At 43.7% G+C, this 72,089-nt stretch overlaps 1 protein-coding gene across 1 annotated transcript; it reads right to left on the bottom strand.

Annotated features, from left to right (window-relative positions):
- Positions 1–45,170: 45,170 nt before the first annotated feature.
- Positions 45,171–70,298, bottom strand: LOC137361859 (deleted in malignant brain tumors 1 protein-like). The gene is made up of 8 exons (XM_068026462.1): positions 70,185–70,298; positions 69,289–69,473; positions 68,605–68,633; positions 67,238–67,546; positions 58,844–59,158; positions 50,915–51,229; positions 48,271–48,585; positions 45,171–45,247 (listed from the first exon to the last, which is right to left on the bottom strand). Exons 1-8 carry the CDS (start codon positions 70,296–70,298, stop codon positions 45,192–45,194), a joined length of 1,638 nt encoding a protein of 545 aa, XP_067882563.1. The 3' UTR covers positions 45,171–45,191.
- Positions 70,299–72,089: the final 1,791 nt, after the last annotated feature.

Raw genomic sequence — 72,089 nt, 5'->3', positions numbered from 1 at the left:
ACTTGTCTATCCATTGTGCTAGCCTATCTAGTTCCTGCGACAGGCAGTTCACAACATCCGCTCTGTTTGCAATCGCTCCAAGTTTGGCATCAAATAACAAAAACAAAGAACAAAGAACAACACAGCACAGTAATAGGCCATTCGGTCCTCGAAGCCTGCACCGATCTTGATGCCTGTCTAACTAAAATCTTCTGCACTTCCTGGAACCGTATCCTTCTATTCCCATCCTATTCATGTATTTGTCAAGACGCCTCTTAAACGTTGCCATCTACCTGCCTCCATCACCTTCCCAGGCAGCAGGTTCCAGGCAATCACATCATCTGCACATTTTGGAATTCTACTCTGTATTCCAAATGCATGTCATTAATATATAGAGCAAAAAGGGCAGAGGTCCGAGCACTGATAGGGAGGAACAGCACTATCCACTATCCTCCAGTCTGGAAAAAAAAAATAATTTACCAAATCTCCCCGTTATCTGTCCTTGAGCCAATGTTTTATCCAATTGGACACTGACCGGTCTATTCCATATGTTTCAATTTTGTTAACATGCCTTTTATGTTGTACTTTGTCGAAGACTTTCTGAAACTCCATATTGACCGCATCCACCACATTCCCTTCAATATTCCTTCACTGTTATTTCATCAAATACATTAATTGGATTTGTCAACCATGATCTGCCTTTAGGAATTCCGTGCTCGCTATCCCTACTGATGTTAATCTCTAACCAGTAGGTGTAGTGCATTTGCATGTCCAAAAAGCATTCGATAAGATGCCACATAAAAGGTTACTACACAAGACAAGTGCTTATGCTGCTGGGGGAAATATATTAGAATAGATGTAGAATGGCTAACTAACAGGAAGCAAAGGCTTGGGATGAATGAGTCATATTCCGGTAGGAAAACTGTAACCCGTGAGGTGCCATAGGGATCAGTGATGGGCGGCAACTATTTACAGTCTATTTTAATGAATTACATAAAGTGGATAAAGTGACCGACTGAATTGTAGCCAATTTTGCTCACAATACGAAAATAGGTCGGAAAGCAAATTGTGAGGAGGGTGCAGAGTTATATGAAGTGTTAGAATTGGTTAGGTGAGTGGGAAAAACATTGGCAAATGGAGTATAATTGGGAAAATGTGAGCTCGACTACTTAACTTGGAAGAATAGGGGTAAAAAACAAATATTATTAAAATGGAGAGCGATGGAAAAATTCTGCGGTGCAGGGGGACCTGGGTATTGTTGTACATGAATCAGAATAATTAAGCATGTAGAAATAGCAAGTAATTAGGAAGGCACATGGAATGCTGACATTTATTGCAAGGCGGGGTGGAGTATAAAGTTGGGAATTCTTGCTAAAACTGCACATAGCGTTGCTGAGACAGACTTAGAGTACTTTATAGAGGTTTGGTCACCATACTTAAGGAAGCATAGACTTGTATTGGCAGCAGTTCAGAGAAGATTCACTCGGCTGATTCCTGGGATGAGTGGTTTGTCTTATAAAGAAAGGTTAAGCAGGTTGAGCCTATAGTGTTTGGAGTTCAGAAGAATGAGAAGTGATGTTATTGAGGCATGTACGATTCTGAGGGGGCTTGACAGGGTAGCTGCAGAGAGGATGTTTCCTCTCGTGGGGGAATTTGGAACTGTTGGGCACAATCTGAAAAATACGGAAATCTCCCATTGAAGGCAGGGATGAGGAGGAATTTCTTCTCCTCCAGGGTTGTTAGCGTTTGGAATGCTCTTTCCCAGAAAGAGTTAGCGGCTGGGTCAATCAACGTATTCAAGGCTGGGATAGGCAGATTTTTCATTGACAAAGGAGCCAAGAGTTTTTGGGGCAGGCATTAAAGTGGAGTAAGGACACAATCCAATCAGCCATGAATGGTGCAGCAAGCTCGAGAGGCCAAATAGCCTACTCTTTCTCCTGTTTCTTATGTCCTTATGTTATTTTCTTATATTTCTAATCGTAGCCATAGAATCACCATCAATAACTACCCTTTCTGTTACCACATTGTTAACACTGGTGTTCCCAATGTCCGTGCCCCCTTCCTCTCCCTCGTCGAACTGCTGTCCCTCAGCGGTATCATTTGAAAGCACAGCGTTATTTTTGACATGTCTTCTTATGACACTCAACTCTACCGCACCGCCATTTCTCTTCACGTTTCCAGTGCTGCGAAATTATCAGACTGCTGATCCAACGTCCATGTTTGAAAATGCAACAAATTCATCCAATTAGCTACTGTAATGACGAAACACAAATTTCATCAGCTCCGACACAAACTCAATTCCATACTTACTGATTACATGCCTTTAATATAAAATAAACCAATTTGGAAGACAACCAGATTCGATACATTTTTTTCAAGCAGCCTATGTGGTCCATGATAAGCTGCTAAATGGCCGATGAAGCCAAAGTGTTTGGGAAGATGGGCATTCTCCAAGGGTCAGGTTGTGAGGAAAAATTAGATAAACTAAACCTGTATTCCCTGGAATACAGAAGGTTACGGGGTAATTGCTCACTCTCTCAGTCACGGGAGGACCGTACGTAATGTTGCTCAGTCAACATAAACTGATGAGATACATCCAAGAATACTGATGGAAGTAAGGCAGGGAATTCTGGAGATACTGGCCATAATTTTCCAATCCTTCATAGATAAGTGTGCGGCCAGAGGACCAGAGAATTGCAAATATTACACCATTGTTCAAAAAGTGTGCAATTGCAACCTCAACATCTACAAACTAATCAGTTTAACCTTGGGGGTGGGAAATCATTTAGAAACAATAATCTATGAGAAAAGTAACAATTATTTGGACAAATCTGGATTTATTAAGGAAAGTCGCATGGAGTAGTTAAAGGAAAATCATGTTTAACTACTTGCTTGAGTTTTTTTTTTGATGAGGCAATGGAAAGGTTGATGAAGGTAATGTGGTTTATGTGGTGTACATGGACTTCCAAAAGACATTTTATAAGGTGTCACATAACAGATATGTCAACAAAATTAGAGCCCATGGAATAAAAGGGACAGTAGAAGCATGGATTCTAGGTTGGCTGAGAGATAAGCGAGTAGTGGTGAACAGTTGTTGCTCAGACAGGAGGATGATATTTAGTGGGGTTTCCCATGGGTAAGCATTAGGGCCACTGCTTTCTTTGATCTAGATTAATGACTTAGAGTTGGGGGCGCAGAGCATAATTTCAAAATTTGAAGATGACACAAAACCTGGAAGTATTGTGATCTGTGAGGAGGATAGTGAGAGATTGCAAGAAGACATAGACAGGCTGGTGGAATGGGCGGACATGTGACAGATGTAATTTAATGTAGAAAAGTGCGAAGTGATTCATTTTCGTAGGAAGAACGAGAAGAGGCAATTTAAAATAAGGGGTACAATTCTAAAACGAGTGCAGGAGCAGAGGGATCTGGGGATATATCAATACATATCACTGCAGGTTGCAAGGCAGGTTGAGAAAGCAGTTAATACAGCATGTGGAATCCTGGGCTTTATAAATAGAGCGATAGCATACAAAAGTAAGGAAGTAATGGTAATGCTTTATAAAATGCTGGATCTGCCTGTACTGGAGATTGTGTCCAGATCTGAGCACCACACTTTAGGAAGGATGCTTACGCAGTTGAAACGGTACACAAAAGATTTACAAGATTGGTTGCAGGGCAAGGAAATTCTGAAAGGTATATGCTGCAGAAGCTGGAACCATTCCCCTCAGAGAAACTTGAGAGGAAATTTGATAGAGGTGCTCAAAATCACGAAGGGTCTGGAGAGAATAGATAGGGGGAAACTGTTGCAATTGGTGGAAGAGGCAAGAACCAAGCAACACTGATTTAAAGTGATTGTCAAAAGAAGCAAAGGCGGCTTGAGGAAAAACCTTCTTTATGCAGCCAGTGGTTAAGATCTGGAATGCACTAGCTGAGCGTGTCGTGGAGGCAGATTCAATCGTGAACTTCAAAAGGAAATTGGAGAAATTTTCGGAAGAGAAACAATTTGTAGGACTATGGGGAATTGGCGGGGGAGTGGGACTTGGTGTGTTGCTCTTGTAGAGAGCCAGCTCAGCCACAAGGGGTCAAATGGTCTCCTTCTGTAAACATTCTACGATTCTATGGAAAACCATTTAAACGTTCTGACTATGAGAAGAGCTTTGAAAGCAAAAATAATCTGTTGATACACAAACCCACTCACATTGGGGAGAGGCTGTTTATCTGCACAGCATGTGGGAAGGGATTCAATTTTTATCAACACCTGCTGATCCACAGGTGAGTCCACACCAGGAAGTGGTTCTTCATCTGCTCCGCGTACGGAAAGGAATTTAACTGATCATCGAACCTGCTGAGATTCCAGCAATTTCACAAGTGACTGCAGGGGTTTATAAAGCTCTGGCTAGGCCACAAATAGAGTATTGTATCCAGTCGTAATTACCACACTTTAGGAAAGATGTGAAGGTCCTAGAAAGGGTGCATGGGAGATTTGCCAGAACGGTTTTAGGAGTGAGAGATTTTAGCTACAAGGTTGGGTTGGAGAAGCTGTGTTGGTTCACTTTGGAGCAAAGGAGATGATGGGAAATCTGATCGAGGTGTTCAAAATTATGACAGGGCTAGGTAAGGTAGACAAAGAAAAGCTGTTCCTATTAACTGATAGTACACCGGCGAGGGAACACAGATTTGCGGGGTTGGGCAAAATATACAGGGGGGATGTGAGGAACTATGTTTTTACATAGTGAATGATAATGACCTGGAACTCGCTGCCTTACAGTGTGGTAGAAGTGGAGAAATTCAATGATTTAAAAAGGCAAATGAATGGGCACTTCCCGGATTTAAACCTGCAGACCTATAGGGATAGAACGGGGGAATGGGATTATTAGATTTGTCTAAAGGCAGCTGGCATCAAGTCAGAAAGCTGAATGTCCTCCTTATGTGCTGTATTTACTGTGACTCATTTGTGTAATCTGTCCTTGTCAGGTTTTAGTTTAGGCAGGCTTCAAGATCGGTGCAGGCTTCGAGGGCCAAATGACCTGTTCCTGTGCTGTACCGTTCTTTCTTCTTTGTTAATTTAACCCTTGGAGACAAGGTACCATTCAGGTAAATCTATGCTGCACTGTCTCCAAGGCCAAAATAACCTTCCGAAGGTGTGGTGCACAGAAGTGAACACAATAGTCCAGAAGTGGTCTAACCAGGGCTTTGTATATCTCAGTACTGATACTTGACAACTTTTCTCATGGACAGAAGTGACTAACCTTTTTTCCTTCCACATTTAAAGACGTTTGATATTCAGGTCCTCATGAATCAAGTGACAGTCAGACCTTGATGTGTTGCTTGATTTGAATTTCCCATTTGTCAATCTTCCCCTTCCAGATCCCTGTAAAAGGAGTTTACAAAAGCCATGACTGTCAGTCCAGCAGCGGAATTCACAATATTCTCTCCCCTTGCTTCCTGGTCCAGGATGGCTGCAGAGGCGCCCTGCAGTACATTGTCCCCTCCAAAAATGGCAGCCGTTAACCCGGGCCTGTCACCGGGTGAAACACCGCAGCTGCCACCCTGCTTGGTGTAAATGTGAGACCTGGAGAATGTTATGGGGGTTTGAGGCCTACACCAGGTGATTGGAAGTCGGAAAATGTTCCCTGTTTTGCACTGGAGTCTGGGTCTGCACTCAGTGAGTGTGAAGCTTAATTTGCCCCGGAGTTTATGAACCCGTTCCCTCCAGCCTCCTCCTTCAATTTCCATTCCATTTCCAGGACTTTATCTCAAATTCCTTTGCAGATATGGTTCTCTTGTCCTCACCTTCCACCCCACCAGACTGTGCATTCAATGCCGCATCCTCCATCATTTCCCCCATCTCTAGTGTGATGCCTGCAAACACATCTTCCCCTTGCCTTTAAGTATTCCGCAGGGACCATTCCCTCCGTGACACCCTGCTCCAAACCTTTATCCCATTCAATACCCACTCTCCCTCCCATGCAAGAGCAGGGGATGTAGCAACTGCCCTAACACAGTCTGACTGTCCAAGGCCGTAAATACTCACTCAAGATGAAACAGCTATTCATTTGTACTTCATTAAAGTCAGCATACTGTATTCACTGCTCATGTTGCAGTCTCCTCTACAATGGGGAGATAAACGCAGACTAGGTGACCACTTTGAACATTTCTATACAGACTACAAGCTTGACCCTGAACTTCTGATCTCCTGTCATTTTAATTCTCGACCTTGCTGCCATGCTGACATCTCTGTCGTCAGCCTTCGGAACTGTTCCAATGAAGTTCAACAGCCGCTCGAGGAAGAGCACCTCATCTTTAATTAGGCATTACAATTCGGCGCAGACTCGTTGGGCCGAAGGGCCTGTTTCAGTGCTGTATGACTCTAAGATCAGCCACCCTCTTATTGAATTTCTTTTGGGCCTCCTTATCTCGAGAGACAATGGATACGCGCCTGGAGGTGGTCAGTGGTTTGTGAAGCAGCGCCTGGAGTGGCTATAAAGGCCAATTCTGGAGTGACAGGCTCTTCCACAGGTGCCATTATTGAATTACAGAGCAGATATCAGCCTATGCCTGGAAAATGTCTGGGTCTTGATGCATTTCTGCATGCAGTCATGAATGGTGCTCAGCATTGTTCAACCAGCAGCGAACTTCTCCATTTCTGATCTTATGATTGAAGGAAGGTCATTGATGAAGCAACTGACAATGGTGGGGCTTGGATACTATCATGCAAAACTCCTGCAGTGATATCCAGTTGCGGAGATGATTGACCACCAACAACTACAACCATCCTCCTTTGCACGAGGTACATTTCCAACCAGCGGAGTGTTTTCGCCCCGATTCCCATTAACTTCAGTTTTGCTAGGACTCCTTGATGCCATAATCGGTCAAATGCTGCCTTGAAATCAAGGGCAGTGGCTCTCACCGCACCTCTTGAGTTTAGCTCTTTTGTCCATGTTTGACCCAAGGATGTACTGAGGTCAGGAGCATAGTGGTCCTGGCGGAATCCAAACTGAGCGTCACTGAGCAGGCTATTGCTAAGCAAGTGCAGCTTGATAACATTGTCGGTGACACCATCCATCACTTTACTGATGATCGAGAGTAAACTGATAGCGCGGTAATTGGCTGGGTTCGATTTGTCCTGCTTTTTGTGTACAGGACATAACTGGGAAATTTTCAGCACTGCCAGGTTGCTGCCAATGTTGTAGCTGTCCTGGATCAGTTTGACTCGAGGTGTGGAAAGCAATGAACACAGGACTTCAGTAGAATTGCCGTTATATCGTCAGGGCCCATAGTTGTTGCAGTATCCTGAGCCTTCAGTCGTTTTTTTTTTATATAAACCCAAGTCAAGCGAATTGGCTGAAAACCGGGATCCGTGATGCTGGGGACCTCAGGGACAGGTCGAGATGGATCATCCATTTGGAACCTATGGCTGGGGATTGTTAGAAATTCTTTAGCTTTATCTTTAGCACTGATGTGATGAGCTCCCCCATCATTGAGGATGGGGATATTTGTGGAGCCACCTCCTCCAGTTCGTTATTTAATTGTCCACCACCATTCACGACTGAATGTGACTTGACTGCAAAGCTTAAATCTGATCTGTTGGTTATGAGATCGTTACGTTCTGTTTACTGCGTGCTGCTTACACTGTTTTGCATGCTGTAAGGCGCAAGTTACCTGGTTGACACCTCATTTTTAGGTATGCCTGGTGTTGCTGCTGGCATGCCTTCCTGAACTCTTCATTGAACCGGGGTTGATACCCCGGCTTGATGGTAATGGCAAAATGAGGAACATGCCGGGCCATGAGATTACAGATTATGGTTGAGTACAATCCTGCTGCTACTGATGGCCCACTGTACCTCAAGGATGCCAGGTTATGAGTTGCTGGATCTGTTTGAAATCTATCCCATTTAGCATGGTGGTAGTGCCGCACAAAACAATGGAAGATATCCTCAATGTGAAGGTGGGACTTTGTCTCCACAAGGACTGTGTACTGGTCACACCTCCCAATACTGTCAGTGACAGATGCATCTGCGGCAGGCAGATTGGTGAGACGCGGTCAAATAAGTTTTTTTCCCTTGAGTTGGTCCCCTCACTTTCTGCCACATGCCAAATCTAGCAGCTATGTCCTTTTGGACTCGGCCAGCTTCTTCAGTAGTGGTGCTCCTTAGCCACTCTTGCTGACAGCCATTGGATCTTCCCAACCAGAGTACATTCGGCACACATGCAACCCTCAGTGTTTCCTCCTGGTGCTGTTCAACATGGAGGTGTACTGATTCATCAGCTGAGGGAGGGCGGTAGGTGGTAATCAAGAGGAGGTTTCCTTGCCCATGTTTGACCAGATGGCATGAGGTTTCATGGGGGCCAGAGTCAATGTTGTGGACTTACAGGTCAGCACCATCCCTACAGTATACCACTGTACCTACACCTCTATTGGGTCTGTCCTGTCGTTGAGCAAGTGCTGTTTGATAGCACTGTCGATGATCCCTTCCGTCACTTTGCTGCTAACTAAGAGTGGACTTCTAGAGGAATCGTCTGGGCCTTTGTGTTACTGGTCTGGTGACATCACCGCTGTACCACTGGCTTCTCTGCATGTTTCTATGTACGTGAAGCTTATCCAAAGTTCTAACTAGGAAGCAAAGTGAAACATAACTTTGAAGTAAGTCTTTTTCGGTTTTGACTCAAGTTGTATGACCTTTCCGCTTTTTGTTAAATATTCCGCAGCATGAATGTGGTTTTTTTTCTTTCACTAGTGACTCCGTTAATCTGCAATGGAAACTGCTTGAAGCAATTAACAGGTTACTTTAGCTTGGAGAAAAAGCCCTTTCGGCCTTCAAAATTCATGCTGGTCAGGTTCGGTCCGTTTCCTGTACACCTGTATCAAGCATAGGGCACATCAAGGGCAATTTGGGTTGGGAACAAATGCTCGCCTTGCCAGCGAACCTCATATCTCTTGAAAAGATTAAATAAAAACATATCTTCCTCTATTTGTTTTAAAATATCGATGTTCCTGAGTTGAATAGTACAGCAAGTAACAATCACAAATGTTTCCGAAAATAATATTACCATCTCTTACCTTGTCTGACTGAAGTTAATAAGAGGTCCTTACCAGTGATAAGCAAAGGGATGACCTTATGTGCTGGGGGCTGGAATAGGAGGCGTCCACCTTGGGTACCTGGTCCCTTGGTAATTGGACCATTGAATGAGAAGATGTAATTGGTCAAGAGATTGGCATAAGACAACCACCAGCCCCCAAATTAAAGTACATAAATGGGCATCAGAGAAGAGAAAAACACGGACGAGATGAGGAGGCTCCTCAAGGTGGATCCATGTTCACTTCGGCTCAATACCGTGATCAGCCGAAAGGCATGGCAGTGAACAGTATGGCAGACAGCAGAGGCCAGGCCATTCCATCCATTCGATCCCGGATAGTAAACCATTCTCACCTGTCACAGGTCAGACAGCAGAGACCAAGGTGCAACTGCAATTATGGGTGATGTTAATCTGCATATAGACTGGACAAACCTAATTATCAATAATACTGGAGAGGATAAATTTCTGGAGTGCGTACATATTTTTTTTTGGTCCAATCTGTTGAGGAACCTGCTACAGAACAGGCCATCCTAGACTGGGTATTGTGAAATGAGAATGTGCTAGTTCACAATCTTGTTGTGTGGGGCCACTTGGGAAAGAACGACCATAACATGGTAGGATGCATCATTCAGATGGAGAGAGAGAGAGTTGATTCCTGGACTAAAGTCCTGAATTTAAATAAAGGAAACTATGCAAATATGAAGCGCAACATGGCTCTGATGGATTGGGGGACGTTACTTAAAGGGTTGACAATGGATAGGCAATGGCTAGCATTTAAAGAGCGCATGGATGAATTACAACAATTGTTCATTCCTGCCTGGTGCAAAAATAAAACGGGAAAGGTAACTCAACCGTGGCTGACAAAATCAGGGATAGCATTAGATCCAAAGAGGAGAAGCATAAAATGGCCAGATCAAGCAGCAAAGCTGTGGATTGGGAGCAATTTAGAATTCAGCAAAGGAGGACAAAGTGATTGATTAGGAAGGGGAAAATAGAGCATGAGTGTACGCTTGCGGAGAGCATAAAAACTGACTGTAAAAGCTTCTATAGATGTGTGAAGAGAAAAAGATTAGTGAAGACAAATTTGGGTCCCTTACAGTCAGAAACGGGGGCATTTATAATGGGGAAAAATAAATTACAGACCAATTAAATACATACTTTGGTTCTGTCTTCACAAAGGAGGACACAAATTATCTCCCAGAATCTTGGGGAACATAGGATCTAGTTAGAAAGAGGAACTGTATGAAAGCAGGAAATGGAGTTCGGGAAATTGATGGGATTGAAAGCCGATAAATCCCCATGACCTGGTAATCTGCATCCCAGAGTACTTAAGGAAGCGGCCCTAGAAATAGTAGATGCATTGCTGGTCATTTTTCAAAATTATAAAGATTCTGGAACAGTTCCAACGGATTGGAGGGTAGCTACTGCACCCCCACTATTTTTAAAAAGGAGGGAGAGAGAAAACAGGGAATTATGGACCGGTTAGCCTGACATCATTGTTGAGGAAAATGCGAGAGTCCAGTGTAAAAAATGTAATAGCAGAGTACTTGGAAAACAATGTTAGGATCGGACCAAGTCAACATGGATTTACGAAAGGAAAATCGTACTTTATAAATCTACTGGAATCTTTTTGAGGATGTAACTAGCAGAATAGATAAAGGAGAACGAGTGGATGTGCTGTATTTGGACATGCAGAAGGCTTTCGATAAGGTCCCAAATAAGAGATTAGCATGCAAAATTGAAGCAAGTGGGATTGGGGGTAAGGTACTGATATGGAAACAGAATTGGTTGGCAGACAGCAAAAAAAGAGTAGGAATAAAATGGGGAATTTTTCCAAGTGGCAGGCAGTGACTAGTGGCGTACCGCAGGGATCAGTGCTGGAACCCAGCTATGCACAATATCTACAGTCATAGAGAGATGCAGCAATCAAACAGGCTCTTTGGCCCAACGAGTCTGTGCCTACTGACAACCACCCAGTTATACTAATCTTACGTTAATCCCATATTTCCTACCACATTCCCACCGTTCTCTTACCTATTCTAGGGGCAATTTACAATGGTCAATTTACCTATCAACCTGCAAGTCTTTGGCTGTGGGAGGAAACCATACCACCGGGCAGAAACCCGTGCAGTCACAGGGAGCACCCGGGTCGCTGGAGCTGTGAGGCTGAGGTGCTAACCACTGCCCCACTGTGCCACCCGAATATTAATGATGTAGATGAAGGAATTAAATGTAACATATCCAAGTTTGCAGATGAGACAAAACTGGGAGGGAGTGGGAGCTGTGAGGAGGATGCAAAGAAGCGCCAGTGTAATTTGGACAGGTTGAGTGAGTGGGCAAATGCATGGCAGATGCAGTATAATGTGGATAAATGTGAGGTTATGCACTTTGGTGGCAAAAACAGAAAGGCATACTATTATCTGAACGGCGATATATTGGAAAAGTGGGAGGTGCAGCGAGAACTGGGTGTCCTTGTGCACCGGTCGCTGAAAGAAAGCATGCAGGTGCAGCCAGCCATTAAGAAGGCAAATGGTTGTTCGCCTTCATAGCGAAAGGATTCGAGTACAGTAGCAATGGCGTTTTGCTGCAATTATACAAGGACTTGTGAGACCACATCTGGAGTATTGTGTGCAGCTTTGGTCTCCTTATCTGAGGAAGGATGTTCTTGCTATGGAGCGAGTGCAGCGACGGTTCACCAGACTGATTCCTGGAATGGCAGAACTGGTGTATGAAGAGAGATTGGGTCAATTCGGCTTGCATTCGCTACAGCTTAGAAGAATGAGAGGGGAGCTCACAGAAACCTACAAAATTCTAACAGGACTGTACAGACTAGATGCAGGAAGGATGTTCCCGATGGCAGAAAGCCCAGGACAAGGGGTAACATTCTTAGGATAGGGGGTACGCAATTCAGGACTGAGATGAGGAGAGATTTCTTCCCCCGTAGACTGGTGAACCTGTGGAATTCCATACCACGGACAGCAGTTGAGGCCAGTTCATTAAAATATCTTCCAGAAAGGGTTTTATGTAGTTCTTTGGGCTAATGGGATCAAGGCATACAGGGAGAAAGCGTGAACAAGTTACTGAGTTTGGAGGAACAGCCTTGATCGTATTGAATGGCAGAGCAGGCTCGAAGGGCCGAATGGCTTAATCCCAGTACGATTTGTCTATGTTTTCTATTCCATCAATCCAATCCAGGATAGCAAACCATTCTCCCTGTCGCAGTTCAGAAAGCAGAGACCAGGCCATTCCATCCAACCGATCCGGGATAGAAAACCATTTTCACATGTCACAGGTCGGATGTCCATATTGTCTATTCTGATTTTGTGTTGTATTTGAACTATTGCTCCTAAATAAACTGCTTATAAATCCACGACCTCCTTTTGGGTAATCCTTAACACTTGAACAGATCTTAGAGAAGTGTTGGAGAGGAATCACAGGGCGGAAAAAAAGGCTTGGTTTACTTGGTTTGAGAGAAACGATAATCTCAGTTTGCCATGAGACAGATAGAGCTTACACTCGGTGAAACGTGTGTGACCTTACTAAGAGGGGTCCAGAACGTTGAGAGAACTTTGAATGCATGAAGCCAGAAGTGCAATGCCGTTCGCACATCACTGGGAATAGTTGATCAGCAGCCTGACAAAAAAACAGTCACCAAAATGAAAACAAAATAATGGGGATGCTGGAAATCTTAAATTAAAAAAAACAAGTATTTCTGGAAATACTCAGCACGTCTGGCAGCATCTGTGGAGACAGAAGCAGAGTTAACGTTTCAGGTCAGTGACCCTTCGTCAGAACTGGCAAATATTAGAAATGTGAAAGGTTTTAAACAAGTAAAGCGGGGGTGGGGAAAGATATAACAAAGGAGAAGATGTAGATAGGACAAGGTCACAGAATAGCTGACAAGAAGGTCATGGAGCAAAGGCAAACAATATGTTAATGGTGTGTTGGAAGACAAAGCATTAGTGCAGATAGGGTGATAACGAACTGAGAATTGAACATCCACAAGCACAAACATTAAAATAGTGGGTAAGGAAACTGAACAAACTAAGATTAAATAAAATAAAATAAACACTGACAAAATATAAAAAAGAAAAATAGAAAAATTAATTCAAAATAGAAGTAAAATGGGGGCCCGTCATCCTCTGAAATTATTGTGAAAAACAGTCACACCTGGAATAATGTATTTTGGAGGATTCCAGTGGGGTTTACAATTCCATTCCCAGCGGTAGCTCTGAGAGCATCCAGAAATGCAAATTTGGCTAAAAAAAGGAATGAGAACAGTTGGGCAATGGTGATCATCTCTGCACCTCACAGTTCAATAAAACAAACACAAAGCATTGAAGGGACCAGTAGATAAGTTATAGAAGGAAAATAAATTTGGCAGGGGAACATTTGCTTCTTGCACAATAAGTTCCTCTGGGATCAGGAGGTAATGACACTGCACATTAGATGTAGAGAAAATGAGAGCAAATCTTGGATTAAAATGATTTATAGACAGAAAATACCAGACTAGAAAAGAGTTAGAAGATGTGAGGAGGGAATTTACCGGAATTAGACCAGTGTTAAAGCTCTGCCTCTCCTCAAGCTGAATCATGGGGAGGCGGTGGCGTAGTGTTGATACCACTGGACTAGTAGCCCCCAGAGGGCCAGGCTAATGCTCTGGGGACATCGGTTCGAATCTTACCATAACAAATCGGAAAATTTAAATTCAATTAATAAACGTCTGGAATTCAAATATCTATTCTAATGGTGACCATGAAACCATTGCCCATTGTTGTAAAAACTCACCTGGTTCACTAATCTACCATCGTAACCTGGTCTGGCGTACATGTGACTCCAGACCCACCGAAATGTGCTTGATTCTGAAATGACCTAGCAAGCTACTCAATTGTATTGAACGACTACAAAATCTAAGAAAAGCAATGAAACTGGAGGGACAACCTTGCATCGAGCTAGGCGCCAGAAACAACAAAAGCAAACCCAGCCTTTTCGACCCTGCGAAATCGTCAATGAACATCTGGGGGCTTGTGCCAAAATAGGGAGAGCAGTAGCACAGACTAGATTAGCAGCAGAAAACATACTCATATTCACCGATTCGTACCTCACAATGTTCCAGGCACCACCAGAACCATCCCTGGGCGTGTCCTCTCCCAGCGGCAGGACAGATCCTTGACTGCAGACCCCATGAAGCTTCATGGCATCAGGTCAAACATGGACAACGAAACCACCTGTTGATTACTATCTACAGCCCTGCCTCAGCTATTGAATCAGTGCTTCTCTTTGTTGAACACCAATTGGAAGAATCACTGATGGTAGCAGAGGCACAGAATGTACTCTGGGTAGGGGACTTCATTGTCCATCAGCTAGAATGGCTGGGTGGCACCACTACTGACCGAGGTGGCCTAGTTCTAAGGAACACAGCTGCCAGACTGGGTCTACGGTAGTCGGTGGCAGAACAAGCAAGAAAGGAAAATCTATTAGACCTCGTCCTCGCCAATCTGCCTGTCACAGATGCATCTGTCAATGACAGTTTTAGTAGGAGTGATCATCACACAGTCCTTGTGGAGACAAAGTGCCGTCTTCACACTGAGGGTACCCACCATCGTGTTGTGTGACACTAGCACCGTGCTTTCATACAGACTCAGCAACTCAAACCTGGGCACGCATGAGGCGATGTGGGCCATCAGCAGCAGCAGAATTGTACTCAATCAAAATTTGTAACCTCATGGCCCGGCATTTACCCAACTCTACCATTACTATCAAGCCGGCGGACCAACTCTTGTTCAATGAAGGGCATGCCAGGAGCAGCACCAGGCATATCTAAAAATGAGGTGTCAACCTAGTGGAGGTACAACACATGCCTAGTTGTTTGCAAAACACCGGAAGCAGCATACAGTAAACAATTCTAAGTGATCCCACAACCAATGGATCAGATCTAAGTTTTGCAGTCCTGCCACTTCCAGTCGTGAATAGCCGTGGACAATTCAGCAACTAACTGGAGGAGGTGGCTCCTCACCTTTCCCCATCTTCATTGATGGGGGAGCCCATCACATCAGTGTAAAAGATAAGTCTGAAGCATTTGCAACAATTTTCAGCCAGAACGGCCAAGTGGATGATGCATCTCGGCCTCCTCTTGAGATCCCTAACATGACAGATGCCAGTCTTTCGCCAATGCTATTCACTCCAAATGATATCAGGAAACGACTGAAGGCACTGGATACTGCAAAGGCCATAAGCCTGACAATATTTCAGCAATAGTACTGAAAACTTGTGCTCTGGAGCTTGCCATGCCCCTAGCCAAACTGTTCCAGAACAGCTACAACACTGGCATCAACCCAGCAATGTCTAAAATTGCCCAAGTATACCGTGCCCACAAAAAGCAGTAGAAATCCAACCTGGCCAGCTCCCACTGTTTCGGACTACTCTCAATGCTCAGAAAAGTGATGGAAGGTGTTCTCATTAGGTCATGGGATGTGGGAGGCGCTGACAAGGCCAGCATTTATGGCCCGTCAAAAATTGCCTTAACAGTGAGTGGCTTGCTCGACCATTTTAGAGTCAACCACATTTCTGTGGGTCTGGAGTCATATGTAGGCCAGACCAGGTAAGGACGGCAGATTTCCATCCCTAAAGAACATTAGTGAACCAAATGGCCTTTACAACAATTAATAATTTTGTATTACCTTTTCACAACAATGGCACCATGAGACCAGCTTTTTAATTCCGGATTTTATAAATTGAATTCAATTGTCACTATCGTCCCTGGTGGGATTCTAACTCATGACCCCAGAGCAATAGCCTGGGCCTCTGGATTACTATTGCAGTGTCATTATCACAAAGCCAACGCCTCCCCTGCCATCAACAGAGCTATCAAGCATCACTCACTCAGCAGTAGTGTGCTCAGTGAAGTTCAGTTTTGTTTCTGCCAGGGCAAATCAGCTCCTGACCTCAATACAGCCTTACTTCAAACATGGATAAAAGAGCTGAACTCAAGAGCTGACATCGAGGCAGCTTTTGACCGAGTCGGAAATCAAGGAGCCTTAGCAAAACTAGAATAAATGCAAATCACAGGCAAAGATCCGACGTTGGCTGGAATCATACCTAGCACAAAGGAAGCTGGTTGTAGTTTTTGTAGGCCATCGATCTCAGTCCCAGGACATCACTGCAGGAGTTCCTTCACGTTAGTGTCCTCGGCCCAACGATCTTCAGCCGCTTCCTCAATCACCTTCCTTCTAACCTACGGTCAGAAATGGAGATGCTCACTGCTGAGTGCACAATATTCAGCACCATTTGTGACTCAATGTGTAAATGCACCAATACCTGGGCAATGCGGCACGACCCGTCATCCACCTAGGTACCAGAAGCAACAACGACAAATGGAGGCCTGTTAACCCTGCAAAGTCCTCCTCACTAAAATCTGGGAACTTGTGCCACAGTCAGGAGTGCTGTCCTAGAGACTAGTTAAGCAACAGCCTGACATAGTCATACTCATGGAAACATATATTACAGATAATGTCCCAGACACCTGCATCACATTCCCGGATATGTCTGGACCATCCGGTAGGACGGACCCAGCAGAGGTGGCGTCCCAGTGGCATACGGTCATGAGGGAGTAGCCGAGCTGCCAGGGTGTTCTCCACATACACTCCAGACCCCATGAAGCCTCATAGCATCAGGTGAAACATGGACAAGGAAACCTCCTGCTGATTACAGCCTACCGCCCTCCCTCAGCTGATGACTCAGTCCTCCTCCACGTTGAAACCCACTTAAAGGAAGCACTGAGGGTGGCAAGGGCACGAAATGTACTCTGGTGGAGGACTTCAATGTCCATCACCGAGAGTGACTCCGTATCACCACGACTGACCGAGCTGGCCGAGTGCTAACGGACATAACTGCTTGACTGGGTATGCAGCAGGTGGTGAGGGAACCAACACGAAGGAAAACATACTTGCCTCGTCCTCACCAATATGCCTGCCACAGGTGCAACTGTCCACGGCAGTATTGGTCTGAGTGACCACCGCACAGTCTTTGTGGAGACGACGTCCCGCCTTCACATTGAGGAAACCCTTCATCTTGGTATGTTGCACTACCACATTGTTAAATGGGATACATTTCGAACAGATATAGTAATGCTAAGCTGGGCATCCATGAGGCGCTTTGAGTCATCAGCAGCAGCAGAATTGTATTCAACAACAATCTGTAACCTCATGGCCCGGCATATCTCCCACTCTACCATTACCATCAAGCCGGGAGATCAGCCCTGGTTCAATGAAGAGTGCAGGAGGGCATGCCAGGAGCAGCATCAAGCATACCTAAAGATGAGGTATCAACATGGTGACGGTACAATACAGGAGTATCTGCGTGCCAAACTACATAAGGAGCATGTGATAGTCAATGCTCAGCCATCCCATACCCAATGGATCAGATCTAACCTCCGCAGTCCTGCCACATTCAGTCGTGAATTGTGGTGAACAATTAAAGAACTATCTGAAGGAGGTGGCTGCACAAATATCCCCATCCTCAATGATGGGGGGAGCCCAGCAAATCAGTGCAAAAGATAAGGCTGAAGCATTTGCAACAATTTTCAGCCAGACGTGCTGAGTTGATGATCCATCTCGGCCTCCTCCTGAGGTCATTTGCATCACAGATGCCAGTCTTCAGCCAATTCGATTCACTCCGTGTGATGTCATGAAACGACTAAAGGCATTGGATACTGCAAAGGCTATGGGGCCTGACAACATTCCGGCAAATGTACTGAAGCCCTGTGCTCCAGATCTTGCCACACCCCTAGCCAAGCTGTTCCCGTATAGCTACAACACTGGCATCTACCCTGCAATGTGAAAAATTGTCCAGGTATGTCCTGTACACAAAAAGCAGGACAAGTCCATCCAGGCCATCTTCGCCCCAACGGTTTACTCTCAATCATCAGTAACGTGATGGAAGGTGTCGTTGACAGTGCTTTCAAGCGCCACTTGCTCTGCAATAACCTGCGCAGTGAGCTCAGTTTGGGTTCTACCATGGCCATTCAGCTCCTGATATTATTACAGCCTTGGTTCAAACATGCACAAAAGAGCTGAACTCAAGACATGGGTTGAAAGTGACTGCCTTGACATCCTGAAAGTGGCAGCCTTGACATCCAGGCAACATTTGACCGAGTGTGGCATCAAGAAGCCGGAACAAATCTGAAGTCAATGGGAATTTGTGGGAAAACGCTCTGCTGGCTGGAGTCACACCTAGCACAAAGGAGGAAGGTTGTGGTTGTTGGAGGCCAATCATCTCAGCTCCCATATATCACTGCAGGAGTTCCTCAGGGTAGTGTCATATGAACATACAGACATACGAGCATACGAATTAAGAGCAGGAGTAGGTCACTCGACCCTTCGAGCCTGCTCCACCATTCAATAAGTTCATGGGTGAACTGATAACTGCACATTTCCATGTACCACGATAACCTTCTAACCTTTGCTGCAGCACAACATTTTTCAGTTCGGAAGAAAATTCTCCAGCAGGGTAGTTTAAGTCTGTTTCTCTTTCTAAAAATGCTGCCTCGCCTACAAAGTAGGTCGAACATTTTCCGTTCACAGTTCAGATTACCAGCATCCGCAGTATTTCGACTTTTCTGAAGAAGATGGTATCAGGATGGCAAAGGGGAATATGATGGGATTAGGAAAGTGATCTCTTTAGGCACACACTTGGTCAAATGCTGCCTTGATGTTGAGGGCAGTCCCCTCCATTATCATTACCAACATTACCAGAAATACAGCAATCACTTATTTTCTTGTACAGTTTTGCTGCATTCGCCAACTGGAGAGTGGCAGAGTGTTTCTGAACCGTTCTTCTCAGAAATGCTGCAAAACTATACTCCATATAAGGACTGTGTTGCTTTAGAAGGTAACTTGTGAAATCTTTGCAGAAACGTGGCCACTCAGAGAGACTGTCGAGAGAAGCAGAACACAAAGACACACTGACTGGTAATCAGAAGGTCTAAAAATTCACCATCGTTGAATTGTCCGGGGTGGGACGTGGTGTGTTCCCTGCAAGCATACAGGAATGTGCTTTATAAATGGTGATCATTTAGAATCAAAAAATAATTTCCATTACCGAAATATGTGAAAAGCAGCTCACAGTCTGCAGAGCCTCAGAACATTCACTGTATGCTTTGTTGTTCTGTTGAACTGACAGGAAGCGCCTGACATTGTGACAGTCACTAAACATACAAGGTCAGTGACATGCTTTCATCTGAACACCTTATTTGTCAAACAGTGTACTTGCCAGATATTGCACAGGCAGGAATTGAAACGTTCCAAAGCCCAGAATATAATTTGTTTGACTATTCCACTGCTGAAAACTGCACAGCGCTATAGTTACATTGATATAATACTGTCCATATCTGCCTGTGGATTTTGATCAGTGCCATGCGTGCATTTAACAAGTACTGCCTCCCTCTGCTGGTGAATACTGCATAGTACAATTGTTGCGTTCATACAGTAATACCTCCATTCTTTTGTCGGTATGACAGTGCAGTATTATAGTTATATATCAACGATGAGCGCAAAGACTACATTGATATAGTAATATCTACCTCATTTGGTGAATACCAGTTTATACCTCTGGTGGGGAAGACTAAACAGTGCACTGGCTACATTTGCACAGTGATATCCTCGTCTCTTTGGAATACGGATTAGTGCATTGGTTATTGTTACGATCAGGTGATGATGGTCACACGACTCCACACTTGTCCTTCCTCTTATTTAACCGCAGCAGGGTTTATTCCTTTCTAAACACTGGATGTATTTATCACTTCAGTGAGTGTTTTACATTTTTCCTTTGTTGTGATCGTAAAATAAACAATTGGACAGGTTTTCTTGAGGTTAAACAAGGAAGAGGTGAGTTTGTTATACTTAATAATCCGATCTAAGAAAAAAATTACACCACACATTCACACACGCACACAGGCACACAAACAAACAGAGGCACGCAAACACACACCTAAATTACAGCGTGATAATAAGTTGATTGGTGTTTGGATTAGAGTCCAGAACACAGTCTATCTTGCATCCAGCAAACAGCTTTACTTGCCCCACACGAGGTCTTCTGGAGCGAGGGAAAGAGACACCCGTCATGGCTTCTGCACATGGCTTGTGTGCTTTTTCCAAGGGGTAACTCCCAGCTTTCACAGAGATGGACCGACGGTCACATGACTGCCTCAGTGTATTGCCTGGAACATTGTAATGGGATTCAAGTTTAGTAATTTCAGTCCCTCAGGCCTCAGGATGTTAACGTTTACACCTGGAGGATTGGCTCTTTCAAGGTTAATGTTGTAGGCTGGCTCTGTGCAGCCTTCTAATGAAAGGAATCTCCTGTGATTAACTCAGTAGAGCAAGTCATTATTTTGTGTACAGGCCCATCAGACATGTGTCTCCTCTTTGAGGCCTTGGAATGTGCAAGGTGTTCAAATACAAATTGTGGTGACCATCTTGTCTGCCAGCGTTCTAAACAAGTTAACTGTCGAATTCCAGCTTCTTCTGTTTCATTAAACGTTTAAAGTAGGTTTCCTATCCATGAATTTTTAAAAAAATCCCCTTTTTACAGCAGGTTTTCTTGACATTATGTTTAATATCATGATGCTTACCGCCACTGGTAGATCCTCCTCCATAAACTGCACTAATGGCTCCAACTGATGCAATATGTGTTTTCACACGAGACACCCTAAATTCATACAGTATTTCTTAACTGTTTCAAGGTCAAGAAAATAAATGTACACGGCATCTATTGAATGGCACACAGAACATCAACTGGTGACTAACCATAAACAGTCAGTAGTTAGTTAGAGATACAGCACTGAAACAGGCCCTTCGGCCCACCGGGTCTGTGCCGACCATCAACCACAATTTATACGAATCTGACACTAATTCCATAGTCCTACCACATCCCCACCTGTCCCTATATTTCTTTACCAACTACCTATACTAGGGGCAATTAATAATGGCCAATTTACCGATCACTCTGCAAGTCTTTTGGCATGTGGGATGAAACCGGAGCACCCGGAGAAAACCCACGCAGACACAGGGAGATCTTGCAAACTCCACACAGGCAGTACCCAGAATTGAACCCGGGTCGCTGGAGCTGTGAAGCTGCGGTGCTAACTACTGCGCCACTGTGCCGCCCATATTTTCATTGACCTACAACGGACAAACTGACCAAGTTCATATAAACTGACCCCAACCATACATCTAAACTATTCATAAAATGCTGCGTGACTCATTAACTGAACAGGTCTCTAAAGCTGACACATCGCAACAAAATACATAACCATCGACATCGATTTGTTTTGTGATGGGTTCTCTTCGTTTCTTGTCCTAAATGTGCATCACTTTAAGGGAGTTGCGGAAAATTGTAGGTGCCTCTCCACTGTCACAGCTATGTGGTTGCTTAGTCTGCCTAGTTCTCATATTTCACTTTTACTGTCTCCGCTGACAGAATCCTCTGCATGGCGAGGCCCTTCAGAAGCAGGAGAACCAAGCCAGCAATTCCAATCTGAACAGTCACCCCTCATACTTCAGCACGCACCAGTTCGGCATTTAGCAAAATGCATGGGACTGATGGTGAGATAGCACAGTCTGTACAGGGTGAAGTTCACATTATAAGTGAGTAGCACTGGCAGTGTTGCAAGGTACAGCAGAGGAGAGAGGAGGGTGGTGAGTGAGCCCTGACACAAACTAGCATGGGGAATACCAATTCAATGCCTGAGTCTTCACGCAAAGGAAATTGGAATACTACCAGCAGAGAACGGTTGTGTGGGAAACCAGTTAAAGAGTGTCCACATCATGGATGAGACTATGGAGGAGCCAACAGTCTATGACTGGCACCTGGACGTTCCTGTTCATGGGACGAGTTGCCTGTGTTCTGTTATGGAGAATGTGCTGTCCTCGACGGAAGCTGCAATTAGGCTTACAATTCAAGAGCCCTGGTAACTACCAAGGCCAGCTTTGATTGAAGCCCAACCTGCTGCTATTCAGGCTGTGGTTTCTACATTATCTTCCAGCCTCGAAAAGTAGAGAAGCAGCGTTGACAGATTTAGTGGTTTGATTGGAGAGGAGCTTTGGTCGGATTACTGATGTCCTTTAGTTTTCTCTCATGAAGATCAGTTGGTTGATGATGTGCAGCCCCATGGGTTCAGACTGGCGCTACAGCAGCTGCAGATAGTGTCCTCTTTCAAGAGGGAAGTGCATCTGTGCCCTTGACAGACCCTAGTCCCATGCCCATGCAGGCACCAGCAAGTTAGTCTAGATGCACCAACCTGAAGCCAGTCCCATTCTCGGTCGCACCGCCGAAAATGCCGGTTGTAAATATCTGCAGTGCCATTTTTACGACTGCAGCAAGCGTCCACCACGCTGAACTAAAAGGGGCAGCTCTATAATTATAAAATACCAGCCTTCAAGGAAACAGTATTATTTGGTACATGAATGAATATTAATTTGAGTGCAATTTAGTAACGGAGTCTGAGTCAATCGTCTATCCATGTCAATTTGTGCAAAATGTTTTGTTAATAATTTAGGGCCTTCACAGTATGTTGGCATGTGAATGCCTCCTGCAGGGATTTTCTCTGTCCTGGTGCAGTGGAGATTTGAGCAAAATGTAGGGGAAGAATCAACTTCGTTAATCACTTGGTGCAGGGGTGGGAGGAAGGGGTGTGAGTAGCATTTCAATACAACCGATATTTAGTCACTTGTTCTCAGACTTCATATGTCATTCGCTGCTTCACCGTGCAATGCCAGGCACCACATGGTCAGCTTTCGGTGTGGTCTCCAATTCTGCTGCACAATGACAGTGCAGTGACTGGCACGGCAGAGCCATCTCTCAGTGTGGGCTCCAGGTCTGGCTGCTGATACATGGCAGTGGGAGGGACATATGAAATATCTGTCAAAGTGGACCACATATCTGCCAATGAGATAGGAAAGAGGAAGGTTGATCCCAGGGTAACTGCTACTGTCGTGAGTCAATAGGGGATCCCCACACCGAGCACGAACCCACACTTCCTCCAATTCAACTTGTTTGTTCATTACCAATACCCGCTATTCAAAAGTACAGGAGCGATTTTAAGGCTGAAAAGTGCCAATGGAAAGTTGATGTGTTCACTGAAGCCTCATCCAATCGCCGTTGGGTCTCTGCAGACTATACTCCATTGGGAGTAATGAGTACCATGAACTCAGTTGGAAAAAGTACAATTAGATGCTTGGTTCATTCAGAAAGAATGTTCGGCACACTCTCTGTGAAAAGGGAGGAGGGGAAAGAACAGGTGTCGCATCATCCGACACTTGCATGAGATGTTTTTGTGGGAAGAGGATTGATTCTGGGATAGATAGAACACTAAACTAGGGTTTCACAAAGGGAATAGAGCCTTTGGATTGTTTAAAGGAGAGGGGGGACTGATACCTTTTGTGGTCACATGGCACAGGAAGTCGCAGAAATTGTAGAAAACTGTAGAATATGTAAGTGTTGCTGTGGAAAGTGAGGACAAGGCGAACTGGATCATGGCTCTGGTGGCGACGAGAAGGTATGAGGGCGGAATTGCAGGTCATGTGCCCGAAGAAGGGGAGTCTTCAGCCGAGCAAAGACAGAAGCCAATTCGGAAATGATGATGTGGAAGATGGCGTCGTTGGAACTGCTGTCACAGAGACGGACATACCTGGAAAAGGCAATAGAGAACTGACACGAAGCATGATGGAGGAAGTCGGGGTGCATAATCAAGGTAGTTCTCTGAGTTGGTGGCGAATGATAGACATTGTGAGCTACCTGCCTATCCTCAGTTATGAAGATAGTAATTCGAGGATTCGAATTTGGGATGGGTTGTGTAAAGATAAGGTAGGCATGGCAGCTAGAAGCTGCCTTTTCAATGCAGCAGCTTATTCGGGAGCAGAGACTGCGAGCGAGTGAGCTGTTGGGGAGGTCAGTTTCAAAGTAAACTTAAATTCCTTTTGTTTTCAGCAGAGACCAGTGGGCTGCTGGGTAAGTAAAAACCTATATATTTGGGCTGTTGAAAATTACTTTCCGTTCATTGCAGCAGCTTATTCGGGAGCAGAGAGTGCGAGCGAGTGAAAAGCTTTGATTCTCAGTTTCAAAGTAAACTTAATTTCCTTTTGTTTTCGGCGGAGACCAGGGAACTGCTGGGTAAGTAAAACCCAATATATTTGGGATGTTTACATAACTTACCTTTCATTGCAGCAGCTTATTCGGGAGCAGAGAGTGCGAGCGAGAGCAGCTGGGAAGGTCAGTTTCAAAGTAAACTTAATTTCCTTTTGTTTTCGGTGGACCACCAGCGGGCTGCTGGGTAAGTTAAAAGCTATATATTTGGGCCGTTTCTGAACACGAGACACTACACCAAAAGGATGTGGATGCTTTGGAGAGGGTGCAGAGGAGGTTCACCAGGATGTTGCCTGGTATGGAGGGCGCGAGCTATGAAGAGAGGTTGTGTAGATTACGATTATCTTCATTAGAAAGCCGGAGGTTGAGGGGAGACCTGATTGAGGTGTACAAAATCATGAGAGGTATAGACAGGGTGGATAGCAACGAGCTTTTTGCCAGAGTGGGGGATTCAATTACTGGGGTTCACGAGTTCAAAGTGAAAGGGGAAAAGTTTAGGGGTGATGTGCGTGGAAGGTTCTTTGCACAGAGGGTGGTGGGTGCCTGGAATGCGTTGCCAGCGGAGGTGGTAGACGCGGGCACGATAGCGTATTTTAAGCTGTGTCTAGACAGATACATGAATGGGCAGGAAGTAAAGAGATACAGACCCTTAGAAAATAGGCGACATGTTTAGATAGAGGATCTGGATCGGCGCAGTCTTGGAGGGCCGAAGGGCCTGTTCATGTGCTGTAATTTTCTTTGTTCTTTGTTCTATCTAGTTCCTTACAGGCTTTAGTTACTACCTCCTCACCGTACACTGACCTCCTCATTTGGTTCCCATCCCCCTGCCACATGAGTTTAAACTCTCCCCAACAGCATTAGCAAAAGCACCCCCAAGGACATTGGTTCCAGTCCGGACCAGGTGTAGACCGTCCAATTTGTAATAGTCCCGCCTCCCCCAGAACCGGTCCCAATGTCGCAAAAAACTGAACCCCTCCTTCCTGCATCATCTCCAAAGCCACGCATTCATCCTGACTATTCTTTCATTTCTACTCTGACTATCATTTGGCACTGGTAGCAATCCTGGGATTACTACCTCTGAGGTCCTACTTTTTAACTTGGCTCCTAACTCCCTAAATTCTGCTGGTTGGACCTCATCCCGTTTTTACATATATCGTTGGTGCCTATGTGCACAATGACAACTGGCTGCTCGCCCTCCCCCTTCAGAATGTTCTGCAGCTGATCTGAGACATCCCTGACCCGTGCACCTGGGAGGCAACATACCATTCGGGAGTCTCGTTTTCGACCACAGAACCGCCTATCTATTCCCCTAACAATCGAATCACCTATGACGATAGCCCTTCCACTCGTCTTCCCGCCCTTCCGATCAGCAGAGCCAGCCACGGTGCCATGAACCTGGCTACTGCTGCCTTCCCCTGGTGAGCCATCTCCCTCAACAGTATCCAAAACGGTATACCTGTTTTGGAGGGAGATGACCGCAGTGGACTCCTGCACTGCCTTCCTGCTCTTTCTCTGCCTTTTGGTCACCCATTCCCTTTCTCCCTCAGCAATCCTAATCTGCGGTGTGACCAATTCGCTAAACGTGCTATCCACGACCACCTCAGCATCGCGGATGCTCCAAAGTGAGTCCGCCCCCAGATCCAGAGCCGTCATGCTGTTTAACAAGTGCTGCAGCTGGACACACTTCCTGCACGTGAAGGAGTCAGGGACATCAGCCGTGTCCCTGAGCTCCCACATTGAGCAAGAGGAGCATGACACGGGTCTGAGATCTCCTGCCATTTCTAATCTTAAGCTTAACTTAGTTAAATAAAAAAGGAACGAAAAGTTTGTACCAATCACACGATAAAAAAAAAAATCGAAAATGCCTTTCCTTATCTACACACCACCGATTCCTTTTTTTTGGTATGAGGAAGAGGGCGGTTGGGAGACACTACAGTGTAGTGTCTCGGGTTCAGCCGCTGCCCAAATATATAGGGTTTTACTTACCCATCAGCCCCCTGGTCTCGGCCGAAAACAAAAGGAAATTAAGTTTGCTTTGAAACTGACCTTCCCAGCTGCAAACTCGCTCGCACTCTCTGCTCCCGAATAAGCTTCTGCAATGAAAGGTAAGTTATTTTAAACAGCCCAAATGTATAGGTTTTTACTGACACAGCAGCCCCCTGGAGGTCCGCTGAAAACAAAAGGAAATTAAGTTTAATTTGAAACTGACCTTCCCAGCTGCTCACTCCCTCGCACTCTCTGCTCCCGAATAAGCTGCTGCAAAGAAAGGTAAGTTATTCTAAACAGCCCGAATATATAGGTTTTAACTTACCCAGCAGCCCCCTGCTCTCTGCCGAAAACAAAAGGTAATTACGTTTACTTTGAAACTGACCTTCCCAGCTGCTCACTCGCTCGCACTCTCTGCTTCCCGAATAAGCTGCTGCAATGAAAGGTACGTTATTTTAAACAGCCCAAATATATAGGTTTTTACTTACCCAGCAGCCCCCTAGTCTCCGCCGAAAACAAAAGGAAATTAAGTTTGCTTTGAAAATGACCTTCCCAGCTGCTCACTCGCTCGCACTCTCTGCTCCCGAACAATGAAGTCAGTGTGACTAAGCAGGCAGGGAGCAGATGATGAACGCAAAGGGACTGGTGGTCTGAGGTGCATTTTTTTAATGCAAGAGGTGTAGTAGGTAAGGCATATGAACCTCGGGCTTGGATTAGTACCTGGGAGTATGATGTTATTGCTATTACTGAGACTTGGTTGAGGGAAGGGCATGATTGGCAACTACATATCACAGTATATCGATGCTTCAGGTGGGATAGAGAGGGAGGTAAAAGGGTGGTGGAGTTGCATCACTTGTCAAAGAGAATATCACAGCTGTGCTGAAGGAGGTCACGATGGAGGACTCGAGCAGTGAGGCAAAATGGGCAGAACTCAGAAATAGGAAGGGTGCGCTTACAAAGTTGGGGCTGTACTACAGGCCTCCCAACAGGGAGCGTGAGATAGAGGTACAAACATGTAAACAGATTATGGAAAGGTGTAGGAGCAACAGGGTGGTGGTGATAGGAGATTTTAATTTTCCCAACATTGACTGGGATTCACTTAGTGTTAGAGGTCTAGATGAAGCAGAATTTGTAAGGAGCATCCAGGAGGGTTTTCTAGAGCAGTATGTAAATAGTCCAACTCGGGAAGGGGCCATACTGGACCTGGTGGTTGGGAATGAGCCCGGCCAGGTGGTTGAAGTTTCAGTAGGGGACTACTTTGGGAATAGTGATCACAATTCAGTAAGTTTTAAAATACTCATGGACAAAGATGAGAGTGGTCCTCAAGGAAGAGTGCTAATTTGGGGGAAGGCCAACTATACCAAAATTCGGCAGGAGCTGGGGAATGTAGATTGGGAGCAGCTGTTTGAAGGTAAACCCACATGTGATATGTGGGAGGCTTTTCAAGAAGGGTTGATTAGCGTGCAGGAGAGACATGTTCCTGTGAAAATGAGGGATAGAAATGGCAAGATTATGGAACCATGGATGACAGGTGAAATTGTGAGACCAGCTAAGAGGAAAAAGGAAGCATACATAAGGTCTAGGCGGCTGAAGAAAGACGAAGCTTTGAAGGAATATCGGGAATGTAGGATCAATCTGAAACGAGGAATTAAGAGGGCTAAAAGGGGTCATGAAATATCTTTAGCAAACAGGGTTAAGGAAAATCCCAAAGCCTTTTATTCACATAAAAGGAGCAAGAGGGTAACCTGAGAAAGGATTGGCCCACTCAAGGACAAAGGAGGAAAGTTATGCGTGGTGTCAGAGAAAATGGGTGAGCTCCTAAACGAGTACTTTGCATCGGTATTCACCGAGGAGAGGGACATGACGGATGTTGGGAATAGGGACAGATGTTTGATTACTCTAGGTCAAGTCGGCATAAGGAGAGAGGAAGTGTTGGGTATTCTAAACGGCATTAAGGTGGACAAGTCCCCAGGTCTGGATGGGTTCTATCCCAGGTTACAGAGGGAAGCGAGAGAGGAAATAGCTGGGGCCTTCACAGATATCTTTGCAGCATCCTTAAACACGGGTGAGGTCCCAGAGGACTGGAGAATTGCTAATGTTGTCCCCTTGTTTAAGAAGGGTAGCAGGGATGATCCAGGTAATTATAGACCGGTGAGCCTGACGTCAGTGGTAGGGAAGCTGCTGGAGAAGATACGGAGGGATAGGATCTATTCCCATTTGGAAGAAAGTGGGCTTATCAGTGATAGGCAGCATGGTTATGTGCCGAGAAGGTCATGTCTTCCCAACTTAATAAAATTCTTTGAGGAAGTGACAAATTTGATCGATGCGGGAAGGGCTGTAGATGTCATATACATGGACTTCAGTTAGGCGTTTGATAAGGTTCCCCATGGTAGGCTGATGGAGAAAGTGAAGGCGCATGTGGTCCAAGGTGTACTAGCAATATGGATAAAGAACTGGCTGGGCAACAGGAGACAGAGGGTAGCAGTGGAAGGGAGTTTCTGAAAATGGAGACGTGTGACCAGTGGTGTTGCACAGGGATCCGTGCTGGGACCACTGTTGTTTGTGATATACATAAATGATTTGTAGGAAAGTATAGGTGGTCTGATTAGCAAGTTTGCAGACGACACTGAGATTGGTGGAGTAGCAGATCGTGAAGGGGACTGTCAGAGAATACAGCAGAATATACAAAGATTGGAGAGTTGGGCAGAGGAATGGCAGATGGAGTTCAATCAGGGCAAATGCGAGATGATGCATTTTGGAAGATCCAATTCAAGAGTGAACTATACAGTCAATGGAAAAGTCCTAGGAAAAATTGATGTACAGAGAGATTTGGGTGTTCAGGTCTATTGTTCCCTGAAGGTGGCAACGCAGGTCAATAGAGTGGTCAAGAAGGCATACGGCATGCTTTCCTTCATCGGACGGGGTATTGAGTACAAGAGTTGGCAGGACATGTTACAGTTGTATAAGACTTTGGTTCGGCCACATTTGGAACACTGCGTGCAGTTCTGGTCGCCACATTACCAAAAGGATGTGGATGCTTTGGAGACGGTGCAGAGGAGGTTCACCAGGATGTTGCCTGGTGTGGAGGGCGCTAGCTATGAAGAGATGTTGAGTAGATTAGTATTATTTTCATTGGAAATTTGGAGGTTGAGGGGGGACCTGATTGAGGTGTACAATATCATGAGAGGTATAGACAGGTTGGATAGCAAGGAGCTTTTTCACAGATTGCGGAATTCAATTACAAGGTGTCCCGAGTTCAAAGTGAAAGGGGAAACGTTTAGGGGGCATATGCATGGAAATGTCTTTCCGCAGAGGGTGGTGGGTGCCTGGAACGTATTGCCAGCGGAGGTGATAGACGCGAGGACGACAGCGTCTTTTAAGATGTATCTAGACAGATACATGAATGGGCAGGAAGCAAAGAGATACAGACCCTTAGAAAATAGGTGACATGTTCATGATAGAGGATCTGGATCGGCGCAGGCTTGGAGGGCCGAAGGGCCTGTTCCTGTGCTGTAATTTTCTTTGTTCTTTGTTCAAAGTTCATTCCTTTCAGTTGAGAATTAGGTCAGGAAACTACACTGAAATAGTCATCAATGCACCCAAACAAGATGCCGTGTGCTGGTGGGAGTTGAGGGTGTCAAAGGACTGGTTGGCTGGGCAAGTGATAACGATGCAGAGAGGCTGCACGTCGTAGTCAGAGATACTGGTGTATGTGGAAGGTACATCCTGGTAGAAGATGGATTGTAAAGCGACTGGACATCCCGGTATGGGATGGTAAAGTAGAGAACTGAATATTTTGAATGGGCTAACTTGTCGATGGTTTGAACATCCTGGTTAGTGACAGAAGTGTTGAGGGTATGGCCGTCCTGATGAGGGATGGAGTAGTAGGGATCCGAATTTCTTGAATGGATTGGGTTTTAAAGGGATTGATCTTCCTGGTGAGTGATAGAGTTTCAGCAGAATTACATGCTCTGGAGAGAGAAAGAGAAGTTTAAAGGGAATGAACATCTTGGTGGGAGATGTAAATGTAGAGTGGTTGGACGGCCTGGGGAGGGATGGAGTTGAGGGAGTCTACATGTCCTGTTTACAGTGTTGGACTGGATGTCCATGGCGAAAAGGAAACATTGCTGGCCAGGACACCAGAGTAGTTAAAATCGTGGTTGGCGACAGCAGAAGACAAGGGGAGAAAGTGCAATGGAAAGAGTTAAGCTCCATCGGAAAGGAACAGATTGAAATGTTGAGTCTATCGAGGTAGTCTTGTTTGTGGATGTTTGCAGGATTTAGATGGGTCTGTGCGCGGTTTCAGGCACGGGGTGAAGATCTCAAGAGGAAATGAGTTCAATGATAGTATTGGAAAGGATGACATGATGTACAGTGTTGTGGTCATGGTCTGGGTGAGGTGGAGCGATATGTCAGAGAGTTCGTGTTTAGGCTCCCCAAGGTAGAGGTCTTTTCAGAAAACATCAACAGCGATTCCATAGTCTGCAGGTTTAATGACAACGTCAGGGTGGGGAGAATGAATTGCTGCAGATCACAGGGACATTGATAACAAAGAGTAAAGTGGGGCAGGATTCATTTCATCACAATTGCCTCCATCTTAACACAAACCTTCACTATTTTACTCTCTCAAGTCCCCCTTTTTCCCTGGTTCTGTATTTGCTAAAAGTAATAAATTTTGACTAATATATATTTCTGAAGAAATCACATTAACATTCAAAGCTCTCGCCACAGATGATATCTTAGCTGTTAAGTATTTCCAGCATGATTCGTTTTCAATTCAAATGATGGTCTTCGTCTGCTGGTTGATACGGGTATTTCAGTAAGCCAACGAGTCAGAAAAATCACAATTTTCTGGAGAGTAATGCATGGTGTTGCTGCTCTCCCGACAGAGTAACAATTGCGCTCTGCTGATAACTCACTGAAATGTTTAAAATTGACGGCAAAAACGCATGGATTTCTGACCAGATTCTCCTACTCTGACGCCATCCTCTGGGAGAGTGTAGCACAGTAAAAGAACATTGTATTGTATCTAGGAATTGGTGTTTATTTAGCACTTGAAACATAAAAGAGTTTTTGATATTGACAAAGGCACAAATTCCAACTGCTACATTGAATAAATGCTTTTAAAAATTATTTTTAAGGTTATTCCTATTGTACATCAGCACTTACATTATAAACTGCAGTAATTTGTCCACATCGAGTAGATGGCGATGGAGGAAGCAGATACAATAAATGCAGATTAAAGAGACAGACAATTTATTTGTCACCTGACGTGTTCTGAACCTTTTTTTAACAGGCTATGGAAAAGTGAATCGGTTACAAAACGAACATTACATAAACTCTTTATTAATCAGCAATGATTTTCATCTCTGTAACAGTGCTGGTAATTAAATGTGGAGTAATATATCTCACTATTTGTATAGACAGAGAAATGATCCGATATCAATTCTGTTGTGTATTTTAATTAAACAGAAAACACACACCTTCAAACAAAATATGGAGAAAAGCCAAATCTAGTTATTTCAACACAAAGTAAAATGATAGTTAATTAAAATAAAGTGATGTTTATATAGTAAAGCAAAGCACATTCATCATGTTCACACTGTTGGAAAAATTCATGCCATTCCCTCAGATTTAACACAGATTCGCCTCCAGACATCATTCACAGGATTTGAGGCTGACTTTTACCTGAAAAGACAACAAAAACGACTTGAGAGATTTACAGCAATGTTACCCATCAAACAAATACATCAAATACCGTATCTGATCTCCTCAGAATATTTCTGCTTCAATAAGCCTCCTATATCTTTAGTAAGTACAGAAAATGTTCTCTTCTGATACTTTGGAATCACTGACCATTGAAAACACCATTAATTATCATATTAATATCGGAAACAGCCGGGACTGCCGTGTCAGCACAAATACATGGAACAAATAATAAAGCATTCATCTTACCGGTGTGATGGAGATGTAAGATGTTGAACCACACAGTCACTGCCCATTGTTAGTGGAATGTCTGCTATTGTGAACGTGTCACAGTGAACATCCTCATTGTTTTCAGGACTGGAGGGAACCAGCAAAGCAGTATCAGTGCGGGTCTGAGAGCTGTATGCTGTGGAGGGAAAAATTATGCATTAGTGATTGGACTGAAAGCGGGAACGGTGCGGGTCTGAGAGGTGTATACTGGAGAGAGAAAGATGATGGATTCATGATTGGACTGGAAGCGGGATCAGTTCGGGTTTGAGAGCTGTATACTGTGGAGACAAAGATTATGGATTAATGACTGGACTGAAAGCGGGTTCAGTGCGGGTTATCTATATATGTGTCAATAACGTAGAGGGGACTGGAATTTGGTGGCCTCTGAATGTTTTCCAGCTCCATTCACCGCGTTGTTTTTTTTTACCGCTGGGTGATAGCAGATAAAATGGATCAGCTGGTGACTGTGGGAGTTTAACTCACCAAGAGTGGAGAGATCACCGCCGGCACTTGTCAGTGTGAAGAGATCATCAGGACCACTGTCCAGCAAAACGTGCCCATCCTGAGTGTCAATGGCTCCAATATCAACGTCATCATAATCAGCGGGAACCAGACCTGAGAGGAAATAATGATTTTCACTGAAAATAAATGGTAACACTGAATGCTTAGAATTATATTATTAGACGTCAGTATACACGGGCCGGCCAGGGTAGACTGTGATCTTCAACTACAGTGAGATTAGAGGCTGGCGAATGGTGGGAACTTGTCGTGTCACGACAGGTAAGTCATCGCTCATGCTATGTTTAAAATGCAGCCTGCAATCGACTGAAAGGAACGGCAAAGTAGGACATTGGTTGGGAGACTGGCAACCTGCATGTTTGGCAGATGGCAGCAGCCAGAGCAAGGGTGGCGCCCAGGTTTTCGCATGCCTCCATGGAAGTGCTCCTTCAGACAGAAAGGGCAAGGAGGGAAGCGCTTTTTCATCGGGACGGGAGGAGGAGGCCAGCTAGGCAGGTGGGGAGGGCGGCGGCATGGCAGGAGATTGAGCAGGAGGTAACCAGCCGTGACGTGGTCCCATGTAAGAGGTTTCAGTGCAGAAACAGGATCAATGCCCTGATGTAGTATGGCAAGGTGAGTGCAGTGCCTAACATTAAGCTGACGGCCTCAAATGTCAGAAAAGATGAAAATATATTTGGGGAAGGGGTGCCCCCACTCATTGGTTCAGATCCTCCTCCATCATAGTGCACAGCTCAGTGACCGCCTCCCTGGAGAGGCACAATCTTCAGTGACACTGCTGTTCTGACATTTGCAGGAAGCAGAGACTCTGATGGTAAACCCTCTCTGATGGGTCGCATCTTCTGCACTCAAGAAGCTGCTTGCGTGCTACTGTGAGACCTGCTCGCCCACCCTCTCTTCCAGCGTCATGATCCTTGTCCCTCTCTGGGTGCTGCAGCCCAAATCTCGCGGACTACAGTTCTCTCCATCTCTGATGCTCCTCCACAATGGGAGACCTCAAAACAGGAGTGGATGACATCTATTGTAAATTGTTGCACTCATTTCTCAATGCCTCCACTCTTTTCACTTTGCATACATATGTTGCAAGTCGGAGAGGATGCTCATCCTGAATACTTCTGTTATGATCGCCAAGATCGGTCAGCCTCCAGATTGCCAATAACGTGATTCAGTATCTCTCGCCCTCCCTCCAGTGCCACAATGCTTTTCACAGCCAAAACTGACCTTCCTCTGAGCTTCCGCCTCCGTGTAGATGGCGATTCTCTGAAAGCTGTTGTTGTCGCCCGCCTTTCACTAATTTGTGAATAGTTCGGAAAATTGCCATGAATTTCCTGTTTTATAGGCTCAGTTATCTGCCCAGAGCCTTATAGTGCAGCCTCCACCCACCAGCTCTGCCGACTCTGGGAATATCACCTAACAGTGTAAAGATGTCGAGCTTCCTTTGCACCGCTATCCAGTGGCAATTTCCCTCCCAATCTGCAGCCAATGTGTAATAAAATTCTGCCCTCCGTATTAAAGTCACATGTATCCCGTTGAATCACCTATCCAACATGCACACAAATTTCACATTTCACTGCCCAGACAACAGTGCCAGAAAACATCATGAACTGAAAGTTTCATTCCATTATACTACTGGGTGCAATTGGGATGATTTTGTAGAAATCCAAATTATTTCTACATTTTTTAAAACTAAAATCAATCAGCAAATCTCCATGTCTTCAGCAGCATCATTTTACAGCGAGTAAGTTCTGATATATTTCATTGTTAATTTTAGATAGCAGACAGCGTGATGGATTTAAAAGCCTGATGATAACAAGTAAAAATGTACCCACCCTGAATACTGGAGGAGTTCCCTTCAGAATTTTCTGATCCAGGATCCGTGTCACCCAAACTGTGACTGGTGTAATATTCAATCTGATTGAGGGACTGAATGGAATCAGTAACTGTTAAACACAAACATGGATGGTTATTGGAGAGATTGAGTGGGACGTTCGAGCAAATAACAATAAACCGTCATCATCTGATGACAATGTACTGGGACTTTGTATCTGACACGATTGTGGAACATTCATCACAGGGACTGCAGTGGTTCAGGAGCATCTTGGGATGGACCAATAATGTTGGCTCACACAGCGAGCAGTTAAAACAATACACACTACAGCTGGTCGTTCAGATTTCAGACATCAGCGCAGAAACAACAGTGAAAAAATAGTCAGTTAGCACAATTTCTTAATACAGAATCCCTCCACCCTGTCCCCATCTCTTTCCATTTTAGAGTCTCAAATGGCCGATGTTGGCTCCAAAACCGAACCCCACCCCGGATAATGGGGCAGAAAAGAGTGCAAGGAGGCTAATAACGGATTTGTTCTGAAAGTCATAGAGTCGTACAGCATAGAAACAGGCCCTTCGGCCCATCGCGTCCATGTCGACCATAACGAATATCTATACTAATCCCACCTTCCTGCATTAATTCCATATCCCTACATGCATTGCTCATTCAAGTACCTGTCCAGATGCCTCTTAAATGTTGCTACTTTTCCTGTCTCCACCATCTCCTCAGGCAGCTAATTCCAGATACCCACTATTCTTTGTGTGAAACATTTACCCCTTTGATCCCCTTTAAACCTCCTCCCTCTCACCTTAAATCTATGCCGTCTAGTTTTAGTCACCCTTAACATGGGAAACAGACTCTGGCTAACTATCCTATCTATACGTCTCATAATTTAACATACCTCTATCATGTCCCTTCTCAGCCTCCTTCGTCCAGGGAAAACAGACCCAGCCTATCCAATCTCTCTTTCTAACTCAAGTCCTCCAAACCAGCTAACATCCTTGTGAATCTTTTCTGCACCCTCTCCAGCTTAATCACATCTTTCCTGTAGTCTGGCGACCAGAACTGCACACAGTACACCTAGTGCGGCCGAACCAACGCTATGTACCACTGAAACATGACGTCCCACATCTTGTACTCAATGGCTCGGCCAATGAAGGCAAGCATGCCATATGCCTTCTTCACCACCCTGTCTACCTGTGTTGCCACTTTCAGGGAACTATGTACTTGCACCCCAAGGTCTTTCTGCTCAGCAACACTCCCACGGCCCCGCCATTCACTGTCTATGTCCTGCCCTGGTTTAACTTCCCAAAATGCATCACTTCGCACTTGTCTGCGTTAAATTCAATTTGCCAATCCCTTGCCCACTTTTCCAGTTGATCTACATCCTGTTGTAACCGGCCTCTGATCTGAAAAACAACCCTCCACCACTACCCTCTGCCTCCTATCATTATGCCAATATTGTATCCAATTGGCTACCTCTCCCTGGATCCCATGTGTTTGAACCTTTAGGAGCAACCTACCATGCAGGACCTTGTCAAAGGCCTTGCCAAAGTCCATGTAGATATCGTCCACCGCTCTGCCCTCGTCAATCCTCTTGGTCACCTCCTCAAAAACCTCAATCAAATACGTGAGACATGATTTCCCACGCACAAAGCCATGCTGACTATCCCTAATCAAACCTTGCCTTTCCAAATGCTTGTAAATCCTGTCTCTCAGAATCCCACCAATGATGTAAGGCTCACCAGCCTGTAGTTCGCTGGCTTATCCCTGCTTCCCTTCTTAAATAAAGGCACAACGTTAGCCATTCTCCAGTCTTCCGATACCTCACCTGTGGCTAACAATGACATAAAAATATCTGCCAGTGCCCCAGCAATCTCCTCCTTTGCTTCCTATAGCATCCTAGGATACACCTGGTCAGGCCCTGGAGATTTATCCACCTTAATGCGCTTCAAAACCTCCAACACCTCCTCCTTTGTAATGTTGATATGCTCCAGGATATCTGTTCTCTCCCTTGAACTCACTAGCTTCCATAACCTTCTGCACGGTAAATACAAACTAAAGTATTCATTTAAGACCGCGCCCATTTCCCATGTCTCCACACATCGATTCCCACACTGATCCTTAAGGGGACCCACTCACTCCCTAGTTACGCTTTTACTCTTAATATACTTCTCGAATCTTTTATGATTCTCCGTTATCTTAGCTGCCAGGGAAATCGTCTTTGTGTGTTTTGTTGTAAACTGAGTAATTTATCTCAATGGTTAAATCGCCCTGCAAATATAGTTCAGGACAGAACTTATATCGGTATGGTGGTGTTGCTGCCCCAGTATCATGAAGCAGAATTTGTAGATTTCATGTTAAACTTCAGAATACAAGGTGTTAGAATAGGTTTCTTGGTGGAAACCACCGATTTCAGGTAAGGAATTCCTGATGGGAAAGTGTTTCTGATCCAGAATTCCAGTCACCTAGAAAAATAAAATCTGAGTCAATGTGACTATCTCCTTCTGAGAGCAGTGATTATTTATGGTCTAGTTTAAATGGAATGAAATGACATGATAGTTATAAACAAATAGAAATCACGTTCTTTCAGCATTAGCGGCGGGTGGGAATCTTCCCAAACCCATTGCTCATCTTACTATACACACAGAAAGACACACTCGCACTGTGACAGGGCTCCTTCACATGGTGATAGTGAGCAGATTTCTGACAGTGTTCAGTCAGTAACCTGACTATTAAAATGGGGTATTTAAGCGGAAGTGACATTTGTCTAGTGAAAATTCGGTATGAAATATAAAATACAGACCTGAACGCCGGACCTGATAGGAATCCTTGCCAGGTGGAATATTCCCAATCTCTTCATAAATTGCTTGGTACAAACCAGCCAGTGAACCCTTGCCGCTAGTGACAGAACCTGTCAGGTGGATGGTGGGGAGATTAAAGTTTAGTTGCAACCAATGAGCGTTTAACAGTAAATTATCTGCGAACACTTCCAAAATGGCAGAGATTGTGATAGTAAAGAGATAAAGCCAGGTATTGTGAATGCGGAGTAGTTTTATTGTCCGTATTTGTGTATATGTCTTTGTGTCTATTTTTCTACATACTCATATGTTCACCTGCAGCAGACTGGGGACAAATGTGTTCACTGAGGAAAAGTTCAATCAAGTTTGTCAGAAACGATCTCCCCTGACAAAGCCATGCTACTATCCCCGATTAATGCCTGCCTCTCCAAGTGGAGATTAATCCTGTTCTTCTGAATTTTTCCCAATAGTTTCCCTACCACTGATGTTAGATTCATCTGCCTGTAATTACCTGGTTTATCCCTGCTACCTTTCTTGAATAATGGTACCACATTCACTGTCCTTCAGTCCTCTGATACATCTCCTGTACCAGAGAGGATTTGAAAATGTGTGGCAAAGCCCCTGCTATCTCCTCCCTTATCTCACATAGCAGCCTGGGTCACATCTCATCTGGGTCTGGGGATTTATCCATTTTAAGCCAACTAAAACAGCTAATACTTCCTACCTTTCAATGATAATTTGTTCAAGTATATCACAATCCCATTCCCTGATCTCTACACCTACATGGGTCGTCTCCATGGTGAATACAGATGAAAAATAATCATTTAAAGCCTAATCTACATCCTCCGACTCCACACACTGATGGCCACTAATCGGTGGTAATCTTATCCTCTTGCTCTTAATATACTTCAAAAAGACTTGGGATTGTCCTTCATCTTGCTCCCCAGTGTTTTTGCATGTCCCCTCTTCGCTCTTCTAATTACTTTTTTAAATACCCCCTACACTTCCTATACTCCTCTAGGGCCTCCACTGTTTTCAGCTCACTGATTCTGCCATTAAACTCCTTTTTGTTCCTATCCAATCCTCTAAATCCCTTGACATCCAGGGTCTCCTGGCATTGTTGGTCCTACTCTTCAAGGTTAGGGGAACATGCTGGCTCTGAGCTCTCACTGTTTCCTTTTTAAAGATAAGAGACCATGGGATCCAGAGCAATTTGACAAAGTGGATCCAAAATTGGCCTAGTGGCAGGAGGCAGAGGGTGATGGTCAAAAGTTGTTTTTGCGAGTGGAAGCCAGTGACCAGTGGTGTACTACAGGAATCGATGCTGGGACTCTTGCTGTTTGCACTGTACCTTTAGATGTAAATACAGGAGGTATGATCAGTATGTTTGCAGATAACACGAAAATTGCTGATTCGTAGACAGTGAGGAGGAACGCCTTATATTACAGGACGAAATAGATGTGCTGGGAAGATGGATGGGGTCCGAGCAAATGGAATTTAATCCTGAGAAGTGTGAGGTGATGCATTTTGGGAGGACATTCAAGGCAAGGGAATATACAATGGATGGTAGGACACTAGGGAGTCCAGAAGGTCAGTGGGACCTTGGTGGACTTGTTCATAGATCACTGAAGGCAGAAGCACAGGGAGATAAGGTGGTGAAGAAGGACATATGGGATACTTGCCTTTATTAGCCGAGGCATAGCATATAAGAGCAGGAAGACTATGATGGAGCTCCATGAAATGCTAGTTAGGCCACAGCTGGAGTACTGTGTACAGCTCTGGGCACCACACGATAGGATTGATGTGATTGCACGGGAGAGGATGCTGAGGAGATTCACCAGGATGTTGCCTGGGCTGGAGCATTTCAGTTCTGTAGAGAGACTAGATAGGCTAGGGTTGTATTCTTGAGCGCAGAGAAGGCTGAGGGGAGACCTGATTGAACTTTACTAAATTACGAAGGGCATTGATAGGATAGATAGGAAGAAACGTTTTCCTTTAGCAGAGGGGTCAGTTGCCTGGGGACATGGATTTAACATAAGGGGCAGGAAGTTTAGTGGGGATTTGAGGAAAAAAATATTCACCCAGAGGATGTGGAGTCTGGAACACACTGCCTGAAGAGATGGTGGAGGCAGGAACCCTCACAACATTTAAGGTATTTAGATGAGCACGCGAAACACCATAGCATACAAGGCTAAGGGCCGAGTGCTGGAAAATGGGAATAGAATAGATAAGTGCTTGATGGCCGGCACATGCACAATGGGCTGAAGGGCTAGTTTCTGTGCTGTATAACTCTATTACTCTTTGACTCGATGACCTGATCTGCTGCTTGTGTTCGTTTGTAAACTACTGCCAGTCTAGTGAGGTTAGAAAGCTTGATCGTATCAGCTTTTGGACTGTCTTGTTTCAGAGCCTGTTCTAGTCGGGTCCTCGGCAGAGATAACAGGCCGATGCTGTCCGAGCTTTCAAATCTTTCTGAGTAAGAGAGAGAGAGCTATTTCTATAAGAACTCTATGTTATTATGGAAAGTGTTTTTTATTAAGAGGCCCATTTCTTATAATAAATCAGGAGTGTGTTAGTTGGGTGAAATATGAGTGGAAGCGTTGTTTTGGAATGTAGAATCACCGCTGGTGAATGCAGAAGGTCCTATACAAATTTCATTTGTCAAAATAACAGGCAGACCCGGTTAGACAGCTCGAGATTGGATGCCCAGAGCCAGAATCTGAAGGGCTGGAATTGATACCCAATGGATGAAGGAAGATTTAACAGTCAAATAAATAGCTGAATGCACAGCCCAAAAATTCCAATCAAATTTCCTGATCCATTGTTACAATAAGTACATTCTTCCAGAGTTTCATGTATTATGTGATGAACTCTCACAGTGAATGTGGACACTTGAAATTACTCTCCAGTTTAAATGTCACCTTTCACTAATTGCGAGCACGTTGAATTGAGAAAACCAGCAAAAAAAATTACAATGTGTTTCTAACAAGGCCACTTGACGGTCCATAGAAAGCTGCAATGAACGAGAGTTTTGGCAGTATATGACACAATATCTGGGATTTTGTGTTGGATCCGCGGTAAGATATGAGCCTCACCTCTTCTGATTGACTTTTTCTGTATAACCACCATCAGCGAGATGAACACACAGATTAGCAGGACTCCGAAGCAGACCGCAATTAGGATGGAAGTTGTTTTATATCCCTGTTCTTGATGACAACAAGAAAGCTTTAATACAGACACAGTCCGTCTTGCATGATAAAATATTTATATAAGTATTTAATAATTAGATCCACTGCTTCCGGGCAATGAGTTGGGCTGAACATTCCCCAGTATGTGTGGTGCACATTGCACCAGAGGAAAGTGTGAGCCAATCTAAATTACAGAGACAGTGCCCCCATGTTTCTGATCAGTACAGGACAGTTCAGGTACAGTCAGAAACTGGGATTAGCGGATTTTCAACCGGACCATTTGAAATATGCGGTGAGGAAAATTTTTTTCCAGTCAGTGAGCACATGCTTATAGTATCTTGAGGAAATGACAAAAGTACCAATTCAACTAATACAAACCCGAACGCTAGCTGGAATACTAATAATGGTAAGTACCTGCAGATGAGGACGGGTAAACAATCGGAGGCACATCGAGTCCTGTGGAATATATTGTACAAAACGTTCAGGAGGATTTCAGCACTTTCCATTTAAACGATAAAAATTGTTCTTAATTTCCGAACTAATGAGTCAATTTAACAAAACAAGGCACCCTAACCCCACTCTCCAAACCCTGCCACCCTCACCGGAACAAATCACACTGGCATCTTCCTTGTGATCACAGTCAGACTGAGCCGGCGATGAAGAAGGACAGTCGGCCAGAGACGATTCGCTTCCAGTGCATTTCACCTCATCCAGCCAGATAACACCGTCACCCTGGGAAAAAGTAGCTCCTCCTGGGGCCAAAAGAGCGTGACCACAATCCAGCTGTCTGCAGACAACATTGGCATCGGCCAGATCCCAGGAATCATCACACACCGTGCCCCAGCTGTTATTGCACAATATCTCAACTCTCCCGGAGCAGTTGGTGTTACCTCCAAACAGGCGCAACCAATGTCCAGAATCTGGCAAAGAGAATCAATGGTTATTATTGATGTAGTATAAGAAAGTAGTACATGTCAGATAGTTGGTATAATAAAGAGGAAGTAGCACCTGGTGAAAGCCCACGTTTACAATCATATTCTCGAATGCAGTCCTTTGATCTGTGGGGCTGCTCCTCAGTTACTTTTGCTTCTGTTGAGAAGAGAAACATGCTGACTGTATCACACACCAATGTTTGAAATGACACTCGCACATTTAGAGGTTTGTTGTGTTACCTGAACAAACAACACCAGCATCCTCCCTGTGTTCACAGTTGTGTTTACCCCACGGTTCTGTTTGACATTGCCAAAGGAACGATTCGTGTGAAATACATTCCATCCCATCGAGCCAAATGGGTCCGGATCCTTCTCCGAATGACTGAGCATAATAATCGATCGAACTGAGAGGACCGCACTGTAATTGTTTACAGATCACTTCTGCAACACGTTCAACAAGTGTATCCGAGCACACTGTTCCCCAGGTGCCATTGTAGAACACTTCCACTCTCCCCTCACAGCGATGCTTCCCATTCACCAGCCGCAGCTCTTTGTGCTCTGTCAATGACACAAGAAATATCCAGATAGTTAGATTGATAACTCGTTGTATGTTCATACTGCACAGCTCAACACATGCTGCACCGGTTGTGTTCACTGATTTCCAGTAATTATTTCAGAAAAGCGATAGAAAAACACTGACAGCCCATAAAGTAATAAAGAATAATCAACACGGATTTCACAACAGAAAAGACAAACAACGTTATTGAATTCTTTGAAGAAGTTACAGAAAGATAACAGGGATAATGCAGTCGATGTAATATGCATGTTTTTTTTTCAGAAGGCCTCTGACAAGGATCATGACTGAGGTCAGAGCCTGTGAAGTCAAGAGATCAGTGGAAGAATGATAGGAAACCAGCTACAAAGCACACCGTCCGGGTACAATGTGGTAACCCAGAATGGTGGAAGTTGGGAAGTGGTGTTCCACAGGGCTGGGATCACTGCTGCTCAACATTTACATGAGCGATTTGGATTTAGACAAGGGAGACTTAATTTCAAAATTTAAGATGACAGCAATTTGGGGATATAGTTAACACTAAGAAAGACAGAGACAAAATACGGGAATACGTTAATAAACGGGCCGAATGGGCATACAATTGCCAAATAAGTTGAATAGAGATAAGTCTAAGGTGCTCAGTGTTGACAGGAAGAATAAAGAGGCCACGTACTTCTTGCAAAATAAGAGTCAAAATGATGTCGATCAGCAAAGAGATCTCGGGATACAGAGGCACTAATCACTTCGAAAGTGACAGAGACCGAAGTTAGTGATCATAAATATAGGATAATCACGAATAAATCTAATAAGAAATTCAGGAGAATTTGTTTGTTTTTTTACCTAGGGAGTGGTTTGAATTTAGAATTCCGAACACATGCAATTGCTGAGGTGATTTGCACTGATGCCTTTAAGGTAAAGCTATACAGGTACATGAGGCAGAAAGAAGCAGGAGGATATGCAAAGAGGGTTAGGTGCAATGATGTGGGGTGATACTCGTGGGCAACGTAAACACCACATTGACCAGTTAGTCCGAATGGCCAGATTCCGTGCTGTCCATTGTATGCAATTCGAAGCCATATCTTCCCTGTGAAACCGCGTGCACAACACTACGGAAAATGGGCACATGGAAGCACCTTCACCTGAACACATGATCCTCACATCTTCTTTATGAGAACAGTCGTGGTGACCCCACGATGCTGAGGGACATTCCCAGAGAAATGATTCGTTACCGGAACACGTCAGTTCATCCAACCAAACTGGCCCTGAGCCTGGTCCACAAGATGCAGGAAGTGCCAGGTCCAATGCCTTTCCACAACCCAGCTGTTTGCAAACCACGTCAGCGTCCGCCAGATCCCAGGAATCATCACAAACTGAGCCCCAAGTCCCATTGTAATAAATCTCCACTCGGCCAGTACATGGGCTTCCACCGTCAGACAGCCTTAACTGCACGTGGTCTGTTGGATAACAGTACATGAGGATTATACTTTCAATAGACATTCACATCATCACTCAATACAACTGATTTTACCATCACCAGCTCAAAAAATGAACGTGAAAAGCACCTGTGACAGGTAAATAAAACTATACAACAGAATATCTGTTTACACTTACTTCTTACATAGAATGTAACGAACGGCAATGTTTCAGATATGCTATTACATCTGGCTTTGACAAGTTCTGATCTCCAGTTCCCCTTTAATGTTTTGAACGCTGTGTACGGTGTCAAACAGGCAATCACTCACACGATTCACAGTTAATTTATACTCATGTTATATAACTGTATCTGTTCCTTGTCCATTTATGTTACCCTAATTTGTTATCTTGGTCAGACATTTACTGCCATCTCCTATTTCCCTCATCTTCAATTACAAGTGACTTGCATTTATCTAGCGCCATTAACGTAATTAAACATCCCAAGGCGCGATACAGGAGTGATATCAAAGACATTTTAACACAGAGCACCGAAAAATATATTAGGTCAGATGACCAAAAGCTAAGTCAAAGAGTTAGTTTTTATGGAACGTCTTAAAGCAGGAAAGACTGGTTGACAGGCAGGGATATTTAAGCAAGTAATTCTAGAGCATGTGACCTTCACAAATAAAGGCACGGCCGCCAATGGTGCACAATTAAAACCAGGAATGCTCAAGAAGCCAGAACTGGGAGCTGCCAGTCTGGAGCCGATTGCAAAGACAGGAGCTGTGAGGCCAGGAAGGGATTTGAAAACAAGGATGAGAATTTCAAAACCTCTCGTTGCTGGGCAAAGTAGGTCAGTGGGCAGAGGGCAGATGCCTGAGTGGCAAATGGTCGAGACAGCGGAGCTTACAGAGGTTGTAACTAGTGAAGCCAGCCAGGATTGCATGAGCATCATCGAGTCTGGAGGGAACAACGCTATCGACAAGACGAGATAAGGGCAAATGCGGGTGATGTCATGGAGGTGAAAATAGACAGTGTTAATGAGGATATGGAGATTTGATAGGAGGATCACCCTGGGGTCAAATATAACACCAAGATTACAAGCTGTCTGGCTGAGTGACAGACAGTTGGCATGGCGAGAAATGGAGTTGGCAGCAAGGAAACATGCGATGGGGACTGATGGTTTCTATCTTTTCAATACTGAGTTGCAGGAATTTTCTGCTGATGCAGTACTGAATGTCAGCCTGGAATTCTCACAGTGTACAGGCATTGGAGGGCTCAAGAGTGTTGAATGTGAGGTAGAGTTGGATACAGTGAGATACATGTGGAAACTGAGGCTTTGTTTGCGGATATCGCTGAAAGGCAGCATGTAAATGAGTAATGAAGTGTCAAAGGATCGATCCTCTGGTGACACTATAGGTGACTTTGCAGAAGCAGGAAGAGAAACCATTGCTGGCAACTTTCTGACCATGACTGTACAGATAATACTAGAACCAGCTGAGTGCAGTCCCACCCAGCCGTGTGTTAATGGGGAGGAATTGGACAAGTATTTCATGATCAATCATATAAAAATTTGAGACAAGTCAAGAAAGAGGAGGTGGAATCGTTTATATTTGTCACAATCACTTCGGATGTCATTTGTTTTCGGCCTGTGGTGTGGATAGAAAATTGATTTGCGTAATTGAAACATGCAGCTTCATATAAGATGAGCATGGATTTGGGAGGCGACAACACATTCAAGGACTTTGGCGAGGTACGATCAGTTGGAGCTGGGCAGTAACCTGCATGGACAGGTGGTCAATGGTTCCTTTCTGAGGAGAGGTGTGATGACTGCTGATTTGATGGAGAGGAGCCTGAAAATGTAGAGAGAGAGAGAGAGAAAGAGAATCGTTAATATTGCCAGCTAATATGGAACCCAGGAAGGGAATGTTTGTGTTCAGTAGTTTAATAGAAATAAGGTGTAGACAGCAAAATGTGGATACCATCAACAGCACAGGTTCAGAGAGAGAGTGAAGGATTCTAGGAGAGAAACAAGAAATGTGAATTCAGGGTGATCGTATGGGATGGGGGTGGGAACTGATAGGAAGTTAGGCCTGATGGGTTGGGGAAGAAAGGGAGGTGACTGAACGGATGTTTTTGAACTTTGTGACAAAAAGTCTATGAGCTCCTCTCAATTATTTTTGGAGTTCAGGGTGGATGAGGCAGGGGAGTGGTTCAGGAGGAAGATTTATGATGGAGAATATTTGCTGTGCGTTTTCTTTGGCTTCCTGGATAATCTTTGTCAAACAGGAGGATTTAGTGAAGATGAAGAGGACCCAATGATGCTTTATGCGACTGATACATTCAGGATTATATTACCAGATAGTTCCCCACATGTCACCGTGCCTTTCTGTTTTTCAATTATTTCAGGGAATGTTGGTGTCACTGGCAAGACCAGCAGTTTAATCCATGCTATTTATTACTTCATGATTACTTTATTACTCCACTTCATATTGGAGAATGTAAGGTCCACAAGTCCTACCCTTAAACATCAGCCTTGCAATATGCAGTATCTTCGTGTGGAACTACGTTCTAGGGTTGTGTTGATTATAACATTATTAACATTATCATAAATCAATTTAATATTAATTGCATAAGAGAATCACTTACCTTTGAAAGGATGGGACTCTGTCTTTGACAAGGAATATATTTGAGTAATTTTAGATACATAAGCCGCATGTCTGAACAGAGAAGATGCAGACCTGTCTGTCCAGACAGACTGCTGCAATTATGTTAAATGAGCAAACGAAACATGTGAGGCACATTAGCAATTGCGATTGTCTGTAAAAAATCAATGAACTAAACGACTAATTCTATCAATATATGACTGTTGGACCGGACCAAAGAGGGAAGAAAACAGGATCTCTCTGCAAAATGTTGGACAGGATCAGGAAGCGCCTACGGGCAATTGAACTGTCGATGTGCAGACCTCCCGGCTGAACAGAAACCAGTATTTAATCTGGACTGGACAAAAATGATTGGACTAATTGTGTCATGCACTTTGGAGAATAAACATCAGCAATGTGACCCATCAGATACAGAAGTAGAAGACAAGGAGAAGACACATGGCTTCTGTAGGTGGGCATAAATGTTGGGTGGAGCTTAACATCTACCGAACTGAAGAACAAGATGACATACTCGACTCTGTCCAGTGACTGAGTGTGTAATAACCATTCAGCACTGTAAACTTCTGACGTGAAACGCTGGAATGTATTGATTTCCGCAGTGTCCGAAGAAAATGCTTACTGTAACCAATCGGTATCAAATCTGAATCATTAACTATCTCATATGTTGTAAGTTCCACATGTCGTATGCAAATAAATGTTCATTGGAACAACCCGAAAACATCTGCCCACACTCAAGCCAAAGGACTTGCAGGTTGGCAGGTAAATTGACCATTATAAATTGCCCCTAGCCGTGGTAGGGAAATATAGGGACAGATGGGGATGTGGTAGGAATATGGGATTAGTGCAGGATTATTATAAATGGGTGGTTGATGGTCGGCACAGTCTCGGTGGGCCGAAGGGCCTGTTTCAGTGTTGTATCTCTAAACTAAACAAAACTAAACTACACTCTGCATAATGCAACATCCCCAGAACACATGCATGCATTAACATGCCACACAATGAAACTTTAAAGTGTCTAGTCCAAAACATCTGTCTACTTTTATACACAATCTAATGAAACTAGCACCAGACCAACTCCCACACAGCTACCTCCACTTATATACTATACAGTCGAACTGATTGCAAGCTTGGCGCCGGATTTGATACCACAGCTGAGAATCCAATTCCGTATTCTCTTTCTCATAAGGCCGTTATCTTTCACCTCTATCATCATTCACCTCCCTTCCTGCCTCAGCCCATCTGCTGCTGAAATGCTCACCCATGCTTTGTTGCCTGCAGAATCGAATATTTCAATGTTCTCCTGGGCGATCACCCATCTTGCATCCTCCAGAAACATCAGCTCATCCAAAGTTTTGTTGCCTTCCCTACATGAAGCCCCTCTCAGGAACGCCATGGCACTCGACGATCTACTGGTTTCCCTGCGATCAATACCCAGAGTTTCCAAATATGATCTTCATGTTCAGACACCTTCATGCTCTCCCCCTGCATCAGTATAACCATCTCCAGCCTGAATCATTTCAGGAGCTCTGCTTTTTTCTGAATACAGCTTGTTGCACTTCACCCACTTCAATTGCCCACAACTTTCAGTTTTGCCTTTAACCATCTAACCCCCAGATCTGAATTTCCACCAGAAATATTTCCGTGTCTCCGGCTCTTCAAATCCAACCATCTGACTAAGAACAATAACAAGAAATGGTGGAATCACTCAGAAGGTCTGTCGGCATCTGTGGAAAGGAGAAGCAGAGTTAACGTTTCTGGTCACTGACCCAAAACGTTAACTCTGCTTCTCTTGCCACAGATGCTGCCAGACCTGCTGAGTGAATCCAGCATTTCTTGTTTTTGTTTCAGAATTCCAGAATCCGCAGTATTTTGCTTTCATCTGACTAAACATTTCGTCACCCACTCTAACATCTCTTTGTTTGGCTCTGTGTCAGTTTTCTCTCCGTTTACATTCCTGTTAAACCCCTTGTGATGTATGTGTTAATTGAAATTTCTGTAATACAAACGTTCTTGCTGTTTAATTGTGTCCGTGTCCTCTCTCTCTGTACACCACCCCAGCTCCCCGACCGCCCACCATCCTCTCCGACTCTCCTCGAGTGAAATTACTGCTTTGAGAAACCCAGGAACAAGTAACCGATATTATCACTTTTCTCAGCAGATTAGACATTTCACTTTTATGTTTTTGTAAAAGCAGTGAAGAATTTGCTTACCTGAACACAGGACCCCTACATCCATACTGTCAGTGAGAGACGAATTCAATGTGAATAAGATGCAGTTCTGGAGCTGCAATTCGTTTCCTTCACACTGGACATCATTCACCCAGATGGGTCCTTCACTCTCTCCGTCCTTTGAATAGTTATAAGCGGCTGTCGCTTCACCACAACCCAGCTGTGTACAGACTACATTGGCATCATTCAGGGTCCAGTGTCTATCCTGCAATCTCCCCCAGCTGCCATTGTAGTAAATCTCCACTCTCCCATCACACCAGCTTCCCCCGTTAGTCAGACTTAGTGACCAATTTTCATCTACAACATGAAACAGATTGAGAATGGTGAAACTGAAGCAAAATATCTCAGAATTTACTGCCACCCGAAAAGTCATTAATATTAATGGTTACTATTCCTGTCATCATTGTTCAGAAGGCTTGTTGAAAGATCATTTTCACCATTACCTTTTCTCTGTAAATACATTTTAGAGACGTACTGAGTAGCTTACGGTTGCTGAACTGGGGACAGAGGGTAAAATGAACTGTAGGTGATAGCCGAGGGACTGAAGGCCGTCCTCCTGTCCACATGCACTGATATTCCAGCTCTCGCCCTGTACTTGAAAATATCATCAACTTTTCTTCCAGTTTAACCTCCTTATATTCACATGGTCCATCTTCAACTCTTCCATTCTCTTCCTCAACATCTCTGTCTCTGCTTCTGGGGATAGGTTATTAACTAATATAAAGAGTAAACCCAGTGACTCTCACAGTTACCTTGTCTATGCTTCCTCACACCCCAATTCTTCGAATTACTCTATCACATTTTTTCACTTGCTCCATCTGCAATGTCTGGTGATGCAAACTTCCATACCAGTGGTTCCAGATATGTATTCCTTTTTCCTCAACCGAGGACTCTCCTCACCTCCTCATCCACCCACCATGGTTGACAGGGCCCTCAAGCACGTCCATTCCATTCCCCAAACGTCTGCTTTCACCCTTTCCCCCTCCCGGAATAATGATAGGATTCTGATTCTCCTCATCTTCCACTCCATCAGCTTCCATATTCAACAGATCATCTTCCACCATTTCCACCACCTTTAATGTGGTGCCACTACAAAGCACATCTTCCCCTTCCCTCCACGTTTAACATTCTGAAGGGACCATTCGCTCTGTGGCACTCTGATTCACTCTTCAATCATTCTCAGCACCCCTTCCCCCAGGACCTTCCCATGAATGCGCAGGAGGTGCAGCCACTGTCCTGTTACCTCCACCTTTCTCACCATCCAAGCCGCCAAATACTGCTTCCAAGTGAAACAGCGATTTTCTTGTACTGCCTTCTCTTTAGTATACTGTATTCACTGTATTGACTGATCATGATACCGTCTGCTTTACATTGGGACACCAAACATAATTGAGTGCTTACTTTGCACAACACCTTTGTTCAGTCTGCAAGCTTTACCTTTAGCTTCCAGTTGCCTGTCCTTTTCATTATTTATTCTGCTCCCACTCTGACATCTCTCTCCTGTTTCTCCGACACAGTTCCAATGAAGATTAACATAAGTTTGAGAAACAGCACTTCCTCTTTCCACTAGACTCTTTACAGGCTTTTGGAATGAACACTGAATTCAGCAATTTCAGGAAAGATTCCCTCCCCTTTTTTGGACGATGTCTTGCCTTCCAATTTGCAGCTCCTCTCGAAATGTGTTTTTCACTTGGCCCATTCCTATCTCTTTCTGCCTTGCATTGTCCCATTTACCATTTAATTCTTCCTGCCTTCCACCATATCACAGATTGTTCCTTTCGTTCTTTCCTTGCTTTCCCCTTTCTTTAAAAACTGTTAAATCTCTAAGTTCTGATGAAAGATCTGCAAACTGTAAGGTTGATTCTGTTTCTTGCACCGCAGATGCTGCCAGAACTTCTGAGTATTTTCAGCACTTACTGTTTTTATTACCTATATTTTAAATTGTGAAACGTGGGAGCAATTTGCGTTGAGCAATGTCAAACGGACAGCGATCAGTTAACTGAGCAGATAATCTGTTATAAGAGGGCGCTGGTTGAGGGATAACTGGGAGAATTGTAATTTACATCAAGTTTGTGAAATAATCAAAGACATGGCATATTGGTGAAATAACGAGTTACTTCACTCACTATCATTTTATTGCCCTTAATGGAATGGAAATTAAAATTTATCTCATGCTATTTAGTTGGAAACAAGTTCACAGTTTTTTCTATTGCACAGCTGATCTTTGCAGAGAATTCCATGATAATTCATATTTGAACGGCCAACATTGATAACAGTTTCAATGCTCGAGCAAAATTTCCATTCTATGGCAGTGGTCCTGGGAGCAAATTGCTGATTCTATAGCCCTTGAATAATGCCCTAGATTTACCACAAAAGAGATATTATATGAGCGATAAGTACTAATCACGAGACATTGTATGTATTCAATGTTTACTGGAGTGAAGCTCTTTGATTCATTTGTAATTTAATTCAGACCAATAAACCGACAAACACATCTCAGAATCTTAGAGTCGAAGGAAGCATGGGATCAGCAAAACTAGTGAATCAGCGACCTGTGGAAATAGTTAATGATGCTTGACAGCAGAACAGTTGGTGTATTTCAGTTCAATTGACTGAGATGACTCACCCGTACAGATGACACTGGCATCATTTTCATGGGAGCAGCTAAACTGTTCCCAGGATGAAACAGGACAATCCCACAATCGCGTCTCATTCCGCCGACACCTGTAACTTTCCTTCCACACTGGACCGGCTCCCTTCCCAAAGTGAGCTCCTCCCGGGATTGAGGTTACTGTCCCACACTGCAAGTGCTCACAGACCACGTTGGCGTCTTCCAGATCAAAGTACATGTCACTCAGCGTCCCCCACTGGTCTCCATGCAGCACCTCCACCCGGCCAGAGCATCTGTTCGTCCCATCAACCAATCGAGGTCCATGTTTCCCTGTATTGGAAACGAATCCAAATCCAAATAATTTATAAATCATCCTCTGCATAGAAACAGCAAAATAGAAAATGGGTATAAAAGTTGAATCTTATGTACACGATTATCTATCCATACTTTACACAAATTATCTATCAAAAAACAATTAGAATTACCACAGCAACACAAAAGCAAAATACTGCAGATGTTGGAAACCTGAAATAAAACAGAAAATATTGGAAATACTGAGCAGGGCTAGCAGCATCTGTGGAGAGAGCAAGAGAGTTATGTTTCAGGTCTGTGTACTTGCATCACAATAATTACTACAGGACCTCTTTAAGAAGTTGGCTGAACACTCAAAAATTAACAGCTCTTCTTGCAAACGCTAATCGATTGTTGGTCTTTATCTCTTGGATTTTGGAATGTAAACGATGAAGGATGTGATGATTCAGTTGTATCTGTTGTCACGTTTGGGCACGGCACTTCACAAAACCATTGGCTGTGGAGGTTGTTCAGGACAGTGTCACTAGAATGGCAACAATGCTTTAAACGGTACATTATGAAGATAAGTTGCATAAACTTTGTTTGTAATAGATTTAGTTTAGAAGGATTACAGCTTATCTAGTTGATGTGTTTAAAATGGTTAAGGGGTTTGATAGATGAGCTCTTGAAGATCTGGAGAACAAATACAAAACAAGCCCATTTCGGAGCTGCTTTTCTTTATGCGGATGTGGACATCTCTGGCAGAGGTGGCAGTTATTGCTCAACTCTATTTGCCCTTGAAACCGGTGTCAGGACCGTCCTCTTGAACTGCAATTGCCTGCATGGGGAATGTTCTTCTGCAATGCAGTAAGGTAGAGTTAAGGCAAAGTGTGCAAGCATAGACTGTACCTTTAGCTGCATGTGTTGTCAGCAGAGTGGGAAGTTTGGAATTTGGTAATTAGTGGCTAAGAATTAAATCTAGCCGTAACATTTAGCAATTCGCTTGGAATTAAAAACCAAACTGCAAGGCAGTTCATTGTTCGCAGTTAACAGGGTAAGTCAGGTTAGCAGTAAGCTGTCAATCAGCTGTGATTGTGCGAACTCGGGTAATTACTGTCAGCTGGAAACTGTCTGGACTGTTGTATCTCGAATGTGCCTCAAAAAGCATATAATATTGGACGTCATTGCAAGATGATTTGAGTAAAGGAGCAAGATGTTACTGCACCTATACAGGGCTTTGGTGAGACCACACCTAGAGCATTGTGTGCAGTTTTGGTCTCCTTATCTGAGGAAGGATGCCCTTGCCATTAAGAGTGTGCAAAGTAGATTTACAAGGCTAATTCCTGGGATGGCAGGATTCACGTATGAAGAGAGATCGGATCGACTCGGTCTATATTCACTAGAGTTTAGAAGAATGAGAGAGGATCTCAGAGAAACCTATAAAACTCGAACAGTACTAGACAGGCTACATGCAGGGAGGATGTTCCCGATGGCTGGAGAGTCCAAAACCACGGGTCACAGTCTCCGGATATGGAGTATGCTATTTAGAACCGAGATGAGGAGAAATGTCTTCACTCAGAAGGTGGTGAACCTGTGGAATTCTCTACCACAGAAGGCAGCGGATGACAGATCTCTAAATATATTCAAGAAGGAGATAGATATCTTTCTTAATACAAAAGGAATCAAGTGATATGGGGAAAAACGGGAACAGAGTACTGAAATAGATGATAGGCCATTACTTTTTTTGAATGGCGGAGCAGGCTCCAAAGGGATGTCTGGCCTACGCCTACTCCTATTTTCTATGATTCTATATTTAGACTTCTGGTAAGGCAGAGTGTAAACAAAGATTGCAATGTTAACTGAATACATTATGAACATAGTGGGAAGTTAGAGTTTGCTCAGAGTAAGAATTCGGTGCAGAGGGGTAAAAGGAGGTATTTTTTATTCTTTCACAGGGGGTGGGAATTTCGGGCTCGGACAGCATTTATTACCAATCCCGAACTGCCCTTGCAAAGATGGTGGTGAGCCGCCTTCTTGTACCACTGCAGTGCATGCGCTTTCAGTACACTCACAGTACTGTTAGCAAGGGACTTCCAGGATTTGACCCAGCGACAGTGAAGGACCGGTTATATAGTTCCAAATTAGGATGGTGTGTGCTTCGGAGGAGAACATGCAGATGGTGTTCCCATGCATCTGCTGTCCTCGTCCTTCTAGGTAGTAGAGGGTGAGCGTTCGGATGGAGGTGTTCTGTTTTGTCTGTTAAACTGGAGTCAGTGACTAGAGCAACCGGTTTAAAAGAGCGCCACAGCCAGCAGTAGCACAGCCTATTGGAAGGGGCTGAGAGACAGACACCTAGCAAATAGAGGGACAAACTCACTCAGTGAAGCAATTGTCAGGTCAGAGTGTGAGAGGGCGTGGGTAAGTTGTAAATACGGACTATGTTAATTGATGAGTGCTTAGTGTTTCGGCGTTAGCTAACCAGTAAAATAGTGTTAAAGCTAAAATGCATCGACAAATAATTTTACCTCTAAAATAAAGACAGACTAAGTTCTGGCAGAGCAGGTTTTTTTCTGGATATTGGAATTTGTAGAGAATGGAACTGAACCGAGGGAACTTGTCTGTAGTAGATATCTCAACCTGGAACCTCTCTGGCTCAGGATCATAGAGCTGTTGTGGGAATTGGAAAAACACCAACACATATGATAGCAAGAAGAGTATTTGACAGTTTGCTGCAGATTTCAGTCACACCTTGTCGAGAGCTGCAGGATCAGAATGAGGTTGTTGCAGCTTATAGTGTACAGATTTGAAATCCAGATGTAATGGAGAACGAGGATATACAGAAGTGAACAGGAACAAAGTACTGTCTATTTGTGAAGATCAGGATGAAGACTGTTAGAAGGACAGCCACAATGTTGACCGTGATACCTTCGAATAGGAAGCTGTTCAAAAGGAGGAGGAGTGGTGCATAATGTGATACTTTTAAGTGATTCAATAATTAGGGCATTAACAGTCTCACACAGTATTTTCCCAACTTGTGCGAAGTGAGGGTTATCTCAAATCAGAATGCAAGATTGGGGTGGAAATATCCAGTCGTTGTGGACCAATTAGGCATAAACAACATTGCAAAGAGTAGGCAAGAGGTTCTTTTCGGAGAGTACCAGGAGCTGAAATATAAAAGAAGGTCTCAAGGATTATAATATCTGGATTATTATACAAGCCGCTTGCACATTGGCATAGGAAAAATAAACGATCAGGGAGATGAACACGTGCTTGAAGGTTATGATGTTGGAAAGAGGTGTTACCTTTCAAAGGACCCTGGCACCTGTACTGGGATATTAAAGAACTATTCTGTTGGAATGTGAAGCACCTGAATCGGGTTGGGATCAGGGTCCCAGAATAAAGGATAAATAGGGTTGTTACAGGAACCTTAAACTAGTAAATGGGTGAGGGGAGGCTGGTGGGGGGCGGGGTGAGGGGGTAGAGCACAGTTGTAAATGTAGCATATCTAGGTGCTACAGGGAAATAGAAAACTAAAATATTCAACATTTGAGTCAGACCATTTTACGGTTTTACATCACGTGCCTTTGCGCTGAGAACAGCAGTTGCTTTCTTGAAAAAGCAGTTGTTAGAAATACTGACAGACCACGACGTTTTGGGCCATGTACTCTGCCCATTGTCTGGAGAAATAATTGTAATTGGTGGAAGCAGTCTGTTTATATGCAGTGCAGAACGGGAATGTGGGCAGGATCTTACTACTGATAGGTTATTACATGTTCTTGTTCTGTTTTTTCTTGGTCAGTTAATTATATTCCATGAGAGGTCAGTATATGCCATTATTCTTGCTGCTGATTCGTCAGTTATTGTGCATCGTGGCCAGTCAATCCATGCTACTGTTCTGGTCGTGGTTTGTTGGCTGCACAGCAGGTGCTTGTGCGTTTCTCGAGGAGGGAAACCCTGATATTCACCGAGGAACAGGTCATTGTTAGGGGGAAGGTCTTGTGTTTATCGATCTCCATAGCTTCCTTGACGCAGTGAACGGCACAAGCCTGCCATCAAGGAAGCTCAACTCAATGACCACCGCATTGAATGGTCCAATTCCAAACTCAACCTCATCTATTATGGACTGGCGTGCACGACACAAGAACATCATAAGTATAAAAGAGACCAAAAACATGCAAAAATGCAAAAAGAAAAATGCACAGATCTTCGTGAATGGCAGAGATACAAAGAATAGCAAAGGATGACAAAACAGTTCGCAAGAGCTCCAAAACTTTTACAATAACTTCAGAAATATATTGTCATTAAAAGCAATGTGGTCTCATTACAATGACAGTTGTGATATTATAAATGAAAATAAGGAAATGGCAGGAATTATGCATAATTTCGTTGCATCAGTATTTACATGGACCCAACTTTTATTAAGGTTCTTTGTTGCCGCAGTCGGACAAATGCTGCCCTGACATTGAGGGCAGTCACTGTCATCTGGAATGCAGCTTTATCATACATGTTTGTACAAAGGGTGTGATGTGGTCTGAAGCTGAGGGGTCCGACAAACCCAAACTGAGCATCAGTGAGTAGTTTATTGGTAAGTACTGCTTGATAGCGCTGTAAACAACACCTTCCGTCCCTTTGTTAATGATTGAGAGCAAACTGCTGGATCAGTAATTAGAAAATTGCAATTGTCACACTGCTATTTAAAGAAAGGTTAGCGAGGGAACCAAGGCAATTATAGATTGGTTAGCCTAACAGCAGTTGTCAGGAAATTACTAGAGTGTACATTTGAAGATGGAGTGTCTGATCACCTTGAAAAGTGACAGCCAATCAGAGAGAGCCAGCGTGGATTTGTAAAAGGTAGATCATGCTTGATGAACCTGATCAAATATTTTGTGGAGGTAACTAAAGTAGAGAACAGGGGAACCTGAATGGATGTTATTCAGATGAACTTCCAGAAAGCACTCAGCAAAATCTCTTGTAACTGATTGTTGGCTAAACTTGAAGCTCATAGAATTTAGGGAAATTATTGACCTGCTTCGGACGTTTGTTTAGTGGCAGGAGATAGACAGCAGGGATAATGGGCAGATCATCTAATTGGCAGGATGTGATGGCGCCGTCCCACAGGAACCTCAACTATTCACCATATTTATTAATGATTTAGATGACTGGATAGAAAGCCACATATAATTGACATACTCAATATTGCCATTGAAATAAAATATCAGCCATATTGTAATCATGCATATTTTAAGCATAACTTTACAAAAAAAAAGATTCCGTGACTGTGTAAAACTATTTCAATATTGGTGAGCGTGAGGTGTCCAATTTGGACTTAAAAAGATTACAGTATTTTCTACATGGTGAAAAGCCGGATGCAGCACAGGGAAAATAGACTTCAGGGTCATGGGAAAGTACAGGAACGAAAATCAAAGCAGCCAATGGAATACTGGGATTTATGTCTAGAGGAATGGAATACAAGGGTGAAGAAATGATGCTGCAGCTAAAAAAAAACTGGTCAGGCCCCATCTGGTGTAATGTTAAGCTATGGGCAATATGCTTTGGGAAGGATATGTTGACCAAGGAGAGTGTGCAGCATAAAAGATGCGAGAATGATTCCTTGGCTTCAAATGTTTCTGTTTTTTATTCATTCATTTGATGTGGGTGTCGCCGGCAAGGCCAGCATTCATTGCTCATGCATCGTTACCTTTCACAACTGGGTGACTTGTTAGGCTATGTAAGAGGACAGTTAAGAGTCAACAGCATTGCTGTAGGTCTCTGGTCACATGTCGGCCAGACCAGGTAACAATGGCAGATTTCATCCCCTAAGGATATGACGAAACAAGATTTTTTTAAATAACAATCGACAATGGTTTTATGGTTACCATTACTGAGACTAGTTTTTAATTCCAGATTTATTAACTGAATTTAAATTCCACGAGCTGCGATGGTGGGAATTGAACCAGCGTCCCCAGAATTAGCCTGGGACTCTGGATTGCTAGTCCAGTGACATTAGCACCACACCATTGCCTCCCCTCATTATGAAGAAGGATTACACAAACTGTGGCTGGGTTCCCTGAAATTTATAAGAGTCATGTCCTTTCACATTCCCAGCCTATGTCTTCCAGCTGCTGGAAAGTCTTTGGGAATTCTGCAGGTGAGCTACTTGCCACAGAATGCCGATCATCTGACCTGCTCCACTCGCCACTACATTATTGTGAATGGTCTAGTTCAGTTTCTTGTCAATGACAACACCCAGTAGGATTTGATGGTGGTAGTGAATTCACTGATTATAATAGCTAGGGGAGATGATATTGTCTCTCTTGTTGGAAATAGTCATTAACTGACACGGAGGTGGTGAGTGTGTTACTTTCTACCTATCAGCCCAAGTCTAAATAATGTCCGGATTCTTGATGTAATTGGGCATGAACTGTTTCTTAATCCAAGGAATTGTGAATGGAACTAAAGATCATGCAATTCTCAGCAAAAAGCCCAACTTCTGACATTTTGATGGTGGGAAGGTAACTGACGAAGCACCAGAAGATAGTTGGGCCTCAAAGAACAATTAGGAAACACATTTTTCTATAAAAACAGCGGCAATCTGGAACTTTCCCTAACAACGTCCAAAGTAAAGAGCTGTGGATGTTACATCTAATCTAAATTTTCAAGACTAATATTGATAGATTTTTTTAAGCTCGGTGTATCAAGGAATCTGGTTCAAAGCCAGGTAAAGAGACTTGAAGAACATATCAGGTATGATCTAACTGAATGATCGAACAGGCTAGTGCAACTGAAAGCTCTGTACTGATAATGTGGATATGTGTCCGATCCTGTCATATTTAGCGGGTAAAATACACACTTTCTATAAAATAACTTTGTAATCTTTCAATTCTGGCCTGATTGCACTGAGCAGTGCTGGAGTACAGCCGTGCTTTTATACCCTGCCGTTCAGTTAGTGTTAACGTGGGCACAGTGGAGCAGTGGTTTGCATCACAGCTCCAGTGACCTAAATTCAGTTCTGGGTGCTGTCTGTGCGGAGTTTGCATGTTCTCCCTGTGAATGCGTGGGGTTCTGCCGCGTGCTCTGGTTTCATCTCACAGTGAAAGACTTGCAGGTCGAAAGTAAATTGACCATTGTAAATTAACCCGACTGTGGGTAGGTGCAAGGAGAGTGGTAGGTAATGTAGGATCAGTAGAAATGGGTGGTTGTTGGTCGACAGACAGTCGGTGGGCCGAAGGGCCTGCTTCAGTACTGTATGATAAGAATACTAACGGGGGCAGGGAGGATCAGAAGGCTATTGTAATGTCGGATCATTCGTGGTGTTCAAATTAAAGTATCGAAATAGGCCAGTGCATATTCATTTAGTCAACTCCCAACTGTTGCAGCCAATATTCAATTCTAAATATACATTCGGTGCAGTGGTAAACAAACTTGCGAAAATTCTGCTTCTTGCAAAATAAATGTTAAGACTCAGAACCATCTTGTTTACCAGTAATTGTGGGTATTTTCTACCACGTTACACCAGACCTTTAGCAGTAATAATAAACTATAATGACTAGTTTAGATATGAACCTTTCAGACAGAAACATGGGAATGCCACCTTCCTCAGTTTTCCACATATTAAGCAGGGAGTTGTCTGCTTTTCAGTAAGTCTGTACTCACCGGAACAGATCACACTGGCATCGTTCCTGTGGCTGCACTCCTGCTGATTTCCTTGAAAAAGACGGCAGTCCAATAAACTGGTCTCATTTCCAGTGCAGTCAAAGATATCAGACCGTACGAGCCCAATGCCCTCTCCAAAATGAGCATATCTTGGCACCGACACGGCTACTCCACACTGAAGCAGATTACAGACCACATTGGCGTCTTTCAAATCCCAGTCAAGGTCACACACTGTTCCCCAGTTTTCACCGTACTGGATCTCCAGTCTGCCTGAGCATGGGGAGTCTCCGGATGTTAGTCGAGGATATCTGTGATCTTAATAAGCATATTATATCATAATTAGCATAATACGTTAATAATCACAATAATACATAGATTTTTATTTCAATACGCATCTGATTAATCACAGATCTGGCACGAGCCGTTCTCAGATTCTGTTCAAAACTGATGATGCTGGGTTTCCTGTATCACTACTGCTTATAATGTGACAGGACTATAATCTTTAAAATGTGCCTTTATTTATTTATAACTTACCCAGTCGCCATCACTGTATCAGCAGTTAGAACTGGGCAAGAAGTATTGTGTGACAAGAACTGGTGCTGGGAGTACTGTTGTTCATATTTAACATAAATGATTTCGACGCAGAAAAAGGACGTACAATTGTAATATTCACTAATGACATTGACTTGGAGCAATAGTTAATACAAAGGCAGATTGTGAGAAAAATACTTCATGTTAACGAAATTGTAAATGAATTTTCATGCAGATAAATGTACACTTACACATTTGGGTAGGAAGACTGAGAACCCATACTCCTTGGACAATGATAATCTAAATTGTGTCACGGAGCAATGGGACTCAGGGGTGCAGATATAAAAATCAATAAAATAGCAATACAGGTTAACAAAGCTCTGGAAAATACAAAAAAAAATGAGTTTTATGAAAGAGAGATACGTTGAAAGGGGAGTCACACCCAGCACAAGGAAAGATTTGGTGTTGATTGGGAGGAGGTTGATTGGGTACTAACCAGTCAGTGTTTCCCTACTTTTCTAGGCAGTGTGCAACTGAGCAACTTCACACCATATCAGTTGAATCCTAGTGCTGTAACTGCTGTAATTGTACTGGATCAGCTTGGCTAGAGTTGTCGCTAGTTTTAGAGCACTGATCTTCAGCACTACAGCTGGAGTGTTATCAAGCCTTTAACTTTTGCTTTGTGCTGCGTGCTCAGCCGCTTCTTAATGTTGTGTGCCGTAATCTTCGGAATGGACCAAACAATAGAACGCATTTGCACAGCGCTAACCCATTGACATGAATTGTCACACAATACTTCTCAACTTTTGTCAGTCTGAATAACTACCTTTAACCCACACTTTGTTGACTTTTTTGTAGCCAGTTTGCTACAGTCTGTCATGATCAACCTTCAAAGCCCTTCGGATGCAATTAATTACCCTGAAACCACATTCACAGTTTTAAGTTTAAAAACTGGACAGGCAGTTTGTGACCAACAAGCTGCAGCAGTCAGCATATAATCATAGAATGTTTACAACACAGAAGGAGGCCATTCAGCCCATTGTGTCCATGCTGGTTATCTGTAAGAGCACCTCACTAGTCCTATGCTTCTGCCCTTTCTACATAGACATGCAAAGATTTTCTCTTCAGGTGCTTGTCCAATTCCATATTGAAAGCCACAATTGAATCTGTCTCCATCAGACTCGCAGGCAGAACATTCCAGATCCTAACCACTCACTACGTTAATAAGTCTTTCCTCATGTCACGGTTGGTTCTTTTCCCATCCACCTTATAACAGTGGCCTCAGGTTATTGACCTTTCTGCCAAGAGGAAAAGTTCCTCTCTATCTACTCTGTCTGGACCACTCGTGATTTTGAATAACCTCAATCAAATTTCCTCGCAGCCTTCTCTGTTTGAAGGAGAGCAACCACAGCTTCTCCAATCTATCATTATAACTGAAGTATTTCATCCCTTGAACATTCCTTGTAAATCCTTTCTGCACACACTATTAAGCATTCACATTCTACTAAAGTGCCATATTCAGAATTGTACACAATCGACCAGTTGAGGTGAAGCCAGTGTTTCACAAAGGTTCATAATAACTTCCTTACTTTTGTACTCCATGCCTCTATTTAAAAAGACCAACATCCCTATTAACCACTTTCTCAACCTGCCCTGCTCCATTCAACTATTTGATCCCAAATACTCCCAGATCACTCTCGTCCTGCAGTCACTTTAGAACTGTACCCTTTAAAAGAGACTGGCAACTAGCATTAAAAGAAGTTCCAATATTTTTTATAGACAGATAACTAGCAAAAAGTTGGTAAAAGGAGGAGTGGAGCCGATCATGGACCAGAAAGCGGATTTAATATGGAGGTAGCGGGCATAGCTGAGCTATTAACTGAACTCTTTGCATCTTTCTTTACCAAGGAAGAAGATACACCTCAGGCAATAGTAAAAGAGCAGGTAATTCACATACTAGAGGGGTTTAACATTAATAAAGAGGATGTTTTAGATATACCCTGTTATATACGAACATACGGATGAACATACGAGTTAGGATCAGGAGTGGGCCACTCGACCCCTCAAGCCTGCTCCACCATTCAATAAGTTCACGGCTGTACTGATTTCTCCACATTTCCACCTACCCACGATAACCTTCCACCCCCTTGGTTATCAAGAATCTATCTACCTCTGTTTTAAAAAAATCAAAGACTCTGCTTCCACTGACTTTTGAAGAAGAGAATTACAAAGACTCAAGACTCTCTGAGAGATAGAAATTCTCCTCATCGCTGTCTTAAATGGGCGACCCCTTATTTTTCAACTGGAACCCTAGTTCAAGATTCTGCCACCAGGGGAAACATCTTTTCCACATCCACCCTGTCAAGACCCCTCAGGATTTTATATGTTTCAATCAAGTCGCCTCTTACTCTTCTAAATTCCAGCGGATACCAGCCTCGTCTGTCAAATCTTTCCTCGTACAACAGGTCACCCATTCCAGATATTAGTCTAGTAAACCTTCACTGTCCTGCCTCCAAGGCATTTACATCATTCCTTAAATAAGGAGACCAGTACTGTACACAATACTCCAGATGTGGTCTCAGCAATAACCTGTATAGCTGAAGCATAGCCTCCCTACTTTTGTATTCAATTCCACTCACGATAAATGATAACATTCTACTAGCTTTCTTAATTACGTGCTGTACCTGCATACTAATGTTTTGAGATTCATACACTGGGACACGCAGATCCCTCTGCATCTCAGAGCTCTGCAATCTCTCACCATTTAGATAATATGCTTCTCTTCTATTCTTGCTGCCACTATGGACAATTTCACACTTTCCCACATGAAACTCCATTTGACAGGTCTTTGCCCACTCACATAACCTATCTATATCCGTTTGCAGACTCCTTATGTCCTCTTCACAAGTTACATTCTTACCTATCTTTGTGTCATTAGCAAATTAAGCAACCATACCTTCGGTCCCTTCCTCCAAGTCATTGATATAAATTGTGAAAATGTGATGTCCCAGCACAGATCCCTGTGGCACACCACTCGTTACATCTTGCCAACCAGACAATGAGCTATTTATGCCTACTCTCTGCTTCCTGTTAGCTACCCAATCTTCTATCCATGCCAATATGTCACCCCCTACACCATGAGATTTTATTTTCTGCAATAACCTTTGATATGGCACCTTATCAATGCCTTCTGGAAATCTAAGTACAATATATCGAGCGTTTTCCCTTTATCCACAGCACTTGCAACTCCCTCAAAGAACTCCGATCACTTGCTTAAACGTGATTTCCCTTTCACAAAAATATGTTGACTCTGCCCGATTACCTTGAATTCATCTAAATGCCCTGCTATAACATCTTTAATAATAGTTTGTAACATTTTCCCAAGACAAATGTTAAAGTAATTGGCCTGTAGTTTCCTGCTTTATATAATCCCTTCCTTTCTGAATAAAGGCTTTGCATTTGCTATTTTCCAAACTAAAAGAACCTACCCCGAATCCAGGGAATGTTGGAAAATTAAAATTAACGCCTCAACTATCTCACTAGCTACTTCTTTTAACACCTTAGGATGAAGTCCATCAGGACCCGGGGACCTGTCAGCTCGCAGTTCCAACAATTTGCTCAGTACCATTTCCCTGGTGATTGTAACTTTTTTGAGTTCTTTCCTCCCTTCCATTTCCTGACTTACAGCTAATACTGGGATGTTACCTTTACCCTCAATATTGAAGACCGATGCAAAATATCTGTTCAATTACCCATAATTAATTCCCCAGACTTATTTTTTACAGGATCAACGCTCACTTGGTTAACTCTTTTCTTTTTTGAACAATATCTATATAAACCATTACTATCTGTCATTATATTTCTATCTCGCTTTCTCTCGTACTCTAATGTTACCTTCCTTATCAATCTTTTAGTCGTTATTTGCTTTTTTGTATATATTCTGTCCAATCATCTGACCTGCCTCCCATTTTTGTGCAATTATAGGCTTTTTCTTTAAGTTTGATACGACCTTCAACTGTTTTACTTAACCACAGATTGCGGTCCCACTCTTGGAATGTTTCTTTCTCATTGAATTGTATCTACTCTGTATATTCTGAAATATTCCCCTAAATATCTCCCACTGCATCTCTATTATCCCTTAACCTGATTTGCCAGTTCACTTTAGCTCGCTCTGCGTTCATGCCCTCATAATTGCCATTATTTAAAGTACTAGTCATGGACCCACTCTTCTCTCCCTCAAACTGAATGTAAAATTCAATCATATCATGATCGCTGCATCCCAGGGGTGCCTTAACTATTAATTATTGGTGTCTCGTGGCACAATACCAGGTCTAGGATTGCCTGCTCTCTGGTTGGCACCGCAGCGTATTATTCCAAGAAATTATCCCGAAAATACTCTATGTACGCCTTATCTCGGCGACTTCGGCCATCTGCTTTTTCGAGCTATATGTAGGTGAAAATCCCCCCATAATTATCGGTGTACCTTTCGGACAAGCTTCCATTATTTATCCCTTTATACTCCGTCCCACAGTGTGGTTAAGGTTAGGTGGTCTGTACACCACTTTTGACAAGTGACTTCTTGCCTTTATGAATTTTCATCTCTACCTAAACGGCTTCCACATCCTGGTCTGCTCTACTTAGTTCATCCCTCACTCCCTCACTATTGCGCTAATACCATCATTATTTAACAGAGCGACCCCTCTACCTATTCCTAGCTTCCTGTCCTTCCTAAATGCCATGTATCCTTCAATATTCGGTTCCCAATCTATATAGTGTACAGGACACAATTTCAAAGTTTGCAGATGACACAAATTTTGGAAGCATTGTGAACTGTGAGGAGGATAGTGCGGATCTTCAAAAGGACATTGACAAGTTAGTGGAATGAGCAGGCAGGTGGCGGATGAAGTTCAATGCAGAGAAATATGAAGTGATTCATTTTGGTAGGAAGAACATGGAGATAAATTATAAAGTGAAGGGCTCAATTCGAAAGGGGTTGCAGGAGTAGAGGGGCCTTGGTTGAATAGTGCATAAGTCATTGACGGTGGCAAGTTGAGCGAGCGTTTAATAAGGCGTTCAGTGTCCTGGGCTTTATTAATAGGTGCATGGAGTACAAGAGTAAGGAAGTTTTGTTGAACTTATATAAGACACTAGTTCGGCCTCAGCTGGAGTATTGGGTTCAGATCTGGGCTCCGCACTTGGGGAAAGATGTGAGGGCATTGGAGAGAGTATGGAGACGTTTCATGAGGATGGTTCCAGGGATTGAGGAATTTCAGTTATGAAGCTAGATTGGAGAAGTTATGTCTGTTTACCTTGGAGAAGAAAAGGCGGAGAGTTGATTTGATCGAGGTATTCCAAATCATGAGGGTCTCTATCTACTCCATGGAAATGTCACAATCTCAAGCCAACTCTCCATTCGTCAAGCCAGCAGCCGCTACCGGGCATGTACTGTCAGCCCGGCTGTCCATCTGCAATGATCGCTTGGCCTCAAATCTGATATAGTACACAGATTGTGAAGGTGAGACTGGGGAGCAGGGGAGGGAGGGAGGTTTCTCAGCCTCGTGGAGCCGTAGTAATGGGTCCGCAGTAATTGTGGGTATCACAAGAGGAAAATGCTCAGAAAGATCCCACTTACAGGGTGGGAACTGTTTCCACTGGTGAAAGGATCGAGAAGGAGAGGGCATCGATTCAAAGCATTTGGTAAAAGAAGTAAAAGTGACATGAGGAAAATCTTTTTCATGCAGCGAGTGTTTCAGATCTGGAATGTTTACCCGAGAACGCGGCGGAGACATGTTCAGTTGAAGCATTCAAAAGAGAATTAGACAGTTCTATGAAAAGGAAGATTGTACAGACTTATGGAGAGAGGGGAATGGAACTGAGTGAATGTCTCTTTCAAAGAGCCCATACAGGAAGGACGTGGATGAGCTTTCCGGACGTCGATGGTGGGCACTGTGGAAATGGCTTATTACCTGCACCAGATTCCACCCCCCCCTCCCCCCCTTTACCCCCCTTCCACCCCCCCCACCCCCGTCCCCTTCCCTGCTCCACCCTCTCAGCTCACCCCCTCACAACCCCGTCCCAGCCCGCCCCCCCCTCGCACCATCTTCACCCCGCACCCCCTTCCCCTGCACCCCCCCCCACCCCCTCCCTCTACCCCTCCCCCTTGCATCCCCTCCTCCCACCGGCACCATCCTACACCTGTGTAGGGGCCCCAACAACCCCACTGCCTTGTGGGCGTCTCGGGAGAGACCAAGGCTAAGGGAGTAAACCCTAACAGAAAATCCGGAGCGGAACCCCGTAGGCGGTCATGTGTCACCTTTGGCATGTTTCCGGCAGTTCCTGCAGCCATACTGGTGCCAAACGTCGTGTCCTGCACTCCTTTGGACCCCACCAGAAAGGCCGAGAGGGGGGTTTTGACGACTGGGCAACTCTCAACCTCCATAAATTTGCCCAGGCATGCGCCATGGAGAGGTCACTCCATAGTTGCCTCACAGCGACTGAAACAACACGGAAGGCAGCAGTTATTGGCCTTTATAGCCACTCCAGGCGCTGCTTCACAAACCACTGACCACCTCCAGGCGCGTATCCATTGTCTCTCGAGATAAGGAGGCCCAAAGAATACAGACATGATGGGCCGAATAACCCCCTTCCGCTCTTTAGCAGTTCAGTGATTCTGTGATATCGCCTCTCCTCCGTGTTCCAACCAGAATGTATCAGTTCACACTTCTCTGCATGAAATTGCATCTGCCACCTGTCCGCCCATTTCACCAGCCTCTCTTTGTCCTCTTGAAGTCTATCACTATCCTCCTTATAGTAACTGGTCAGGATTTCAGGAAAATATTAGATTTGATTAGAGATACTGCAGTGAAACAGGCCCTTCGGCCCACCGAGTCTGTGCCGAACATCAACCACCCATTTATACTAATCCTACACTAATCCCATATTCCTACCAAACATCCCCACCTGTCCCTATATTTCCCTACCACCTACCTATACTAGTGACAATTTATACTGGCCAATTTACCTATCAATCAGCAAGTCTTTTGGCTTGAGGGAGGAAACCGGAGCACCCGGAGAAAACCCACGCAGACACAGGGAGAACTTGCAAACTCCACACAGGCAGTACCCAGAATTCAACCCGGGTCGCTGGAGCTCTGAGGCCGCGGTGCTAACCACTGTGCCACTGTGTCGCCCTACTCGCTTTTCTTCCAATAGTTCAACGGTGCTGAGTTTAATCGTTGCAACTGCTTCCTGAACTATCTTAGCTCTTTTGTTTAATATTCTGTGCATTTCACTTTCTTAATATTTGCCAAAATGTAAATGGCAATGCGCACGCAGCGGTGGGATCTGACAGAGCCGTTTCCTCTTTGTGATACTTTGGCTCCCCAAGGCTGAGAAATCTGCCTCCCTCCCCTGCTCCCCAGTCTCAGCTTCACAATCTGTGTAATATATCAGATCTGAGGCCAAGCGATCATTGCATGTGGACAGCTGGGCTGACAGTACATGCCCGGTAGCGGCTGCTGGGTTGATGAATGGATAGTTGGATTAAGATTGCGAAATTTCCTGCTGTTCAGCTCATTCACTGCAGCTTTAGGGAAAATCTCAATGGAAAGTGCTCTGTCTGTATTGCAAATGTGCTGAGTATCAGGTATTTACTGCTCCCGGTGGAGAATGTTTACTAAATATATTACTAATGATATAAGTTTGAACAGTGAACCTAATATTAATGATAATTTTAACCAGAGATTACTGGAATTATTATCATCTGATTTTCCAGGTACGGACCGACCCGGATTGTTTTATTTTCGCTTCTTCACAGATTCTATCAGCTGCGGCGGCAGATGAGAAACTGAGAAAGATTTTTACCTGAGCAGATGACGCCGGCATCATCGGAGTGCGACAAGGAATAGTGATCCCATTGATATGATTCACAGTCCCGCAGAGCGGCCTCGGTTCCGCTGCACGCTACATCAGCCGTCACAACGGGTCCGGTCCCTTCCCCAAAGTGAGCCCAGCCCGGTGCAGAGACCGCGGTCCCGCAGCCCAGCTCCCGACACACAACAGCTTCGTCCGGCAGGTCCCAGTACGATCCATACACAGTCCCCCACTGTCCCCTGTAGTGAATCTCCACTCTCCCAGCGCACCGACTGCCCCCATTCACCAGTCTCAGCTTCACTGTCTCTGTAAAATATCAGAAATATCACCAAGAGGTTATAGTGTGTTAAACCCACAGGTTCCCAGCGCACGGACCCTCCCCATTCACCAGTCTCAGCTTCACCGTCTAGGTAAAATATCAGAAATATCTTCAAGCGGTCATGGTGTGTTAAACCCACAGGTTCCCAGCGAACGGACCCTCCCTATTCACTGGGCATGAATCTATAGGAACATCGGTCTGCACCCTGGACCCTAATAAAACCCGGAGTAAATATTACACATGAAGAAAAATGAAAGGGAATTACTAATAAACAGTGCAAACCAGCAGGGAACCGGGCGGCAGCGAGATATTCCCACCAACACAGAGGCTCCAATGGGATCTGAATAGGGACAAGCTCATAATATATTTAACCTGCAGAAGTGGGGAGATGGGCGTGGTTGGTATGATCACATGTTTACGTGCTCAGTACTGAATGGACGAACACAGTGAGATCCCAGCACCTGGAAAGAGCAGAGTAAATTGCACCCTCACCCACCATAGCCAATAAAGACAGGGCTGGATGGTGATGTGATCTGGAGATCAGAGCAGATTGGTGAGGTGGACCTTTGGACCGGTAACAGTGTCAGTGGAGCTGATAATTCACACTCTGCTCTTCAGACACCCTCAGTTAGTGCCCCTCGACATGAAGAGAGCATTCATCTCTCAGCTAGGTAACAGTGTCTGTGGAGCTGACCCTTCACACTCTGCTCTTCAGAGACCCTCAGTTATTGTCCCTCCACATGAAGATAGCAGTGATCTCTCAGATAGGTAACTGTGTGAGTGGAGCGGATCCTTCACACTCTGCTCTTCAGAGACCCTCAGTTATTGTCCCTCCACATGAAGGCAGCAGTCATCTCTCAGCTAGAATTAAAGACCTTTGCTAACATTATGAGGGACACACTCCCTTTCTGGCTAGCAACCGGGCAGCGGGTTAATCCGTGATCAAAAATAGTACAGAGATTGTCGTCCAAGCTTAATATTTAATGGGTTGGATTAGAGCAAAGAGATAGCAGGTCGTGTGAAAATAATGGGCGATTACCTGACGGGTCAGCCTGACTGTTCCCAGGTCTGCCTGAAATGAGAAGTTAACAATTAGAGTTCACTGGGACAAGAAAGGAATGACAATGTCAGAAAGAAAAGAGACAAATACAACTAACTGCAGGGTCATTATTCCTTTCGCTTTGCAGAAGAAATTATACCGGGATCTGTGATTTCATTTCTTAACACAAAAAATACAATTTCTGCAAAAAATTAATATTGGTAATGGGCCAAAATGTATCCAGAAATGTTTTCACATATACTCACACTGACACCCGGATACACTGTCTCCTTGTGGTGATGGTAGGTGGGCTCCATGTATTCCCAGTGTGAAGGTGCTCTGAGAAGGCGGTGGTGATGGTCCTCTCCCTTCTAGAATCTTACAATGAAACAGAACAGAGGGACGCCATTCGGCCCATGGTGCCTATGCTGTCTCTTTGTCAGAGCTGTCTAATTAGTCCCACTGCCTTTCCCCATCGCCCTGTAAATTTGTGCTGATGGTGCTCTGACCCGTGTGTAGGTGTCCTGAGAAGAGGATGGTGACGTAGCCGCCTTTAAACCCACTGGTGATGGCACTCTCAGTGAATTCAGCATTCCGATCGAAAGTTCGAGAAGGAATGGGAACATTTAAATTCAATTAAAGATTTTCTCATCCTGTGGTAAATTTCAATGCCTTTTAATTTACTGCATAATCTTCCACTGGTAACTTTCAAAGTTTCTGCTGTTGCTGTTATCCTGGTGCGGACTTTCCCGGTCACCCATTTCCCCTGCTCTTACTGACCTACAGCGACTCCCACTTCCCAGCACCTCAGATTTCAGTGGTCGCACGGTTAACTTCCTGATATTTAGACTAATGGGTTTGGTGCAAAACTGTTAAGTTATTTATACATGTTATACTTATGTTAACTTGCTATCGCACCATGTTACCACAAAGAGTAATAGAGAAATATTAACTAGAAATAACAATAAATTCAAAGGAGGTGAACTGAAACGGGACAAACGTGGGATATTCAAAGCCCAGAATTGAAACTCTTGAATGAGTTAAAAAACCAAGGATAAGGGTGGTTTAGGGGTTACAAAATACAGTCAATGCAGAGAGTTTATAAGTGCATATTTCTCACGGCAGTTTACTCGGTGGGTCAAGAATCAAAATGATTATATCCATCTTTTTTAGGTCCAACTTGAACAACATTCGCAATTAAGCGAACTCTTTTAGATTTCAGAAGCAAATGAATTGATAGAACTACAGTTATTGCAGCTGACAACCACAAGCAAAGCAGCGGACAGAAGGAAATCATATCAAGCAATCCGGATTCTGTGCGTCAATAGCATTATCAGTAATTTTTAACAATCTATCTCCATAACACATGAGCTAGTGCCTGAAGAAATGATACCATTGTTATAAATAACCAAACACACATCAAACATTTACAGAACTGAGACAAATTGTTCTGGGCACTGTCTGTTAATTTTAAATATGGAAAAGAATTCAGGATTTGTTCCACAAGTTGACCAGAGTATGGGACTTGTGGAAGGACATTATAGAATTTAATAGGAGTAGGGTTAGGCCATACTTCCTACCCAGACGACTCCGCCGTTCAATAAGATCATGGCTGATCTATTGCCCCATCTCCACTTTCCCACCTTTCCCCAGAGATTGGGAAAAAACTCCAGATCTTTCATTAAACACCGCATCGCACGATACAAAAAGTATGGGACATGTGGAAAGAGATGCCGAAACACGTCTGGATGTTGAAAACTACATCAAATGTATGAATCATGTAGAAATAGATTGAGAAATACTAATTATTACACAACACCGTGCACATAAATGTATGAAACAGAAAGCATGATTTATTATAAAAAGTGATAGTTTTGAAGATTGTCGGTGACCAAATAAAACTGTTCACACACCGAATCCCCCTGAAACCAGTAGCATCATTTCTGGAGGGTGTAATTGATAACTCTATTGATAATCAGTACAAATGAACCAATGTTGGATTCCACCTCCAATTAATATAGTATACAATATTTATTGTCCTTTCTGAATATTCCAAATGCTGTACACAATATTTAATCTAATTCTCTGTATGACACGGCACTTCACTGAGAAATTCCGTGGACAGAAATCTCAATGTGGGATGAGTCGACTGGATGGAGATCCCGGTATTCTGCAGTTCTGACTCCCATAAACTCGATTGCAACACTGACTACTTTTTACTTCCAGGAGTCTCCGTTTTCAACGCCTGATTAGAACTTTAATTCCAGTCTGCTGCGTCTGTACTAGAGTCTTAGGAAACAACATAAAACCGACTCTTACGGTGTTTATATTCAATTTTGGTACTAAAACTAAATTTAACTCATATCTCCTCTGGAAATGCAATTAAATGTTAATCAGATGACAAATATTAGTTCAATTTTTGCTGTCAACGACAAAAATGGATAACATTTCCCTATTTGAAATCAAACAGGACAAAATGTATTTAATGACAAATTTATAAATTAAGGAAACTGTTTCAATATTCACTTTATACGATCTCAATAAATGACAAATTAAAATAAATATGCACTTTCCTATAAATTGATTTTGATCTGGTGCGGATTGCTAAAAACAAAAATTCAGGGAGTCAGATGCATTTCATACTTTCCTTCTGTTCTGTGGCTTGCAGAAAATATTCTTAAATTACTTTCAAGATCAGGATTTTACAACACAATCCCTTTTACAAAACCAAAAGAAAATTCATCACGGAAGTATGTAATAACATTTAGGGAGTCTTTCCCTGTCGTGAACCTGCATTTGTTGTCGATAGACATTAACAAATGTAACCAAACCCGCACTGGAAACAGTGAGAAACTGAATCGAATCATCGACCGAAAAACTCTGCAAAAATATCGAGCAGGTGGAAGGAGACTATTCATGATATCTCATTAAACACTTCACGATGCTTTACAAAAAAGGAGCATGTGGAAGGAGACTTTGTCACACTAATCATTATTTGACACTGTACATACGAATATGTGAAATAAGTTGAGAATTTATAATACAAAGTTCGAAAGTTTCAAGGTCATCATTAAGTAAACAATAATAAATGTAAAATCTTCCGCAGATTTTGGAATATTCACTAACATTATCTTTTGGACAGGCACTTCACAATTACAGTAATAACTGATGCTAATTCAAGTAATATTGGTTCTGTCTCTAGTTAATATATTATACAATATTTATAGATCATGTACAACACTCTAACGTGGAACAAACTTATTTAAATTATTTCAGTTCCACTCAGTGTATCATATAGTGTCAGACAGCACTTCTAATGTGAAATACCTGGAACAGAAATGCCCGTGTGGGTTCAGTCAGCAGTAGATTTAGCTTTGACTGCTGTTCTATAACCTCTGTGTTACCATGGACCCCAGACCCCAAACCCCGAGACCTTCTATTCTCACTCTGATCACATTCTGCTTCTCGATTGCTTTGTTTATATA

The sequence above is a fragment of the Heterodontus francisci genome, unplaced genomic scaffold, assembly GCF_036365525.1.
Source record: "Heterodontus francisci isolate sHetFra1 unplaced genomic scaffold, sHetFra1.hap1 HAP1_SCAFFOLD_101_1, whole genome shotgun sequence".
In the NCBI taxonomy this organism is placed as follows: domain Eukaryota; kingdom Metazoa; phylum Chordata; class Chondrichthyes; order Heterodontiformes; family Heterodontidae; genus Heterodontus; species Heterodontus francisci.
Note: the sequence above shows the minus strand (reverse complement) of the source record. Positions and strands in the feature narration are given on the sequence as shown.

Coding starts and splice junctions, on each gene's coding strand:
- LOC137361859 (XM_068026462.1), bottom strand. CDS start 70,298: ATGCGGTGTTTAATGAAAGATCTGGAGTTTTTTCCCAATCTCTGGGGA. Junction 69,474..70,184: donor TGAACGGCGGAGTCGTCTGG/GTAGGAAGTATG, acceptor ATAACTTAACAG/TTTTGCACCAAACCCATTAG. Junction 45,248..48,270: donor TGTAGGGGTCCTGTGTTCAG/GTAAGCAAATTC, acceptor CTACATTTTCAG/GCTCCTCTCCATCAAATCAG.